Below are 62,154 nucleotides of genomic sequence, written 5' to 3'. Positions count from 1 at the left end.
TATAATCAAGTTTTACAAACTAACAAATTTAATTAAAATTTTGATAAGAAAGGCTCATTTCTAAAAAAAAAATTAAGAATACATTTTTAAATTAATGATTTTAAAATTATTAATGATACAAAATTCATCAAAAGACCCATTGTATGAAGAAAAGGAAAAAAGTTGCAATATAGTATTTCTTAATTAAATTTGAAATATTTAAAAAAATCAGCTGAACATAAGATATACTTTGGAGTAAGAAGGAGGAAAATGGATGGTTAGCAGAATTCGCTACAATTATTTTATTTATTATTTCTGTATCGCTAAGAAAATAATTCATGGAATGACATTATAAAACTATTGTTCTATGCTTTACTGCTTCACGGCAATACAGAAAATTAAGTAAAATTATTTCTCCCAATTATTCTACTACCCAAGGGCCCCGGCAGCGGGGTGCAAGAGGGTGCGCTTGCACCCCCTAGCTTTTTTTTTTTTTTTTAAATACTTAAAGAGAGACAGAAAAACAATTTTGTTATAAAAATGTTTTATTAAAAATATTTTTATTGAAAAGCAAATAAGTAGTTATTGATCCGTAACAGTTAAAAATTTTTTTAATCAAACAAGAATTGAAATCGTCTTGTTTGTTGTCCAAACCTGTTAATAACTTTTTCAATGAATTCTGAGTCATCTTTGATTCTTTTCTTATGCACACTGAACATGCACAAACTTAGCAGATATCTAAGCTATAATTTTAAATTTCATTTAATGAAATATAAATAATATTATATTTTCTATTAGTTATTTAGTTTAACAAAGGTGTATAACGCAAACTGACTTATCACAACTGTAAAACTTCATCAACACAATAAATACCAATGTTAAGCGTGCACAAACAAACACGTTAGTATGCGAAACTACTGTTTGTAGATATTTGTGTTTCAAACTCAGTAGCTATGCCAGCGCCATCAATGCAGTTTTTCGAGGCAAAATTTGCAAGTACAAGAAATTCGTACGTTTATTTTAAATATCTTGTTAACAATGAAGAAATGTATCTTGAAAAAAATTAACAAATTAAAGTATATGTAATAACAAAACAAAATGTAATAACAGAATATTTTAATTTTTTTTTTTTTGGGGGGGGGGATAGTTTGTTAGTGGGTTGCATCCCCTTTTATATTATTCTGCCGGATCCCTTGCTACTACCTCTTACTTACTCAGAAAAATAAAAAGCGACGCAAGATAATATCAGAAAATATATATTCTAATATTATATAGCATCAAAACTAATGAAAAATAATATGGCGAATGCTAGATAATATTAATTCGCATAGAATCTAATATTATAAGGCGGAGCAAACAGCGACCTCTTGTATCTTTCTAATAGTAAAAGTTATACAAGATAACGTTAGATTTTACCGATTTTTCTGATATTATCTAATATTAGGAGCTACTTGGATTGTGATGTCAAACTTTTATCGATGGCTTCAATTCTAGAAGTCACAGTTTTTCGCGATAAGCTTACAGCCTCAAAATTATTTTTCTGATCTGAACATAAAACATCACTAACTTGGAGCATACATTGTTTAACAAACTCCCCATCACCTAGAGATTTATTATTTTTAGCAACATTGTATGTTACAATACAACTTGCATGCGTAGCTGCTTCTTGGACAGAGTTTATCTTCGAAAAAATTTTGTCCGCCTGATAATTCTCTAAGAAGACTTTCCGTATTTTGTCGTCATTCACATTCAGATATTGCTTCGTAATTGGCATTCTTCTGCTTGACTGTAATATGCCGGTCAATGTTGTATTCGTTAAAAACTGCTACATCTTCATTGCAGACAAGAGATACTGGTTTATCTTTTGCAACTGTAGAAAAATATTTCCAAGTTCACTCATCATTGAACTCACAGCACTCTGCGTTTTTTCACAGCCATTTTGGTGTTAAAAATGTTTGCAAATAACTAAAACAAGCACTATTCTTTATATATTTAATAATTTCACCATGGCCCCCGGGACAGCAAATCTAACTCGCCCCACAGCTTTACCAACTGTGCCATGCTTCACATGCCTACTCCGCGAATATTTAGCTTAAAACACCTCCTCCCGCTTAGTAAAAAAAACTTATTTTGGCAGATTGTGGGCCCACTAATTGGTCTATAAAAAATCCTTCTTTACAATTGTTCGATACATTAAATTCTAATTTTGGGCGGAGTTTGAAACTTATAGGTTAATATTATAGGGAGTTACGGGGTGCGATGTGTGCGTGCCTCCTGATATGACTTCTGTCCCTTTTTCAGCGTTTGGCGCAGCATATCCTCCTTTGGATCTTGTGCCATAAAACCTCTACATTCAATCAATCAGTCCCTTTTTCAGCCCTTATTTACTCTTTAACAAAGAAAAATATTTCTTTTCACATATAGAGCACTTTATTCGCTTTAAAATATTGAAAAGAAGTTAAAAAAATAATATAAATTAAAATAAATAAATAAATAAAATTTATCCGATTAATAGCTATTATTCGCTTTTTCCCAAAGAAAAAATAGTTTTTTTTGTATACAGAACACTTGATTCACGTTAAAATATCAAAAAAATGTATTAAAAAAATAATATATAAAAAAAGAAAAAATTTAAATGCCGACCGTCGCAGGGTTTCGAACCCATGGCTAACGGGACAACTAATCGAACTAGCCACACAGCTTTATCAACTGAGCTATGATTCACACGCCTACAACGCGAATATTTAGCTTAAAACACCTCCTCCCGGTTAGTAAACAAAACATATTTTGGCACATTGAGGGCCCACTAATTGGTATATAAAAAAATTCTTCAGTACAATTGTTCGAATCATTAGATTCTAATTTTGGGCGGAATTTTAAATTTATAGGTTAATATTATAGGGAGTTACGGGGAGTGATGTGTGCGCGACTCCTGATATGACTTCTGACCCTTTTTCAGCCATTATTCACTCTTTAGCAAAGAAAAATATTTCTTTTCACATATAGAAGACTTCATTCGCTTTAAAATACTGAAATGAAGTTAAAAAAATAATATAAATTAAAAGAAATAAATAAATAAAAATTATCCGAAATTTATCCGTTTATTAGCTATTATTCGCTAATTCCCAAAGAAAAAGGAGTTTTTTTTTTATATACAGAACACTTGATTCACGTTAAAATATCAAAAAATATATTAAAAAATTAATGCGTAAAAAAAAAAAATTTGAATGTTGACCGTCGTAGGGTTTCGAACCTATGGCCCCCGGGAAACAAATCCAACTCGCCACCCAGCTTTGCCAAGTGCGCCATGCCGCACATGCCTGCCCCGCGAAGATTTAATTTAAAACACCTCCTCCCGGTTAATAAACAACACTTATATTGGCCCATTGTGGGCCCACTAATTGGTCTATAAAAAAATCCTTCAGTAAAATTGTTCCTTACATTAAATTCTTATTTTGGGCGGAGTTTGAAATTTATAGCTTAATATTATAGGGAGTTACGGGGTGTGATGTGTGCGTGCCTCCTGTCCCTTTTTCATCAATTATTCACTCTTTAGCAAAGAAAAATATTTCTTTACACATATAGAAGACTTTATTCGCTTTAAAATGTCGAAAAGAAGTTTGAAAAATAATATAAATTAAAATAAATTAATAAATAAAGTTTATCCGAAATTTATCCGATTATTAGCTAATATTCGTTATTTCCCAAAGAAAAATAGGTTTTTTTTATATACAGAACACTTGATTCACGTTAAAATATCAAAAAATGTATTAAAAAAATGATATGTAAAAAAAGAAAAAGTTGAATGTCGACCGGCGCAGAGCTTCGAACCCATGGCCCCCGGGGCAGAAATCTAACTTGCCACCTAGCTTTACCAAGTGCGCCACGCTTCACATGCCTGCCCCGCGAAGATTTAATTTAAAACACCTCCTCCCGGTCAATAATCAAAACTTATATTGGCCCATTGTGGGCCCACTAATTGGTATATAAAAAAACTCTTCGGTACAAGTGTTCGATACATTAAATTCTAATTTTGGGCGGAGTTTGAAATTTATAGGTTAATATTTTAGGGAGTTACGGGGTGTGATGTGTGCGCGCCTCCTGATATGACTTCAGTCCCTTTTTCAGCCATTATTCACTCTTTAGCAAAGAAAAATATTTCTTTTCACATATAGAAGACTTTATTCGCCTTAAAATGTTGAAAAGAAGTTTAAAGAATAATATAAATTAAAATAAATAAATAAATAAAATTTATCCGATTATTAGCTAATATTCGTTATTTCCCAAAGAAAAAATAGTTTTTTTTACATACAGAACACTTGATTCACGTTAAAATATCAAAAAATGTATTAAAAAAATAATATATAAAAAAAGAAGAAATTTGAATGTCGACCGTCGCAGGGTTTCGAACCCATGGCCCCCGGGACAACAAATCTAACTAGGCACACAGCTTTACCGACTGCGCCATGCTTCACATGCCTTGCCCGCGAATATTTAGCTTAAAACACCACCTCCCGGTTAGTGAACAAAACTTATTTTGGCAGATTGTGGGCCCACTAATTGGTATATAAAAAAACTCTTCGGTACAAGTGTTCGATACATTAAATTCTAATTTTGTGCGGAGTTTGAAATTTATAGGTTAATATTATAGGGAGTTACGGGGTATGATGTGTGCGCGCCTCCTGATATGACTTCTGTCCCTTTTTCAGCCATTATTCACTCTTTAGCAAAGAAAACTATTTCTTTTCTTACATAGAAGACTTCATTCGCTTTAAAATGTTGAAAAGAAGTTTAAAAAATAATATAAATTAAAATAAATAAATAAATAAAATTTATTCGAAATTTATCCGATTATTAGCTAATATTCGTTATTTCCCAAAGAAAAAATAGTTTTTTTTATATGCAGAACACTTGATTCACGTTAAAATATCAAAAAAAGTAATAAAAAAAATACATAAAAAAAGAAAAAATTTTAATGTCGACCGTCGCAGGGTTTCGAACCCATGGCCCCCGGGACACAAATCTAACTTGCCACCCAGCTTTACCAAGTGCGCCATGTTTCACATGCCTTGCCCGCTAATATTTAGCTTAAAACACAACCTCCCGGTTAGTAAACAAAACTTATTCTGGCAGATTGTGGGCCCACTAATAGGTATATAAAAAAACTCTTCGGTACAATTGTTCGATATATTAAATTCTAATTTTGGGCGGAGTTTGAAATTTATAGGTTAATATTAAAGGGAGTTACGGGCTGTGATGTGTGCGTGCCTCCTGATATGACTTCTGACCCTTTTTCAGCCATTATTCACTCTTTAGCAAAGAAAAATATTTCTTTCACCTGTAGAACACTTTATTCGCTTTAAAATATTGAAAAGAAGTTAAAAAAATAACATAAATTTATATAAATAAATAAATAAAATTTATCCGTTTATTAGCTATTATTCGCTATTTCCCAAAGAAATAATAGTTTTTTTGTTTACAGAACACTTGATTCACGCTAAAATTTCATAAAATATATTAAAAAAAATCATATATAAAAAAAAAAGAAAAAATTTAAATGTCGACCGAAGCAGGGTTTCGAACCCATGGCCCCCGGGACAACAAATCTAACTAGGCACACAGCTTTACCGACTGCGCCATGCTTCACATGCCTTGCCCGCGAATATTTAGCTTAAAACACCACCTCCCGGTTAGTGAACAAAACTTATTTTGGCAGATTGTGGGCCCACTAATTGGTATATAAAAAAACTCTTCGGTACAAGTGTTCGATACATTAAATTCTAATTTTGTGCGGAGTTTGAAATTTATAGGTTAATATTATAGGGAGTTACGGGGTATGATGTGTGCGCGCCTCCTGATATGACTTCTGTCCCTTTTTCAGCCATTATTCACTCTTTAGCAAAGAAAACTATTTCTTTTCTTATATAGAAGACTTCATTCGCTTTAAAATGTTGAAAAGAAGTTTAAAAAATAATATAATTAAAATAAATAAATAAATAAAATTTATTCGAAATTTATCCGATTATTAGCTAATATTCGTTATTTCCCAAAGAAAAAATAGTTTTTTTTATATACAGAACACTTGATTCACGTTAAAATATCAAAAAAAGTATTAAAAAAAATACATAAAAAAAGAAAAAATTTGAATGTGGACCGTCGCAGGGTTTAGAACCCATGGCCCCCGGGACACAAATCTAACTTGCCACCCAGCTTTACCAAGTGCGCCATGCTTCACATGCCTTGCCCGCGAATATTTAGCTTAAAACACCACCTCCCGGTTAGTAAACAAAACTTATTTTGGCAGATTGTGGGCCCACTAATAGGTATATAAAAAAACTCTTCGGTACAATTGTTCGATATATTAAATTCTAATTTTGGGCGGAGTTTGAAATTCATAGGTTAATATTAAAGGGAGTTACGGGGTGTGATGTGTGCGCGCCTCCTGATATGACTTCCGTCCCTTTTTCAGCCATTATTCACTCTTTAGCAAAGAAAAATATTTCTTTTCACATATAGAAGACTTTATTCGCTTTTAAATGTTAAATTGAAGTTAAAAAAATAATATAAATTAAAATAAATAAAAATTATCCGAAATTTATCCGTTTATTAGTTATTATTCGCTATTTCCCAAAGAAAAAGTAGTTTTTTTTATATACAGAACACTTGATTCACGTTAAAATGTCAAAAAATATATTAAAAATTAATATATAAAAAAAGAAAAAATTTGAATGTCGACCTAAGCAGGTTATCGAACCCTTGGCCCCCGGGACAGTATATCTAAATAGGCACACAGCTTTACCGACTGCGCCATGCTTCACATGCCTAGCCCGCGAATATGCGAATATTTAGCTTAAAACACAACCTCCCGGTTAGTAAACAAAACTTATTTTGGCAGATTGAGGGCCCACTAATTGGTATATAAAAGTACTCTTCGGTACAAGTGTTCGATACATTAAATTCTAATTTTGGGCGGAGTTTGAAACTTATAGGTTAATATTATAGGGAGTTACGGGCTGTGATGTGTGCGCGCCTCCTGATATGACTTCTGACCCTTTTTCAGCCATTATTCACTCTTTAGCAAAGAAAAATATTTCTTTCACCTGTAGAACACTTTATTCGCTTTAAAATATTGAAAAGAAGTTAAAAAAATAACATAAATTTATATAAATAAATAAATAAAATTTATCCGTTTATTAGCTATTATTCGCTATTTCCCAAAGAAAAAATAGTTTTTTTGTTTACAGAAAACTTGATTCACGCTAAAATTTCTTAAAATATATTAAAAAAAATCATATATAAAAAAAAGAAAAAATTTAAATTTCGACCGAAGCAGGGTTTCGAACCCATGGCCCCCGGGACAACAAATCTAACTAGGCACACAGCTTTTCCGACTGCGCCATGCTTCACATGCCTTGCCCGCGAATATTTAGCTTAAAACACCACCTCCCGGTTAGTGAACAAAACTTATTTTGGCAGATTGTGGACCCACTAATTGGTATATAAAAAAAACTCTTCGGTACAAATGTTCGATACATTAACTTCTAATTTTGTGCGGAGTTTGAAATTTATAGGTTAATATTATAGGGAGTTACGGGGTGTGATGTGTGCGCGCCTCCTGATATGACTTCTGTCCTTTTTTCAGCCATTATTCACTCTTTAGCAAAGAAAACTATTTCTTTTCTTATATAGAAGACTTCATTCGCTTTAAAATGTTGAAAAGAAGTTTAAAAAATAATATAAATTAAAATAAATAAATAAATAAAATTTATTCGAAATTTATCCGATTATTAGTTAATATTCGTTATTTCCCAAAGAAAAAATAGTTTTTTTTATATACAGAACACTTGATTCACGTTGAAATATCAAAAAAAGTATTAAAAAAAATATATAAAAAAAGAAAAAATTTGAATGTCGACCGTCGCAGGGTTTCGAACCTATGGCCCGCGGGACACAAATCTAACTTGCCACCCAGCTTTACCAAGTGCGCCATGCTTCATATGCCTGCCCCGCGAATATTTAGCTTAAAGCACCTCTTCCCGATTAGTAAACAAAACTTATTTTTGCCCATTGAGGGCCCACTAATTGGTCTATAAAAAAAATCCTTCGGTACAATTGTTCGATACATTAAATTCTAATTTTTGGCGGAGATAGAAATTTATAGGTTAATATTATAGGGAGTTACGGGGTGTTATGCGTGCGTGCCTCTTGATATGACTTCTGTCCCTCTTTCAGCCATTATTCACTCTTTAGCAAAGAAAAATATCTCTTTTCGCATATAGAACACTTTATTCGCTATAAATAAAAATTATCCGAAATTTATCCGTTTATTAACTATTATTCGCGATTTCCGGAAGAAAAAATAGTTTTTTTTGTATACAGAACACTTGATTCCTGTTAAAATATCAAAAAATATATTAAAAAAAATAATATTAAAAAAAAGAAAAAATTTGAAAGTCGACCCACACAGGGTTTCGAACCCATGGCCGCCGAGACAACAAATCTAACTTGGTACATAGCTTTACCAACTGCGCCATGCTTCACATGCCTACTCCGCGAATATTTAGCTTAAAACACCTTATCCCGGTTAGTAAACAAAACTTATTTTTGCCCATTGAGGGCCCACTAATTGGTCTATAAAAAAAATCCTTCGGTACAATTGTTCGATACATTAAATTCTAATTTTTGGCGGAGATAGAAATTTATAGGTTAATATTATAGGGAGTTACGGGGTGTGATGTCTGCGGGCCTCCTGATATGACTTCTGTCCCTTTTTCAGCCATTATTCGCTCTTTAACAATGAAAAATATTTCTTTTCACATATAGAGCACTTTATTCGCTTTTAAGAATTTGAAAAGAAGTTAAAAAAATAATATAAATTAAAATAAATAAATAAATAAAGTATATCCGAAATTAACCGATTATTAGCTATTATTCGCTGTTTCCCAAAAAAAAAAATTGTTTTTTTTTTTATATACAGAACACTTGATTCAGGTTAAAATATCAAAAAATATATTTAAAAAAATAATATAAAAAAAAGAAAAAATTTGCATAACGACGCTCGCAGGGTTTCGAACTCATTGCCCCCGGGACACCAAATCTAACTTGCCACACAGCTTTACCAACTGCGCCATGATTCACATGCCTACCCCGAGAATATTTAGCTTAAAATGCCACCTTCCGGTTAGTAAACAAAACTTATTTTTGCCCATTGTGAGCCCACTAATTGGTCTATAAAAAAAAATCCTTCGGTACAATTGTTCGATACATTAAATTCTAATTTTTGGCGGAGTTTGAAATTTATAGGTTAATATTATAGGGATATACGGGGTGTGACGTGTGCGTGCCTCCTGATATGACTTCTGTCCCTTTTTCAGCCTTTATTCGCTCTTTAACAAAGAAAAATATTTCTTTTCACATATAGAAGACTTTATTCGCTTTAAAATATTGAAAAGAAGTTAAAAATATAATATAAATTAAAATGAATAAATAAATAAAAATTATCCGAAATTTATCCGTCTATTAGCTATTATTCGCTATTTTCCCCCAAAAAATAGTTTTTTTTTATATACAGAACACTTGATTCACATTAAAATATCAAAAAATATGTAAAAAAAATTTAAAAATTTATTTAAAGCGAATAAAGTGTTCTATATGCGAAAAGAAATATTTTTCTTTGCTAAAGAGTGAATAATGGCTGAAAAAGGGACACAAGTCATATGAGGAGGCCCGCACACATCACACCCCGTAACTCCCTATAATATTAACCTATAAATTTCAATCTCCGCCCAAAATTAGAATTTAATGTATCGAACAACTGTACCGAAGAATTTTTTTAAATACCAATAAGTGGGCCCACAATCTGCCAAAATATGTTTTGTTTACTAATCGGGAAGAGGTGCTTTAAGCTAAATATTGGCGACGCAGGTATATGAATCACGGCGCAGTTGGTAATGCTGTGTGGCAAGTTAGATTTGTTAACCCGGAGCCATGGGTTCGAAACTCTGCGTGGGTCGACATTCAAATTTTTTCTTTTCATTATATTATTTTTTTAAATATACTTTCTGATATTTTAACCTGAATCAAGTGTTCTGTATATAAGAAAAACTATTTTTTCTTTGGGAAATAGCGAATAATAGCTAATAAACGGATACATTTCGAATCATTTTTATTTATTTATTTATCTTAATTTATATTATTTTTTTAACTTCTTTTCAATATTTTAAAGCGAATAAAGTGTTCTATATGTGAAAAAAAATATTTTTCTTTGTTAAAGAGCGAATAATGGCTGAAAAAGGGACACAAGTCATATGAGGAGGCCCGCACACATCACACCCCGTAACTCCCTATAATATTAACCTATAAATTTCAATCTCCGCCCAAAATTAGAATTTAACGTATCGAGCAATTGCACCGAAGCATTTTTTTATAAACCAATTAGTGGGCCCACAATGCTCAAAAATAAGTTTTGTTTACTAACCGGGATAACGTGTTCTAAGCTAAATATTCGCGGAGTAGGCATGTGAAGCATGGCTTAGTTGGTAAAGCTGCGTGGCAAGGGAGATTTGTTGTTTCGGGGGCCATAGGTTCGAAACCCTGCGACGGGCGACATACAAATTTTTTCTTTTTTTTAATATTATTTTTTAAAATATATTTTTTGATATTTTAACGGGAATCAATTGTTCTGTATACAAAAAAAAAACTATTTTTTCTTTGGGAAATAGCGAATAATAGCTAATAAACGGATAAATTTCGGATAATTTTTATTTAATGCGAATAAAGTGTTCTATATGCGAAAAGAAATATTTTTCTTTGCTAAAGAGTGAATAATGGCTGAAAAAGGGACAGAAGTCATATCAGGAGGCACGCACACATCACACCCCGTAGCTCCCTATAATATTAACCTATGAATTTCAAACTCCGCCCAAAATTGGAATTTAATGTATCAAACATTTGTACCGAAGAAATTTTATATATATTAATTAGTGGGCCCGCAATCTGCCAAAATAAGTTTTGTTTACTAACCGGGAGGTTGTGTTTCAAGCTAAATATTAACGGGCAGGCATGTGAATCATGGAGCAGTTGGTAAACCTGTGGGGTAAGTTAGATTTGTTGTCCCGGTGGACATGGGTTCGAAACCCTGAGGCGGTCGACGTTCAAATTTTTTTGTTTTTTTAAATATTATTTTTTTAAATATATTTTTTGATATTGTAATGTGATTCAAGTGTTCTGTATATAAAAAAAACTATTTTTTCTTTGGGAAATAGTGAATAATAGCTAATAATCGGATAAATTTTATTTATTTATTTATTTTAATTATATTATTTTTTTAACTTCTTTTCAATATTTTAAAGCGAATAAAGTGTTTTATATGTGAAAAGAAATATTTTTCTTTGCTAAAGAGGGAATAATGGCTGAAAAAGGGACAGAAGTCATATCAGGAGGCACGCACACATCACACCCCGTAACTCCCTATAATATTAACCTATAAATTTCAAACTCCGCCCAAAATTAGAATTTAATGTATCGAACACTTGTACTGAAGGATTTTTTTATATACCAATTAGTGGACCCACAATGGGTCAAAATAAGTTTTGTTTACTAACCGGGAGGTGGTGTTTTAAGCTAAATATTCGTGGGCAGGCATGTGAATCATGGCGCAGTTGGTAAAGCCGTGTGGCAAGTTGGATTTGTTGTCCCGGGGGCCATGGGTTCGAAACCCTGCGATGGTCGACTTTCAAATATTTTCTTTTTTTATATATAATTTTTTTCAAATATATTTTTTGATATTTTAACTTGAATCAAGTGTTTTGTATATAAAAAAAAAACTATTTTTTCTTTGGGAAATAGCGAATAATAGCTAATAATCGGATAAATTTCGGATAAATTTTATTTTTTATTTATTTCAATTTATATTATTTTTTTTAACCTCTTTTCAATATTTTAAAGCGAATAAAGTATTCTATATGTGAAAAGAAATATTTTTCTTTGCTAAAGAGCGAATAATGGCTGAAAAAGGGACAGAAGTCATATCAGGAGGCACGCACACATCACATCCCGTAATTCCCTATAATATTAACCTATAAATTTCAAACTCCGCCCAAAATTAGAATTTAATGTATCGAACAATTGTACTGAAGGATTTTTTTATAGACCAATTAGTGGGCCCACAATGGGCTAAAATAAGTTTTGTTTACTAACCGGGTGGAGGTGTTTTCAGCTAAATATTCGCGGGGTAGACAGGTGAAGCATGGCGCAGTTGGTAAAGCTGTGTGGCAAGTTAGATTTGTTGTCCCGGGGGCCATGGGTTCGCTACCCTGCGACGGCCGACATTCAAATTTTTTCTTTTTTTATGTATTATTTTTTTAATTATATCTTATGATATTTTAGCGTGAATCAAGTGTTCTGTATATATAAAAAAAAACTTTTTTTTCTTTGGGAATTAGCGAATAATAGCTAATAAACGGATAAATTTCGGATAATTTTTATTTAATTTAATTATTTTAATTTATATTTATTTAAAAGACCTAGTCAAAACCATTATATTTCCTAGGACCAGCCTTGTTTGGACTCAATGGTCCATACAAGGCTGCTGAAGAGAATTTTTATAGGCCAATTAGGGGAGTCACAGTGGGCCGTTAAATGCATATTGCGAAGATGAGAGGAGAGAGCTTTTGAAACGAAACTGTGGTTGGCTTCACGTATCACCGTGAGCTGGATGGTAGGCCGCCAGACAAGCATGTTCGCTGCAGGAGGGAGGGATCCTGTGTTCCAATCCCAAGGACGGTCAAATTTTCAAAAAAAAAAATTTTTACTTTTTCTTTTTTGTTTATTTTAAATTATTATTATTTTTTTTTATGTGTTTTTCGATACTCTGGAGCTCCTGCATGTAGGAAAAAAAATTTTTATTGGGAAAATGGGAAAAAACTAGAAAAATCCAGGAAAATCAGTTTATTTGCTCTTCTTCGACTTCTATTGTAACATTTTGGATATTTTAGCATGCATGGGGTGTTTACTGTGTGTGAAGTCCAGCAAAGAAAGCGTAATGGAGTAATAAAAAAAAGAATAAAAAAATAAAATGGCTTGAGAATTGTTCTAATTTCAAGAGCCCCTAGCTACCTTTAATATAAAGGTATAATTTTCAATCTCGGACCCTAGGTAGCGGTCTATGGTCCAAACAAGGCTGCTGATGAGAATTTTTATAGGCCAATATGGGGGTCACAGTGGGCCCCTAAAGATATATTGCGAAGATGAGAGGAGAGAGCTTTTGAAGCGAAATTTTGTTTGGCTTCACGTATCACCGTGGACTGGAAGGTAAGCCACCAGACAAGCAAGGTCGCTGCAGGAGGGAGGGGGTCCTGGGTTCAAATCCCCGGGACGGTCTAATTTTCAAAAAAAATAAAAAAATTTTTTGTTTATTTTAAATTATATTATTTTTTTTATGTGTTTTTCGATATTCTGGAGGTTCCTGCATGCAGAAATTTTTATTTTATTGGGAAAATGGGAAAAAACTGGATAAATCCAGGAAAATCAGTTAATTTGCTCTTCTTCGACTTCTCTTATAACATTTTGGATATTCTAGCATGCATGGGGTGTTTTTTGTTTGTGAAGTCAGGCAAAGAAAGCGTAATGGAGTAATAAAAAAAAAGAATAAAAAAATAAAATGGTTCGAGAATTGTTCAAATTTCAAGACCCCCTAGCTCCCTTTAATATCAAGGTATAATTTTCAAACTCGGACCCTAGGTAGCGGTCTATGGTCCAAACAAGGCTGCTGATGAGAATTTTTATAGGCCAATATGGGGGTCACAGTGGGCCCCTAAAGATATATTGCGAAGATGAGAGGAGAGAGCTTTTGAAGCGAAATTTTGTTTGGCTTCACGTATCACCGTGGACTGGAAGGTAGGCCACCAGACAAGCAAGGTCGCTGCAGGAGGGAGGGGGTCCTGGGTTCAAATCCCCGGGACGGTCAAATTTTCAAAAAAAATAATTTTTTTTTTGTTTATTTTAAATTATATTATTTTTTTTATGTGTTTTTCGATATTCTGGAGGTTCCTGCATGCAGAAATTTTTATTTTATTGGGAAAATGGGAAAAAACTGGATAAATCCAGGAAAATCAGTTAATTTGCTCTTCTTCGACTTCTCTTATAACATTTTGGATATTCTAGCATGCATGGGGTGTTTTTTGTGTGTGAAGTCAGGCAAAGAAAGCGTAATGGAGTAATAAAAAAAAAGAATAAAAAAATAAAATGGTTCGAGAATTGTTCAAATTTCAAGACCCCCTAGCTCCCTTTAATATCAAGGTATAATTTTCAAACTCGGATCCTAGGTAGCGGTCTATGGTCCAAACAAGGCTGCTGATGAGAATTTTTATAGGCCAATTAGGGGGGTCACAGTGGGCCCCTAAAGGTATATTGCGAAGATGAGAGGAGAGAGCTTTTAAAGCGAAACTGTGGTAGGCTTCACGTATCACCGTGGACTGGAAGGTAGGCCACTAGACAAGCAAGTTCGCTGCAGGAGGGAGGGGTCATAGGTTCAAATCCCAGGGACGGTCAAATTTTAAAAAAATTTTCTTTCTTTTTTTTTGTTTATTTTTAATTATATTATTTTTTTTTATGTGTTTTTCGATATTCTGGAGGTTCCTGCTTATAGGAAATTTTTTTTTATTGGGAAAAGGGGAAAAAGCTACATATGAATATGCAGATATGTGTGCACATTATAGAATATGGCTTATAAGCTTCAGTTGAAGAACATATAACATAAATTAAACGTCATTTCAAAGATACACCCAGTTTACAATGGGATTCGAATCCGTTACCAATACACTACACATCGTTTAATGGAATGGTGAGATTGTGTATCCAGGGCGGATCCGCGTAAAACTAAGAAAGGTGCTATAGTATGGCTAGGTGATGTAATGAGTAAGTATTATAAATAACGGATACATAATAAAGCATAACTGAATGTTATAAATAAATTTATAATATTCTATAAATAATAGCGTGTTGAAAAGTGTTAAAATGAAGAAATTCGAAGTGTACCCTACCAGAGGAAATAATTATAAGCTTAATAAGGGACCCACAATGTCGTCCTATAGGCTACAATGTATGTATATATATAATAGCCTTAAAATGAAGAAACCCGCAGTGGACTGGTCGTTAAGACACGGTTCCTAGCAGATCACCGAAGTCAAGCATCACTGGCTGCGGTCAGTATGCGGGTGGATGACCACTTGGATCAGGACTTATCATCCCCTTGGATTTATCATTAATCAATGAACATCTTTTCCTTTTTTTATCTCTCATTTGCGATGAATTTTTATTTAATTTATTTTAATTATTGCTTCGCCATCAGTTATCGCAATAGTACAGGCGTCATTCTCACGTGAGAATGTTTAGAAACTACATGTAAGAGGATGTGCTCGCGCATTTGCATGAAAGAGCGTAACGTGAAGGCCACAAGTATCGAGATTTCATCTGATTGGTTGTTGGTCTTAGCCTTTAAAGTGAAAGTTTGTTTCACGGTCCCGGAGGTTCAAAGCGAATGGTTCAGATCCTTTTCATCCCGAATACAGCTCAACTCATCTCAATTCCACCGCGATCACTTCGAAAAATTTACTTTCCCGCCTACGCGGTTAGCTGTTTATATTTACCTTTACTGCCGTGCTGGTAATAAGACGGTTTCTGTTGGATCTTTAAGGTTTAGCATTTGATTTTCCTGCTTTTATCATTTAAATTATAAATAACGAATTTTTTCAATTGTGTTTCTTTAAAGCGGCAATTTAAATATTATCTTCGTTTGATTCTGAATCGTGTAAATCTTTGCTTAACCCGAGGGATAGTTTGCCTTCAGAACTTCAAATTCTTTTTCTCAGGAAGATTTCTTAATTTCGGACGTTGAGAAAATTTTATATTTTTTTGGAAGATAAGAAAAAAAAAGGAGACGCCCAGCATAATTGTACTTTTTCTAAGATTATAGCTTTTTCTAATCGTAGAAGTGAAAGAAATGATTTCGAAAGTGTTTTAATATTTTACTGGATGTTATGTATACACATAGTTTTAAGTTAATTAGTAATTTATCGATTTTTAAACTATTCTTGATAGAATTTGAAATTCGTGTAGATTAATGACCATGGCTATTTATGAATGTCGCATTTCATTAATACTCTTTTTCTTTCAGGATTTATCTTGAATATTTGTCCTTTGACTCTTCAGATTTTTAACTTGTTTTTACTACGGTTTGACATTTGTGTATAATTACTAAGATAATTTATCGTAAAGTATTATTAATTCTTTTTTAGCTATTTCACCCTGGACTGATTCAGATTGACTTCAATATATAACTTGCACTCTGCGTAGTAGAGCACAGCTGCTGAATAAAGACATCTATGAACTGCTCGTGATGTGTGGGGCTGGGTCATCCGTGGCTCGGGTGAGTGGCATTTTCGTCTCTTTTTGTTTTTCTTTCGCATACTGTTGATGAACTATAGTGCATTTATTGTAAAGTACTCGAGGTCCGTTGCGTTATTTGACCCTAGTTCATACACTTCAGGGACACATGCATCCCATTTTAGCATGTACGTGTCAGGTAGCTTTTGTTCCAAGGTATATGTATTTGTTGTAATATCTATTGTAGGAATTGTATGTATCCAATCTGCCAAGTATTGTGAATACATCGAGGTCGTGGCACGTATTTTTTAAAGCCTTTAACATGAAACTTAAAAACCCACTTTGATTTTTATGAAAAGTTATTAAAGATTTTTGCTGAGTTCGAAAAAACCTTATTTAGCTATCTGGGTATAATGTTTTCTCTTTAGTCTGGTTAATGTAGATGTAACATCTCTAGGACAATCAAAGTCTGTGGTCAATTGTAGTATAAATTTGTAACTGTTTATGTTACGATAAGATTTATATTTTTCAAAGTACTCCAGTAATGAAATATAATATTTACTTTTGCGAGTGTTAAGTTGGAGACTAAAACTACTCATATGGAAAAATTTTGTATTAAAAAGAGATCAGCATGTTAACTTGATTGTTTTAGTTATTTTTAGCACATGTTTTTCTATAATAGGTCTTTGACTGTAAATTCTTTGCTTATCTCAAAAGGTCTTTTTCCTTACCACTTTTTTTTAACTGTATGGTGAGGTGTTCTATGGCATCGTGCTTTTCAAAAACATTGAAAATAAAAACGTCATACTATTGAATTATTTTTAAAGTTTATTTTCATTGTTTAAATTGAGGTTTTGCTGGTGCTAAAAAACTATTCCTTCAGTTCTCAAGTAAGCAAAACTGTTTTTAGCGGTAAGACAGTAAGCCGCCTAGAAAATTCGTTTCTTGACGTTTATCTACTACTCTGCTACCAATCGTGCTAATATATTTTAAGTTTGAATAATATTCAATCCAACATTCGAAATTTTAAAATTATAATCTTTTTATGTTTTTTTACTTTCTGTTCAATTATTCGGTTTAATAATTCGGTGTGAATTACTTTGGTCTGGCAACATTTTTTGTGAAAGGGCACTTCGCAATAAAAGATTTGTGAAAGAAAACAATAAGTTAAAATTTCCCCCGAAATACTTTAATACCAATGTAATATTTTATGCCAGAAAACACATGGTAATATTTTTGAAAGCTAATTCGGTTCACAAATGATAAACTGCAAAAAATTCCGCAGTTTATCTTTTTTGAATAGAGCTAGCTTTCATAAATATTGTCTGATAAAAAATGATAAACAGCAAAAAACTGTTATCGAGTTTACGAGGACCACTATCTTAAGTCTCAGTCTTCAAAGCTATTTATTAATTTATATTGTTAATAAAACCATTCGATTACAAATAATCGTATTTATTTTATTCAATTCAATTCACAATTCCACCTTTTGTAAATACTTCGAATTCTATTTACAATAACTTTTTTTCGTTATATATCTACGGTTACTCTTTTTAAAAAATAATTCAACGTTTAATTAGGTAATTAAAACTGGGCATTTAAATAGTCATAAATTAATTCCTTAATTATAACTCATAAAAATATGATTGTACTTCAGAGCTCATTCTAGGCAAAAAAAAAAAGGGCAGGGTGCAAAAGTTTAAAAAAAGGGCATTATTATTCTAAAAAGGCAATAATTTCTTTCCAGGGGCTTTACACGTTTTATTAAAAAACATTGTTTATTAGTAAAAGAAATTTTTTTTTTACTTTACTAAAAGTAGCAAAGCTATCATATTAATTACTAATTTTCATTAATAAATTAACATATGTATCGAGCTAATTAGCTTGGTAATTTATTTAAAATGCATGCATATATTAATAAAATAATAAATGTATGTTTTTAAGTGTGTATAGATAGTTATGATTTAATAATTAAAATGGTTAATAATAATTATGATTTAATGATAGTGAAAGTAACTGCAAACTTTCAAAGACGAGTGCAACAAGGGGGTTTGTTGGCTATTTTTCCTTTCTCATATTAATCTTTGTATTGACAGCAATGACAAACTAAATAAAAAGAGTTAAAAATAAAAGTTTGAGAAATCCACTGTAGAGTTTGGGGAAAAAATAAAGAGTTGAGGAAAGAAAGAGCAAAAAGGGTATGGAGTCTTAATACATCAGGACACTAATTTACTTCAGGGGCAACAGGGTGGATTCTTTTGACTAAAAGGGCAGTAGGGTGCTGCGCCCTGTTTACCCTGCCTAGAATGAGCTCTGGTACTTATACACTTATCTTTGATATATTCTCGGATTTTGTCTCAAATTCAGGATGTGTCTGTATTACTGTTTAGGGGATTAAAATAATCCTATTGGAATAACATTTTTTCAAACAAACATCAAAATAAAGTAATTTGCAAATAAGCAAAGCATTTTGGAATGTTTATCAATTACTTTAAAATATTTTAATAAGATCATTTTTATTTAGAAAAAAAAACAATGTTCTGTTCTTTAAATCAGTAGTTATAATGAATCGATCATAATTAGATATTTAAAAAAACAATATTCTGCTACAGTATTCAATTTAGTAAATGCATGTAATTATATAACATGTAATTATATATCATGTGATATAACATGTAATATGATACAGATTAATTATATACATGTAATTATATATCACTGTTATAAATAGTTAATCAATTATTAGCATTCTCTAAAAGCCTTAATCCTTTAAGTTAAAAATATTAACGAAAAGATATTTCAACTTAATACAATTTTTTAAGAAATACCAAGTAAGAGAAAGTTATTTGTATGTACAATATAATGAGTAATTATTGAAGTTTAGAACTGTATAAGTCTTAATTTGGTTTCTAAAAATAGAATGAGGAAGAAAATGTTTTTATTTTTGCAAGCTTTAAATAAATTTTATATTTTAATTTAAGGAATATCTAAATACATTTAGATAATTATTTAATTACTTTATTGATTTGATTTGGTAACTTAGTTAGGTTTGATTAACATATTTAGATTCAACAGCCTGATATGCATTTACACAATAGTTAGTGCCTCCGGTGCTTTTTTCAGGTGATGTTTAATTTCAGTCAACAGTATATTAATGAGTTACCTGTCAAAACATGTTTGTTGTAGTTATTATTTTATGATCTTATTAATTTTGAAAGAGAAAGGTAAATGAAAAATAACATTTCTCTTTGAGAGATACATTTTAAGCATTTATTTTTATTTAATACTGTGCAACGTTTTTCATATTTGTTATGATACGAACATTACGGTTAGAGCAGAATTTTTTTGCTGATTATATAGAGGTTATTTAGCATTAATGCAAAAATTTAATTCTTAATATTATGACAGTTTTTCACTTTTCATTATTTTAATTGCATAAGTAGAGTGGAGGGAACATCATGTTAGTATGATCATTTGCAGACCCATTTGCAGACCTGCCAACTCTCCTGCTTTTGTCTCAAATCTTCGCCCTCAGGCCTTCAGGGTGTGCTGGCATTTATTTAGAAAAACCTTGCCCCGTAACATCACTAAAAATTATGGTGAGTGTGAACCAAAACAGCAGCAATAACCAATGAAATGGCAAAATCGGAGATATCTTGGACACCATTAGGCAAAATGTTTTTTTACTTTCTATAGATGCCAGTTTTTTTTTTTAAAAATAATGCTCAATCAGCAACATCTGCAGTTTTAAAACAGTAGCAGTTAAAAAAAAATAATTAAGAAATGCATTTATAAAGTATTGTATTCATTATTGACATATTTTGTTAGTTTTGAACTTCCTAAATTTGAAAAAATCAAAAGATATGTTTTAATATAATTCTATAGAACCTTATATTTTATAGTAAGAACACGTATCTTTATTAGTCAGTGTCAGAATCTTATTGTGGTCTATTTTATGTAATGTAAATAATATATTTTGAAATAAACTTCTTGTAGGAAGTGTGAATCAGGTTTAATTTTCAATATTGCGCTATGTCGTGATACAGAAAGAGTCTCCTGCTTTTTTATTTTCTAAGGTTGGCAGGTCTGCATTTGCTATTTAAGAAAAAAGTAACAAAAAATAGCAGAAATGACAAAATAGGTTTAATATATATAACGTAACTACCAACTTGTCTGGGAAGTAAAGGAGGTCTGAGCGTAATAATGATCGCACCGCCACAAACATGGCGTTGGTCACGAAATTTTGAACCTTTTGACCTCTTTGGCTCAGCCATAGCCTTCGGTGGACTGTTAGCAGAATATTTTACAGTTCTTTTAATTTTTGTACATAGCATAATAATAGTTTAAAAAAAGTATGACTGTTCAAGAGTTATAAATAAAATATCACTGTATTCAAAATAGAACAATAAAAATGCTGTTAAATAAGCTAAACTTACTGGCAATTACCATAATTTTATAAATTTTTAAATTTTTTTCAGTATTTGTTTATTAGCTTTAAAATAATGATTTAATTAACTTGGAAAATGTGTTTTATTGTAACGAAATGTATAAAAACGTTTCATAAGTCGAGTAGTAATCTCTCTTATTTTTCGTTCTTGCATCGCTTTTGCACTGAGCACAAGTTATGACATGTATTATAATTTTTTTTTTGAGTAAATAATGTTGATTGCAGCTATGTAGATTTTTTTTTCTGCTTCTAATCGCAGTGATTCCTGTCATTATCTTATAATTCAAAGTTATTAGTTATAAAGCAATCAATTTTCTTCATTGTTTTTGCCATAGGAATAAGTAAGATGGTGACTGATACAGATTAAATCGTTCGAGTCGCTAAGCCCTCCGTGTTCCCATAACAAATCAAAACCTCTGGGGGTACTGAATTGGGGATTGATCATTCTCTGATTTAGGTCAAAATTACGATCTGTGGATGAAGGAACGGATGTATGAATAGGTTACACCCTATAAACGGGTGAGATGTATGGGTGTGGCAGAAGTCGAATTCTTGGCCTTAGATGGCATCACTGGAAAACAAGAACAATCTCACCCCTCAGCCTGAACAGGCATACGCCAACAACAACAACAAATTAAATTATGAAATGAAATTTTGATAGTCACCAAAATAAAAAAAAGAACGAAATAACAAAACAATTAAAAAATTAATATATTTATACTAGGATTTACAAAAAAAATGAAGTTGCATATTGTGACAGCTTGAAACTTAGATCTATAATTATGAATAAACTAATAAATAAGACTGTTAAGAATTTATTAAAATAAAAATTTCTTCATTTAAAATTAGATAACGTTTTTGAATATTTTTTTTCATTCGTTTGAATTAAGAGTGAGAAATGGTCTCTTCAGTCCTTGTGTTAAGGTAAGTAGTCAGTTTTAGTTACCAAAATAAATTACATATCCTAATGTAATTTATTTTCTTTGTTTTTAAATGAACCTAACAACCTAATCTCCGAACGAAATACGCATTTGAGAACTCTGTTTCGCATGATTTCGTCGTCAATTTTTTTTCGGCTATTACTACTAGCGATTTCATGATTTTTAATTTTTTTTTATTGTGATTATTATTTACAAAATGCGAAGAAGGAATGATTTGTGCATTGCTCCCCCCCCCCCCCAATTTTTTCTTGAGAATATAACCCATAATATTGGAATTAAAAATTATTACAAGTTCTATTATAAAATTAAAAAGTTTTTTTTTGTAAACACAGCGCTTTTGAGATTTTAAATCAGTAACATATTAGTAGTTATTATTAAAAGTATCTTGCTGAACGATAATAGTGCTAGAGAATTTTGTCGCAGATATCTCGAAAAAATTCTGCCACAGGGCAGGTGATACTGTTTAACTGTATTGTTTTTATGTGACTGAAACCGGTTTGCACTTGTTTACGTTAGTGTATCAATGGGTTAAATTAGGCGATATATAATCTAAATTAGACGATATATAATATAGAATGTTTATTATATTAAGCATTATATTAGTATATTATAATAGTTAGATCAAATTATTAGACGAGCTGTAGTTTTTAATAATGTCATGATTTACACTAGTTTATAGGCAATACTTTTATATTTAAACGTACATTTAATGGGTTTTAATTCAGGAGATTTTTTATATACTTATCAGTGCTTTCATTACAGAAAAAAAATGAGAGAATTTCTCACCCTTTTTCTAAAACACAGTGAGATCTCAAAAAGATTTCTAAAAATTACAAAAAATGCGAATAGACTTGGAAAAAAAATATCTCTTTAATTATAATACATTTTTAACATCTTCTAATTTTTAAAGCATTGATATTGCTGCATCATCATATCGAAAACGTTCTATATCTACTTTTTCATCAGCTTTTCTCATTAGGTTGCTCAAATGTTTATCAGTCATTTGTATAAGATATTTTGTCCTAATTCGGTTTTGAGTGCTAAATGACCTTGCAACAGATGCTGAACAATTCGGAATCATTTAGTAAATTTGTAGCATTGAAAAAAATTTAGACGTGAGATTAGAAATCTTACCTTCCGTTAACATGCGGTTGCAGAAAATTGTGTTCGCACCAGTTCTGAACAATACTGCTAAATAGGGAAGCTAGATAACATGGATCCATGTTGAAAATAATGAAAGATCAAGGAAGAAAAGTGAAACGAATTTTATTCAAAATAGCAGAAGACTAATTTTTTTCCAAAATTCACTCATTTTGAATAATAGAGTGCACGATTTTCTCGCGTTAATAATTTTTTAATGTAATGCGCTGTAGTGAAAACACTGCTTATATACTTCCTATTTGTATTTATTTTTAACATATTGCATTACAATGTTGACCAAATGATACAAGGTCGGGAACCTGTTTCATCTGAGTAAACCCAATACAGCTGTATAGAGCATCACCTGATAATTATATTTTTACATAGAATCTTAGAGTGCGAGTCTAGTAATAGAGCCAGGGAATGTAAATGTTTTAAATATCCTTACAAAAAATGTAGTTTGAAAAATCATGCATATTTGGTATTTGCAGAACAAAAATGCTTTTAATGTCTGAGAAACTATGATTTTGTTTAATAACAGGAAGGAAAGGTTCTCTTGCTTTTAGCGTTCCAACAAGGAAATGTGAAGAGGATTTCAATAAAAATAACTTTTAGTAGTCAATAAATATGTTTAGTCAGGGTGGCCACCCACCTTGAAAACCTGGAATTATCAGGGAATTTTTTTTATACTGGAAAAAACCTGGAAATATCAGGGAAATTTGGATAAAAACCTGGAAAAATCAGGGAATTTTAAAGAAAAGCTGGAAATTTTTCTTGATTTTTTTTAATTTCACTAATTTAAATTATTTGCTAATTTTCTTAATTTAAATTATTTCATCCACTTTTTTTTTTAACGGAAATGTATCGCCAAACAGTTGAAATATCATCAACTTAGCGATACTTTGCTTGCATCAGAATTTGCTCCATTATAGTTCTGTTAAACTAGAATGCCATATAAAATTCTCCCACGGTTGCTAAACAAATGTGGAAACCTTTGACCGCTATGGGAATTTAGGAAAATTTAGGAAAGATTCTGGTGGAAAAAGGGATTAGGATATGAGCTTCTGTTTTTAAATTCTGTCCTTGGGCTGAATCCATTTATGGCTCAAGTTTGTTCCGATACTTTGGTGGTTATTTTTTTTTCTCTATTTTGACAAAATGTTTTTGTATTTTTAACTTTATAAAATTCTCCAAAAATTAGTTGGTTATAATTTTATGATAATAGATTTTATATCGCACTCTTTTTCTAAAAGCTTTTCTACTCCCATTCAAAGAAATCTGTGAATTATTTTTTTTTGAGCAAACCAACCAATCACACATTTTTTTTACAATCGCTAACAGCAATGTTTGTTGACAAATTGTTACAATTGTTGCATTAATGCTAATTTTTTCTATTTCATTTTAACCTCTTTTAACATATTTTAATTTTTAAAAAAAGACTCCTTTGTTGGTCAATATATGATTTTTGATTCAAAATTTTTTACCAAAACATTAAAAAATAAATAAAAAATCTTGAAAATTGTCAAAATAAATTATTTTTTTCAAGATGATATGTTAAAAAAATAGCACTTTGAATAAAACATTTTATAATATAGACACTTTTCTTGTACACATCCTATACTTTATAAGAAAAAAGAAAAAAAACCCTGGAAATTTTAAGATTTTTATCTGGAAAACCTGGTGATTTCTCTGGAAAATCTGATTTGAGTGGCCACCTTGTTAGTGATCAAGGTAGGAGGTAGATATAAAGTTCAGAGTAGCAAGGAAGAGGGCTAATTTTTTGAACTTTGACCTTTTCAGAAGTAGCTTTTTCACGTAAACAACCCAGATTCAACTGTCATTTTTTCGCTTATCTTGTTTTTAGAAAAAATGTCACAATATCGATTCAAAAAATTCACAACATTTATGCAGTTTTAATAGGTACCTAATTTACTCATAAGATATTTAGTATCCATATTGGTACCAAAACTGCACAAATGACCATAATAAAAGTAGTGCATATTCAAAGAAATAGTTAAACATCATTGACGTCAGTGTGGCTTTTTTTTTCCCCATGTCTTTTAGACAAATTGGTACCATTTCTCCATTTCTTTTGTATTTTAGCACATAACTTAATACAGTGCAGAACCAGTTATCTGGAAATCAGAAAACCGGAAAACCAAAAAACCGGAACAAAATTCGATAAATTTTCAGCCATTTTTAAAAAAATAAATTTTTTTCCTCATTGGATTTTTCTTTCTTTTTTGAAAGATGTTTACCATACCATCATTTTAGAAATAATCATTACTGTATTACTTTATCGTTTTTTCTTCTTTTTAAGATCATTTCCAAAAATATTTTTTTTTTTAGTTGGGTTAAACAATAAAAAAAACTGCTTTTTGTAGCGATTCAGAAAACCGGAAAAATCAGTTATCCGGAATAGCGATGGTCCCGATCGTTCCGGATAATCGGTTCCCTACTGTATTAATAAATATTTTTCAATTATCTCCTATTACCAAAATTAACCAAGCATCATTGGTGTCTACAACTACATGGTGATTTTTTACGTATCTCCTGAACTAATTAGTACCATTTTTCCATTAATTTTGCCCTTTAGTACATAGATAATTTTTTATTTCAAATATTTCATATTACCAAAAGTAATTGAGTATTATTGGCGTCAATAATTAAATTTCAATTTCTTACAATTCTATTGAAAGAATTAATATTTCTCCATTAATTGTGCTTTTTAATGCATATTTTTTTATTTCCTTTACCGTTAGATTTTAAATTATTTAGTTTTATAATAAATTCGTATTAATAAAACATAGCTGTAATTAAATATCAGTTAATAATCAGTGGATAGTTATATAAATAAAACTTTCATTAACATACTCAGCTTATACTACTGCTTTCCATTTTTTTCCTATAGCTATTGTTGAACAGCCAACTGAACTTTGAGTTTACGAATATCAATGTTAAACACTGAAGCCTTGTCATTTTGAACCCAATCCAGAAGACAAGGGAACTTCTGGACTAAGTGTTGGGAAAAATTTGCCTTCATAAGCGGTTTTTTAATGAAATTAACCAGGGTTCGTTGATTTAAATCAAATGATTTTTTAAAAAAAAATCATTGATTTAAATTAACTGATTTTTTTAAATATATATATTGATTTTAAAAGTTAAAAAACAGTGTTTTAAATTATTGATACTTTTATTATTTTCTTTTCTTAGTTTTAAAATTTATTTTAAATTAATTGCTGCGTTAATTAATTTTTGTTAATGAAATTACTTTCTTTTTTGGTGTGTGTTAAATTCCAGCCCATTTGAAATTACATTAAAAATCTTTCGATTCTTGAGAATGAAAGTGCAGATTAAAGTACACATTTAATGCTGTCTTAATATAGACTTGCATAGGTGTAGAAAGTTATTAATATACATGAATTTCGAAGGAAAAAAATGCAAATAATCTTAATTAAAATTCTACCTTTTGATTGAAACAGCTTGGAATTAAAATCTACATTATATTTTATTGGTGGAAAATGTATATTTCTAAAGCTTGAGGTTATATTAAAGAAATTTCCTTAATATGCTAGAAATAAAAATAAATTAATTAACTGAAATTAACCCAAATTTGCGTTTACTGGAAAGGAAAAATTTGAAAACCTCCTACTGTTAGCCTGAAGGAGAGAGGACTTGAACATATGATCCGTCTATCATTGAGGATATTTTAATTGAACACAGTGGACGTTGCAAGAATTCGTATCGACCAACCATCGTTGGAATTTGAACTCGGGGCACCTCATTTGAGGGTGAGCGCTCTATCTTCTGAGCTGCCACGGCTCTGGTATTTTACTCATTTAGCTTATTAGCTATACTACTCATTTAGCTTATTAGCTATAACGAATAAAAAATTATCAAATCTTAAAGAATGTGCAATAAACTACTTTCGTGTATTTCTCTGCTGATAACACATTTCAAAATAGGAGAAACGAATTTAGAAATATTCCTTTCTGAAATGGATTGCTTAGTTATGTGCTCTGTGAAACTGTGGACTGCATTTTGATAATCCTAATTGGTCCAAGATTTCAGATATCTCCCCTCTATTGATAATTTAAATTTTCAGTAAATAAACATGTGATTTAACAAGGCATTAGAGAAACCCATGTCAAAAAAAATAAGTTTTTAATGTTTTGAAAATATATTAAAATGCAAACGGGCAAAAAACTTTTCCATAAAAAGCCTTAGCTGTGGTCATGGAGAGGGGAATTATAGAGGCCTCTTAAGGCTCTAACTCTCTCTTTTAATACACACGTACTTGAGTTCTGTTAGGGCTCTCTCAAATTCAGCTTAGTTAAGGCTTTCTTCAAATGAGCTCTCGGACTGGGGCTCAACCCACCTGAGCTGGAACTCTCAGCTCTACCCAGTTTGTGTCGGTACGGGACTGGGTCACTACCCGGTTGTGCAGGTTCGGTGTTGGGCCTCTACATGGCTGTGTAGGATCGGGATTGGGCTTTCTCAAATTCAGGTTAGTTAAGGCTTTCTTTAACTGAGATCTGGGATTGGGACTCTACCCTCCCGAGCTGGAACTGAAGCTCTCTACCCTCCCGAGCTAGAACTGAAGCTCTCTACCCTCCCGAGCTAGAACTGAAGCTCTCTACCCTCCCCAGCTGGAACTGAAGCTCTCTACCCTCCCCAGCTGGAACTGAAGCTCTCTACCCTCCCCAGCTGGAACTGAAGCTCTCTACCCTCCCCAGCTTGAACTGAAGCTCTCTACCCTCCCCAGCTTGAACTGAAGCTCTCTACCCTCCCGAGCTTGAACTGAAGCTCTCTACCCTCCCCAGCTTGAACTGAAGCTCTCTACCCTCCCCAGCTTGAACTGAAGCTCTCTACCCTCCCCAGCTTGAACTGAAGCTCTCTAACCTCCCCAGCTTGAACTGAAGCTCTCTACCCTCCCCAGCTTGAACTGAAGCTCTCTACCCTCCCCAGCTTGAACTGAAGCTCTCTACCCTCCCCAGCTTGAACTGAAGCTCTCTACCCTCCCCAGCTTGAACTGAAGCTCTCTACCCTCCCCAGCTTGAACTGAAGCTCTCTACCCTCCCTAGCTGGAACCGGGGCTCAACCGTGCCGGGGCCGGGCCTCTACCCAGTCTGTGTCGGTACGGGATTGGGCCTCTACCTGGCTGTGGGGGGTGGGGATTATGCCTCTAACTGGCTGTGGGGGTGGGGATTGTGCCTCTAACTGGCTGTGGGGGGTGGGGATTATGCCTCTAACTGGCTGTGGGGGTGGGGATTATGCCTCTAACTGGCTGTGGGGGTGGGGATTGTGCCTCTACCTGGCTGTGGGGGGTGGGGATTATGCCTCTAACTGGCTGTGGGGGGTGGGGATTATGCCTCTAACTGGCTGTGGGGGTGGGGATTATGCCTCTAACTGGCTGTGGGGGTGGGGATTGTGCCTCTACCTGGCTGTGGGGGGTGGGGATTATGCCTCTAACTGGCTGTGGGGGTGGGGATTGTGCCTCTAACTGGCTGTGGGGGGTGGGGATTATGCCTCTAACTGGCTGTGGGGGTGCGGATTATGCCTCTAACTGGCTGTGGGGGTGGGATTGTGCCTCTACCTGGCTGTGGGGGGTGGGGATTATGCCTCTAACTGGCTGTGGGGGTGGGGATTATGCCTCTAACTGGCTGTGGGGGTGGGGATTATGCCTCTAACTGGCTGTGGGGGTGGGGATTATGCCTCTAACTGGCTGTGGGGGGTGGGGATTATGCCTCTACCTGGCTGTGGGGGTGGGGATTATGCCTCTACCTGGCTGTGGGGGTGGGGATTGTGCCTCTACCTGGCTGTGGCGGGACTGGGACTTTTTTTAAAAGCATGATTTTTCTTGTTGAAAATATGAAAATTGCTTAAGAAAATTGCTAAAAAGCTTAAAGAAAATAGAAAACATTTACGACTTTTGCTCCGTTTTTTAACCTTTTTATTCGAAAAGTCTTATCTAAATTTCTGAAAAAACCTCTTAAATGTCCGTTGGCGTTACCATTAAGTTCTAATTTTTGTTCAGGAATTAGTGAAACGAAAATGAAATATTTGATAATGTTCTTTTTATAACAAAGTATTATAAAGATTTATTTTTCAATGCTGACCCCTCGACGTGCAAGATATTTAATCAACGATCCCTCTATTATATACCCCGCCCATCCTTGGTTTCACCATGACTTTAAAAATGAGCTGAACTTATTGAATTGTCATCCTACTTATGCCATTGCACATTAATTGCGTTTGACATGCGAGGCCTTTTGGGTAGGATCGCTCAATTGGAATTTTAGAATATACTATTTCCAAACCAAAACGAAAGGGGGTTGTACCGAGGGTGAAGAAAATCCCTCTCCCTGGGTGCAAATTTAATAATTTTCAGTCTTTCCCTCAATTGTTGAGTAATTTGATTGCGCAAACATTGGAAGAGACTAAAGTGTTTTTGAAGGAAAAATTATAGTCCATGCGGTTGATTATGGTTATGATTACAGAGCAGGCGAGTATGATTAGTGGGGTAGGCAGCATTAGTTTGCGAGAGATGTCCTTCCTTATTAGGGCTATATCCTCTGAATGGTTGAAAAGCGTGTGGCATCAAATATTATGCGTCAGTTCTGGCGAAATGCGCATGCGCCCGTGAAAAGATGTCAAACTTACGTAAGTGAAAATAAGAGTTTTTAAAAATCCTTAAGTTAAAAGCTCTAACGTAGTGGAATATCTTTTTAACTTGGACCACAAAATCAAAACAAGCATTTACAATTGACGTAGACTCTATTTCATTAAAGCTATTTCTTACAATTCAAGATGCTTTGCTCTACGCAAAATTGCGGATCTATGATCAGAAAAATTTGGTAGATCAGGGTTGAAGAATACAGCTTAATTTTATTATTATTAATATTCAAAAAGTCTTTTAACTTCTATTGAGAATTTAAATTTTAACTAAGTTATATATTTAAAATAAATAGAATTTAAATAAATTAAATTGATACTTAGGGAACAGAGCACTCACCTTTAAAAGAAACAACTCAGATTAAAATCCCAATGATGGTTAGTCTATGCAAATTCTGCTCGCTAAAATAGTGGTGACAAAAAATTTCTGCTGTGACAAAATGGATCACAAGTTAGGATCCTCATCAATGTTTTCATCATAGAAAAAAAATGGGGGACAATTTCTCACCCTTTCTCAAAAACAGGGTGAGATTTCAGAAAGTTAAGTGAGCTTTCTAAAAACTGAAAAAATACAAATAGACTTGGAAAAAAAATCATTTCTTTTATTATAATACATTTTTAACGTCTTCTATTTTTTAAAGCATTGAATATTTTTGCTGCATCATCATAGAAGATTTTGCCTTTACTAGGTATTTGTCCATCTTACATTAGTGCATGAAAAAATTTGAACGTCTTATGTAAAAAACCATACCTACAGTAAACACGTGGCTGCAGAGAAATGTGTTCTGAAAGGGGTTCCATGGTTCGGAGGGATTGTGTTCTGTTGTTCGAAAAGGTTCTGAACAATACCTACTGGTAAATAGGGAAGCTAGATAACGGGGCAAGTGTTGAAAATAATGAAGATCCAGGAAGAAAAGTGAAACTGATTTTATTCTAAATGACGTAATTCGAAGCTTTTTCCAAAATGCGAGAATTTTTGCGAATTTTGAAATTGATTTATAGAGTGCTCGAATTTCTCGCGGTAATAATTTTTTAATGCGAGAAAAGAAAAAAATATGTGAGATTCTCGCGCTGTAGTGAAAACACTGCTCATGCTGTTTGACTAGCCATCATAGGCTGTCATGAATTTCCTCTCCATATGATGTGATTTAGTTTCTTCGAAATAATCCTCTAGGAAGACTATACTTTACTCCATTGTTAGATCAAAGCTTTCCTTTAATCTATGGGCTGAATTCAAAATTAAAAGGCAATAGGGCTTAACATTGATGGCTGAAAGCCCTAAAAAAGGACAGGCTGTTCAACACTGGTTATAAAACAATTAAATAAGATGAAACTCACTAGATAGTGTTGTATGTAATATTTTGTCTGAAAACCATATTTCTTACTATACATAAAAATCTATTGACTGTGTCAAAGTTTTCCTTTGATGTCTGTGCATTTTTATTGGTCAAAAAATTGCGTGGCAGGATCCAGTTTTTTCTCATTTATTTCCATGTTATTTTGGTTTTCAGACTGCCTAAAATTTATAAAAGTCATAAAGATAATGTTTTTCTATAAATATTTTTGTAACCCTAATTTAAAGTTATTTTTCCTGTACTGCTCATAATACAATTTTAATTAAAGAGTTAGAAACTAAGAATTGTTTTTTTGTTTGTTTTTTTAAATTATAATATAATTCTGCTCTACATTTTATGATAGTTATTTAAAAAGGTGGTCTAATCTTATTAACCGTTTTACAATCATTATTTTTGTACAAATAACATTAATATACTGTTATAAATTACAGCTAGACCTGCTAAATTATTTAGAAAAATGATGAACTTCATTCACAATGAGAAGCAAGCAAAAATAGCATTTAATATTTCCGCCCGTTTGGTGAGCGAAAATATTAAAATAGGGCTGTGAACTCATATTTGTTTGAACAATATGTTTTAAAAGAAATGATTACTTAGAAAAATTACTTCTGTTCACCAACAGATCTAAATATTTATATTACTTATCTATATATAAATGAATGTTTCTGTGTGTGTGTCCTTTATAGACTTTAAAGCCATCTGACCGAAAACTATGAAACTTCGCACACAGATAGTTCAAAGCACGAGGAGGGTCACTATCGACATTAGAACATTCGACGACTAATCGTTCTAGCGGGATGAGCGGAACACGAAATGGAATTTTCTGATTGGTTAAGCGTTAGTCATTGTCTTAAATATAACTGTAGACGATTCAATTCGTCACATATTTTAAAGAGAACATTCGTTATTATTTCTATCTTATAGTTCTATTTGATCAAAAAATAATAGTTAATTACACGTATTTAAATTCACTATGTCAGATGGATTCAATGTTCGACATTATGTGGTATCACGCTTGGTCTATGTCGTCAAATTTATAGTTTTAAAGTTTTCTGGTACTTGTTGACTTGTTCTTTTTTATTTATTAAATTTCTTTTGAAACGTGTTTCTAAAAAATTTGTTTATTTAAAATCAGCGTCAATAGAAAAAATGCTCAGGTATTTAAAGGCAAAATTAATGGGAATGTGGTACTAATTCGTTCAGTAGAAACGTAAAAAATCACCATATTTTTGACACCTTATTGCTGATATAATTGAAGTAAAAGAAATAAGCCATGTACTAGGAAGCAAAAGTAATGGAATTTTTCTTTTCTTTTAAAGAAACGTCAGAAATCATCACACTATCATTGATTACAACGATGCTTAAATAATGTTGGTAAAATTTTAATTAATATTAAAAAAAAACTTATGTACTACAGCGAAATTAATGGATTAGAGATAATTGTTTTGGGAAGTCATAGAAAGTCACTGTATTATTATTGATACTAATGCTCTATTGATATTATGTATTAATTTAAAAAGAAAAAAGCTATGTGCTAAAAAGCAAAGTTAAAGGAGAAAAGGTAAACTGGAAATTCATTTAGGAAAACCGTAGAATATCGCCATTCTAAGCTTAATTATTGTGTACTACAGACTACTTGGTAATTGGTGCAGTTTTGAGAAGAATTTCCATAGTTTCAGAAAATATTTTTTCCAGTGGTAGCAAAGACAGTGCATTAGTATTTTAATGAATTAACAATAAAAGAACTTTTCCGCCACAACTTATATTTTAATAGTAAATAAAAGGGCTGATATAGAAATGGCCATGCTCCAAAATCCTTTTCAAATTTTAACAACAGTTCTATTTTTTAAAAAAAAAAAATCAGATTTAGTTGGTTGCCACTGATGAATGTATTTTTCACTAAATTCAAATGTTGAAGGATTATGTAAGAAGTACCTAATATACTAATATAAGTATAAAATATTATATTGATAGATATATAGTTATTATTAAAACAGCGCCAATACTAAGCAATTTTAATAGCGATACTTTTAAAATAACTGTTTTACGGCCCCTCGAAAGGGATATGTTCATGAGAATATTACTTGCTATTATTAAATTTTAACTATTATGAGTTGACTGCGAGCAATAGTATCATGCCAAGTGATGCTAAAAACATTTTATAGTTATTCGAATGGGAAGAACTAAAAAAAACAAACTTAAAGTCACCGAAAAGGGCAACAAATATTAAATAAAAAAAATTAATTATTTTTAGCCATATTAGTTGAAAAACGTAGTGGAAGAATCAGGTAAGTGACTTTTTCAGAACGAAAAAAAGATGTATCTGAACTATTTTCTTAACAATTTATTAGAAGGCGGACTAATAATTTTTTGCTTCATTTTATTTACCACTGACTAACTTGATATATCAAGTTAATATGGGTTAATTATGCTAAGATTAAACTGATGGCAAAAACAGTTACATTAAACAAACCCATATTGATGCAACCACTTTTTGCTATTTTCTCTGAGTCACTAATAGCCCTAAAACTTTCTTACTCAGTTTTTCGGCTAATCTCTTTAATTATATCGGTATTGGATTTTCAGTTTTGAACTGGATTTCGTAGTGTTTCTCGGTACTGATTTATTGATTATTTTTGTTTTAATTCCTCCCGAACTAAGAACGGGTATTCAGCTAGTAGATAATGAAATTTGGACGTGGGAAGTAGAGGCAGAAGCGTAAGCAAACATCTTTTAGTACATATACAGTCCCTAACCATATTATTAGATGCACTCTAAGATTCTATGTAAAAATATAATTATCCGGTGATACTATGCAACTGTTTTGTTTTTACTCGATTTACATTTATTTACTTTCGTGAATCAATTGGTTAACATTTCAATTTAATACGTTAAAAATAAATACAAATAGGAAGTATATGAAAATTCTCCTGAATAAAAACCCATTGCAGTACATTTGGAGTAGAAAAGTACATTTGGAATGTGCTTACGCTTTTGCTAGTCAATTGCAATTTTTGTTACAATGCTTGCAAAATCTTAATGAATCACTTAAACAAGAAAGTCCAATCATCAGCTGTACGATGCAATGTCACTTTCGTGGCTGCCGTAACAAAAATGTTAATTTTAGAGACAGAGGTTATATCACTCCTTGGAATTAATTTTTGTTGAATGATCGTAGTATCAATAATGAGGAAAAAACTCCATAACCTAAATAGAAACGCTACTGTATGAAATTCTAAATATGGAGGATTCAGTTTTCTCACATTATTTTTCATATGGGTTTGATTGTCGGCGGATGTGGAGTAGTAGTAGGATATATAAGGTCTTGTGCCCTAAAATATCGCTATAGTACTTAATTTTTGTAACAGGCATTTATTGATAATTGAAGGCGCTTATTGAAAATGAGTAAATAAAAACTGAAATTTGAGTAATATTTCAAGTAAAAATAGGAGGTCATAGTAAAGTTGTTATTACGTATTCTTTGTTTAGATGGTTAATAAGTAGTACGTGGTTGTCTCTGTTTTAAAAATAACTTTGAGTTACGCAATGTCGAATGAAAAATACTAATTGTAAGGATCGAGTTAAATGTACATTTTTCTTTCCAGTGGGAAAAATCATTCTCTAATACTTTCGCCAAATTTATGATTTTATCGCATTTGGCGAGATGGCGAATGCTTAGCAGGGGCGGCCCTGCTTATGGAAATGTACACCATACATTTATGGTAAGCTTATTGGCCATATTTTTATTTACGCTAGGAAAGGGTATGCTATTCATATAATTTCAAGGAGCAGAAATAAAAAATAATGTGTAATGGAAAGAAACATTAAATGTCAAGTTTTTATCAATTGCATGTTCAGAAAACTACAGATTTTAAAAAAAAAATAGATTAGCAAATAAAAAGAGCTGAAATTTCGTAAATATAATTCTTGATCAACAAATTTAGCTAATTCAGGGAAATTATTTAAAGTTTATATTCTTTTCATAGAAAGTGTACTCCTCTTATTGCTTCAGAATCATTTTAAATGTGTTCGAATTCATCTTTGTGTTGCATTTATTTATTTTTTCAGTCGACAGTAGTTTGCTGAGCGTTCTGCCAAATTTACCCAATGTTCCGCACGTAACAGTACGCAACGAAACAACATAAAACTCAATTTTAACATGTATTATTAAAGATTTACTTAAGACGAAAAAGTAAAACAATGTTTCTGTAAGAGTTACTATTAAAACATTTTCCTAGATTTATCGTAGTTATTGACATCTAAGAATGCAGAAATTGTTTTTACAAATTGCTGTATTTCATGCAGTGAATTCGACGTTCATAAATTCCATATGTAGCATAATTTCTGGGCTTTTTATGCATATTATTTTCCTTAATAATTGAAATCGAACATAATAAATACTATCCCTCTGGTCAATCATTCAAAGTTTCAGTATTTTTTATTTGATCAAGATAGGTTATTTTATAGCATATGGGTGTTCAATTTTCTTGAATTCCTACTATATAATGCATTGGTTTATTACGATAAAATGTAATACTGTCTTTATACACATCCTCTTTCAATTTAATTTTTAATTTATTTCTAAATTAAAAAAATATTTTGCAATTTATCGCATTTAGCATAGACTAATTCCGCAAAATATTTTTCTCAGTGATGATTTTGTTTTGTGTGGTCAATTTAAGTCGAATGTTGTGTTTTATATTTTTTAAATATCACCGTTTCTTTTTCCTTTTTTAATTTCTTTTCCGTGCTTGTAAATCTAACATTTTATCATTCTTGTGATCTCATAATTTATTGTATCCCAAACTACATATGCAATCGGATCAGAAGGTTTGTGAATCAACTTTTTTTGGCTGTATTGTGAACTTTCTTTTTATACATTATCTATCTGTCACGCGCGTTCAATACATATCTTTTAGATTTATTCATTCGTTTCATATCCTGAAATCAAACATTTAAATTTTTCAAATTTCTGAAAATTTAAAAAAGTTTTTTTTGTTGATTCTTTTAGCCCTTTTCTTTCTGTTTGTGATTTATCTTTTGAAAAGAACCTAAAATACATTGAGTATTTATGAATTAAAATCCCTTGTATGAAGTTTTTTGTTTGTTTTCAAAGTCTTTTAATTTACCCGAAAAATGCACCCTAACTTCTTAGTATACTAATAACTGAGCAGTTATTCTAACTACTTCTTATAACTTCTCAGATATTCATAATCTATATTTTGCATTTAATTTAGTAGTTAAAGGAATTTTATTTTATCACATATTTATTAAACTTGGCAAATCTACCGATTTTCAGTGTTTTCTTTTTTGAAAAAGTTGCATAAATTCAAGAAATTCGTTCAATTTCTTGAACAACTTTTTAAAACAACTTTTTTTCCCGAAATTTAAAAATTGATGTAATTGCTTATAAGAAAAATCCCATCTTTCCTGCAATGTACGGGGCAGCTATTTAAAGTAATTTCAACAAAATTTCCTTAACAAAATTTTTTTAAATTCCACTTAAGCATAATGAAACAGCTAGTAGCTTGTATAGTCGATTAACCATATCAAAATAAAATTTAATGGATTAAAGTCGCACATCCTATATCTTTTAGAATATCAATATTTGACAAACTGCTCAACCACTTTGAATTTTGAATAGCTGGAAATAACACATTTTTCAATTCCTACTATTAGTTTACACTCTCCCTATATCTTGTATGCTCGACTCCAATGTTACTTAGCCTCGCATCGACTGCGGTTGAAGCAATACCTGTAAGTTACAGTGCTGGTACCTCCCGGAGTTAATGCTCGGCTTGTACGTTGCAGTGCTGTAACTTCGATGGTGGAGGTGGTTTATGCTCAGCTCTAACGTTAATTAAAATAATAAGGAAAGAACTATTCGGCAGAATTTATTAAAACTTAATATAATACTTTAGAGATCCTTGCAAATATGTTACTGTACTAATAGTTTGAGTAACGTAAGATAAACTTTTTGTTGTTGTTATTAAAATAATGATTTTTCGATAAAATTAGATTCAGTATCATTAAAAAAAACTAAAGTATTAATTTCTGCTTTTGTAGAATATATCATAACTTTTTTTTTTAATTACCGTTACATTCCTGTAAACATCATATAAAAGGTAATACCTCAATCAAAAGAATTTTTCACTATTCAACATTTGCGTAATCTTACAGTTATGTAAATGTGGAACATACACTGTCCCAATTTGAGGATTATTTTGTAACTGCTTTTTGCTATAGCTTAAAAATATTGAATGAAATTGAATAAAAGTTTCAAAGCAATTTTAAATTTATTACAAGATAATGATTTTAAAATTGAACAAAAAAAAATCGTTAAAAATTGAGCGAGATGTGAACGTATTAAGTATTTATTTTCATATTGCCCATGCGCGGAAAAAAACAATAAAGAAAACTTTTTTTTCAAAATTTTGTCGAAAATTGTAGTTAGCAACTCGTGAAAGAAAAACTGATATGAAAATTTTCAAAAAATTATACTGCAAAATTAGGAAAAAATATTTTTGTCAGCGCAGGTGGGAAAGAACTACTTTAAAAATGTATGTTTTCCTCAATTTTAATGGAGTTTTTTTGTTTATTTTTAACGTGCTTGTTAATGAAAAATTGCTCCTAAAACTTTTATTTTATTGAATATATTTGATGTTTTAGGAAAAAAATCGTATAACAAGTTTTTATTATTTATTTATTTTATGAAAATTTCCGTATTTTCATAATATGCGAGCTAAGCTTACGAAATTTTATGCAATTATTACAAAAAATAACACCGTCCTTTGAGTTCATAAATTTTTTGTTATAATTAAATAATTAATATACAATTTTATTATTGCAAGTGAAAAAGGGTATGGAATGAAAAGCGAATACTTTTAAAATGTATTAAAAAGTTTGCTTTTAAGTATTTTTATGCTACATTGCGTCAATCTTTAATAAGTTTGTTTTTTTAAATGGTACTTTAAGACTACCTATGTGTAGTTTCTCTACATTGTCAAGAATTAAAAAAAAAAAAAAAAAAAAAAAAAATTGTGGATCTCGTAATTATGAAACATCCAATTTACAATTAAATTGCTAATTAAATTAATATTAAAAAAAGAATGACGAAAAGAATGCTGTTCTTCGTCTTGTTCAGTTCCTAGCATGTGGCTGCAGGCTGCATTAAATCACACTAATTTACTAATTATGCTGTAAATAATCAATAAATTTTAATAATAAACACACTAAAAAAATTTCTAAAGAAATTCTATATTTAATTTACTTTATGTTTTATAATAGTGCTGAGAGCAAAAGGGATTAAAAATGTTACGAAATAAATCTACAATATTGATATTTTAATTACATTAAAAAAATATTTAAAAATAATAGTGTGGAAAAGAAAGCTATTTAAATATCCCGATTTTTATTCTTCTTGTTTTGTGAAATCATAACATTTTGTAAATAATAGATATTAACGAAAACAATAAATAAATTTTTAAACGAATTTTGATAAATAAGTTTTTAAAAATCACGCGGAAAGGAAAGCCTTCTTTAAAAATCACGAATTTTATTCTTTTGTTCAATTCATTTGTAGCAAGTTGTAGCAATTCTAATCACTTTAATCGCGATTTTTCAACTTTCTTGCTTCAAATAATGGCTGCTTATCTATAGTTGTAGAAAACTTAATTCATCTCTTGTGCGATTTTCATTTTATAAACTCGTGCTTTACTTCATGTCTAAAGTGAATATGAATAAATGTAAATATGAAAAAAAAATGAATAAATAAGATTAGATGTTACTAGTTATAAATGCTAACATGTACATCGAAATTCTAATAATGCTGCCTGTAGAAAAATAAAACCCTGGATAATAAAACAGCTTCCAATTTGAGCTGTTAGAGTGATGTAAGATTATCGTTTTTCATCATTAACAAGTAAAATGTCTTCTCATCAATTATTATTTTTTATTGAATCAAACGTGTTTTGTATTTCTAAGTTTAAATTTTTTTTCTTCAAATATTGCTGATTTATCCTCAAACATATAAGGGCATATAAGCCCTATCCTTCAAACATATAAATCCTATGTTAATCTTTCATTATGCAATGATTAACATATTAACAAAATGTTCCTCTCTAGAAATATAAAACTTGCACATTTTATGAACAAAATGATAGTAGTTTTTTATGAAAAAAAAATCGACTTTTAATGTTAAAAAAAATCGTTAGAGACAAGCTATCTCGGGGGTTGTAGAGCGGATCGATCTGAAGTGGCGTCCACTATTACATTAGAAAATCATATGTAGCCAATTTTAAAGGTTCAGAGACTCTCACCGTTCAAGTTGACCCTTAATATCATGTGTCGGAAAACCGAGAATAAAAAGTAACTTAGAACAGTATTACTCGTAAATGATTTCAGCTAGCTTTACAACAATGTGAAAGCAAAGACGTTATTTTGAATTGCTCTGTTTGTTTTCTTTTAGTTTTGTTCGTCTATGTGCTTTACATTTAAATGTTATTAATTAAAATATCTTTTTTCATTTATAAAATCGAGTAGAGTTTCTTATGAAAGATTTAGGTGCTTGTAATTTATATAAATTCTCTATAAGAACACAGCCTAATCCCTGATATCGGAAAGAAGGCACTCATCCAAATAAAGGTAAGGTCTTTTATTTACCTTTTCTAATGGTGAAAATTACCTTTTCGTGAAGTTGGAACATCATGCATTCAAAGTTGTTGCTTTCCGACAATAAAGTGTCCCGCAGTGGACTGGTTTTACAGAGTTCCGCGTAGAACACCGAAGTCAAGCATCACTGGCTGCGGGTAGGGTGACCACCTTGATCACTCTGCTTAGAGACCGAGGATGCGCCATATCAGTCCTCGTTAAGCTGTTCTACCGTAAAGTTCTCGACTTCGGGTGCAGGTCGTCTGGTTACCGAAGGGGAGGTGCCATTCCCTCTGCAGAGAATCAAGACTGTGAAGGCATGTCTTGCTGATCATCCTCAGAGATGTTTCCCAGATCCGTCGCCAATAGCCCATAAATTAACTACAACAACACCAATAAAATTTCCCCTATTAAAGCAACATTAAATTTAATATAGGCTACGATTGAACAAGCTATGAAATGTTTAGATGTGTATTAGACACATGTTTTAACTAAAACTCCATTAGTATGATTTTCGTTCTTAAAGGATACCCTTCTGAGTAGATGAAGCAGGTAATGTCTTTGAGATACAAATTTCTTCATCCATCTCTCTCTTTCAGACATACTGTATCCATTATTTTACTCGTCTCTTGGTCAGATCGAAGAATCCCCACACTCAAGGCAACAAATAAATGTCCATCTACACTGGTCATCTTTATTTAACAAACTTTTCTTCTTGATTGGCACATCATAGTTTTATAAATTCTCTTTTTTTCTTTTCTTGTGAAAGTAAACTGTTTTTAAATTGCAAAGCGTGCATCTTTTTCCCCTACCAGAACGCGTAACAAAGCGCAGCTGAGCGAAAAACGGTGGCACTGGGGAGAGAATCACGTCAATTTTACTCTGCAGGTAAAGGGTTAATTTGAATCTTCGTTCTAATTCACTTGATTCTAATCAGTTACTCGAATCATGTTATTCAGATAAACTATTCGAATCAAGAGATTCAGATCAACGGATCAATGATTCAAATTATGCGATTCGGATCAAGGGTTCAGACTATGGGATTTGGAACAATGATTCAAATTATGCGATTTGGAACAATGATTCAAATTATGCAATTAAGATCAGTGATTCGAATTATGCAATTAAGATCAGTGATTCGAATTATGCAATTAAGATCAGTGATTCGAATCACTATTTAGATCATTGATTCGAAATTAGTTACTCAAATCACTGATTCTTATAAGTGATTTGGATCACTATTCAAATCAAGTGACTCAAATAAGTGATTTGAATCACATGATTCAGATCACTGATTCAACTCATGTGATTTGAATCGCTTTTCGAATAAAAATGATTCAGATAAATTATTCGAATCGTCATTTTCTTCAATAATTCGAATTAATTTATTCAAATCATTGTTTCAAATCAAATGATCTGATTATCAGATTCTTATGAAGTGATTCACATCACTATTCAAATTATGTGATTCGGATCAGTGATTCAAATCTCATTTCAAATCTAGTAATTTGGATCATTGATCGGAGTATCATGACTTAAACGACTTAATTGCAAATCATGTGACTCGAATCAAATGCATTAAATAAATTTGAAATTTCAAAAAAATTTAAAATAAGTTTGCTTAACTACCACTATTTTTCGTTTACCAAATGTGATAGAAAAAAATTTATTATTCTTTCTCATTAATGAACTATACGAAAATTGTAATAAGTAAATAATTAAACTTATTATAGCTTTCATATAATTACATTGCATACGTTGTTAATTGCTATAGATACTTTAAACTATGGTAAATTTGAAGTAACTCCAAAAGAAATGTTTTCTTCAATTGGATAATCTTACTTCCTTAGTAATGAATGCGTTAGGTTTTACAAGAAATGTTTAACTTATGGCATATCATAGTGAAACAAAACAAACTGAAATTTAAAAAACAATTATCCATTATAATTTTAATTTATTTCGATAGAAACAACTGTTGATTCAAATCAGTACCAAATTCTATTGTCCAACACATGAATCAATCGTAATGCAAAGAATTTATAAGTTTTAAAATATTATATTTAAAGGGACTAGCTTAATATTATTTTTTTAATATCTGAAGTAAAGACAAATAAAAAATTTATAGAAACACTGTTTTGAACTTAAACGATATAACAACTTTTAATCTGTCCTGTTATCCATGCGAAGAGCACTTGATTACGTATTTATACGGATCAACTTAAAAAATTTCTATTTGCTATGCACGGTAACAGCTTCCGAACTCAATAAAATAAACTGTCTAATATTTTTACTCAAAAATGTCACTAAGATTGAATCCCGTAGGATATTTCTCGTTTGTGACTCGAAGATGTATAAATACTGGAACAATTTTGAGTAAAATTTAATGCTAATTCAGTTGTGAGAATAGAGAAGTATTTCGAATTAGTATTTTTCATCAAATTTAAAATTTCTTTACGAAATTCGTCAACAGATGGTTCTCCTAACTGATTTGAAAGACCAGTTATAGGAACATAAAAAGATATATGAATTTTAGGCTGCTATGTTCTGCTTAGGGAATCAAAAATGTATTTTTATATTAAATTTTGAAATTTGTTAGAAAGTTCATCAATAAACAGCTAAGCTAGCAAAGAAAACTTAAGAACAATGTTTTCTGTTGCATATCAGAAAATTCTAAATAAAATATTTGTACAAGCGTTGTGTTAATTTTTTTCTCAGACTACCCAGCATTTTTGCTGCATGTGATATTTGTTTCGTAGTGTTAATTTTGATCTCGCGGACTTAGCTGCGTTGTTGTCGCGTGGAAATGATGGTGGCTTAGAAAAAATAAATTGCTACACATAGATTGACGAATTTTGCTTCAATTTTTATGTGGTTTATTTTCTTTTGAGCTGAATAGAACGCTGCAAAACCTTCATTTTTTTTCTAATTCTGTTCGTCATTAAAAGGTTCTTTGAATTGCCGGTAAATTTTTAGGCGTCCTTTGCCCCATATATGTAACTCACGGTGTCATATGTATTACGGTGAATTAGTTTACAGTGTCACATAAATATCAGTGTTGTGTTTCTAATTTATACGTGCCTGTTTTTGTGTGCATGCATCTGTCATATTTATTTTTGATTTGTGATCAACGTTTTTATATTTTTTCAATGTCCTTGTAGTGTATCTACCACTACAAAAATATAATTCCAATTCACTAGTATATAAGACATGTTAACTCGATTCTATGTTGGGGGACCTTTTCATAGATGACGGTTGACATGGTCGGTAACAACTCTCCCAGCATTGGTGACCTTTTTGTGTAAATGTATTTTTCTCATTCTTTTTGCGTAAATGTAATTTGGTCATTCTTTTTGTGTAAATGTAGTTTTTTTAATTCTTTTTGTGTAAATGTAATTTTGTCATTCTTTTTGTGTGAATGTAATTTTGTCATTCTTTTTGTGTAAATGTAGTTCTTTTTAATTCTTTTTGTGTAAATGTAATTTTCTCATTCTTTTTGTGTAAATGTAATTTTGTCATTCTTTTTGTGTAAATGTAATTTTGTCATTCTTTTTGTGTAAATGTAGTTTTTTTAATTCTTTTTGTGTAAATGTAATTTTGTCATTCTTTTTGTGTAAATGTAGTTTTTTTAATTCTTTTTGTGTAAATGTAATTTTGTCATTCTTTTTGTGTAAATGTAATTTTGTCATTCTTTTTGTGTAAATGTAGTTTTTTTAAATTCTTTTTGTGTAAATGTAATTTTGTCATTCTTTTTGTGTAAATGTAGTTTTTTTAATTCTTTTTGTGTAAATGTAGTTTTGTCATTCTTTTTGTGTAAATGTAGTTTTTTAAATTCTTTTTGTGTAAATGTAGTTTTTTTTAATTCTTTTTGTGTAAATGTAGTTTGGTCATTCTTTTTGTGTAAATGTAGTTTTTTTAATTCTTTTTGTGTAAATGTAATTTTGTCATTCTTTTTGTGTGAATGTAATTTTGTCATTCTTTTTGTGTAAATGTAATTTTGTCATTCTTTTTGTGTAAATGTAGTTCTTTTTAATTCTTTTTGTGTAAATGTAATTTTGTCATTCTTTTTGTGTGAATGTAATTTTGTCATTCTTTTTGTGTAAATGTAATTTTGTCATTCTTTTTGTGTAAATGTAGTTTTTTTAATTCTTTTTGTGTAAATGTAGTTTTTTTAATTCTTTTTGTGTGAATGTAATTTTGTCATTCTTTTTGTGTAAATGTAATTTTGTCATTCTTTTTGTGTAAATGTAAATTTGTCATTCTTTTTGTGTAAATGTAATTTGGTCATTCTTTTTGTGTAAATGTAATTTTGTCATTCTTTTTGTGTAAATGTAGAAGAGAGAAAACCCAAGCACTAGTGTAGAGCTTATTGCTTCAGCAAATTTTGGATGTTTGAATTGGCAGCCAAGTGTGTTGCCAATTGGTGAAAAACATTAAAGCCTGAAGGAGAAACAGAAAGAGTTGTTGGCAATTTCACCAATTTTTAAAGTCTCACTTAACTTTTTGAAATCTCACCCTGTTTTTGAGAAAGGGGGAGAAATTCTCACCCATTTTTTTTCTGAGATGAAAACACTGTTTATTGAACTGCTTATTTTTTTAAATCAATGATTAATAAGACTAGCTTAAAATATTAGGGTACCATATAGTAGCACCAATACAGTTTCAATGGTTGACACCACATTGACATATAGCTATAGAGTATTATCAGAAAGAGTATGCAAATAAAGTCTTAATTACATATAACTTCTAAATCATGCAGAAAAGTCAGCTAACATCAAAGCATCTAATTGTCGGGCTTATTCTCCTTACCTATCCACCACATTACATTATTCTCCTTACCTATCCATTACAAATATAAAAGGATATATCTTGCATCTATGTTAGAGGCTCATTAGTTTTCGCAGAAACACAATGCCAACATAGTTTTATTGCAAATAATATACGAGGCGCATCCAGAAAGTAAGTTTCCCTAATTTATAAAAAGAAAGAACTCGCATTTTCAGGAACATATTTATTGGCAAAAAGTATAGCAATTCTTCAACATATCCACCACAAGAATTGAGACACCTGCCGTATCGTGGATTCAACTTTTGTATCTCTCTGTCGTAGAACTCTGCCGCCTGTGAATGGAACCAGCGTGTGACAGACGTCTTCCGCTTTTCATCGTTGCCGAAATGCTCACAGGATTACAGGAATTTCTTGAGGTGCAAGAAAATTTAAAAATCGCTGGAAGCAATATCAGAGCTGTAGGTTGGATGATCAAACAACTGCCAGCCAAATTCCGTCAAAACAGCTGCTGAGTCTCGTGCCGTATGTGGGCAAGCATTGTCATGGAGGAGCGCAACACCTGCAGTAAGCATTCCACGACTCTTCTTTTGAATGGCACGTCACAATTTCCGGAGTGTTTTACAGTAACGGTAGACGTCTGTCACACGCTGGTTCCATTCACAGGTGGCAGGATTCTACGACAGAGGGATACAAAAGTTGATCCCACGATACGACAAGTGTCTCAATTGTAGTGGCGTCTATGTTGAAAAATAGCTGAAACATTGCTGTACTTGTTGCCAAAAAATATGTTCCTGAAAGTGTGAGTTCTTTTTTTTAAAAAAATTCGGGAAACTTACTTTCTGGATGCGCCTTGTAGTTGTAACAGTTTAAAATAAAACTTGATGACATTTGTAATTAAACTAAGTGTAACTATAAGTTTTAGTTTACACCCAACCCCCCAAAAAATCGAACTCGTCGAAGCGACATATCCCCTCCCCCCAGAGAGTGGAGCGCAAAGGCGTCCGACTCGGCCAAGCCTTCATGTGGCATTTATTAAAAACTCAAACATTTAAAAGTACGTCGGATGGCAACACCACTATAAAAAAGCTTCTAATGGATAGTAAAAGTTGAACTTGTGCGGTTACAGAAATGACGGCATTAATTAAAAATTTTTATATATAGGTTAAGCAATTGGTTCAAATTAAAAACAGAATGCTTAATATAAATGCAATCTTTTCACCGTCACTCAGCAATAAATAAGTGAACTATGTATTATTATACGAGCTTATTACAATTATTTTCTAAAATATATATTTCATTTTTAGCTTTAAAATAATCATTTTTGATAATATAATTGCATTATTAATTTCTGCTCAACTTTCAGGTGATGATTTTTTTGCAAACTCCTATATGGTTGCAGTCGACAATAACGTCAAATGAAGAAATTCAAAGGGGCAAAAAAGTTTGCTGCATACTACATTTTAAGCATTGAGTACGCTGAGATGGCTTGTAGAACCCTGGAGTTTATTCAAAGGTAAAAAATAAAATATATTCATTTTTCTGTTTTTATAAAGGATAGTGTTATTCGTAGAAATACACGGGTATATTTTCCTCAATTTAAATCTTTATAAATTATTATTTTATTTACTTTGAGTAACTTTTTTATTTATTGAAAGCATAGTAGTAGTGGATAAAACATTATATACTGAAGGAAATTTAAATAAAAATTATTTTAGTTTGTCTAAAGACTGAAATTGCCAAATTTTGTAGGGGTAAAAAAATTTCCAAAACGCATACTATCAAGCAAATAATAAAAATTTCTGACTTTTTTATTAATAATTTTAAATCTGAACTTAATTAACAAAATGAATATTCATTTATTGTGCAGGTGTTTCCTAAAGGTGAACCCCGATAAAGGATCGAAGGCTTTAATGGATAGTAAAGAACGTAGAAAAAAAAAGAACCGTAAATCCAAAAGTTTTATTGTTGTTAAAAAAGCTAATGGACTTTGAATGGTGTCAATAGTGATTTTATACTGTATTTATTTGTATTTTTATTTTAACCTTCTTTATTCTTTTCTTATTTCCTTGCCATTCTATTTTTAATACTAATTTCGAAAGTATCAGTTATACTGGAATCAGTAAAAGGGTTTATAAGTTATAAGCATTTATAGTTTGCTAAAATGATTGGTAGCATTTGTAAATTGATTGTTAGTATGAAGCAGCATAAAATTACAACAAACCGGGGAAAAAATGAATAATTTATGTAATGAAATCAGTAAAAAGAAAGAATAAAAAAAAAGGTGTACTTTTATCATTTGACAAATTTTATAAATTCCTGTACTTACTGTAAAAATACATGCAAATTAGTGATTTTTATTGTTAACTTTCGTAAGTAGTGTAAAATGGTAAGAGCGAAATAAAGCAATAATGAAATGAAATCATTTTTTTCTTTTAATTTTATTCTTCCCTTTATGTTTTACGGAAGAAGTAAAAAAAAAAAGAAGAAAGTTTGAGTTTTATTAATCATTCTTACATTGAAATAGAAACAAATCTGTCTTTAATCAATGTGAGATAAACCGCTTTTCTTTTCTTTTCTTTTTTTAATTGAAATGTACCTAATAATTAATAAGTTTCTGTTAAAAGATTTTGAACAGACTAATCTGATCTTCAAAGGAAGAGGTGAAAGTCAAAATTTATTATCAAATGTTGAAAAAATATTCAACTGTTATTGATTAAAATTTAAGAGAGTGAGCTGCCCGATATCATATCTCAGCATTACACAAATCCACTGATCAAAAAACTGCAAAATAGTTCCATTTACTTTAAAAGTAGGGCACTAATTTGTATGAAATCATGTTTAAATGACAGATTATTTTATCCTGAATTAAATAAAATTATTGTTCTGAGATAAATATAAGATGATTCATTAGTCTTTAATGTGTGAATCGAAATAGCAGTAAACAAACTATTTAGGTAAAAATATAAATGTGTACAACTTTTAAACGATTTTATTGATATTTTTGGTTTTCTTCAAAACTCTTAAATGATTTATTTTATAAATTATGTATTATCATTTAATTAACTTTACATTTTGTGTAATTATATATGTATATATGCCATAATTAGTTTTTAATGTGTGAATCAAAATAGTGGTAAACAAATTATTTAGCTAAAAATATAAGTGTGCATAACTTTTAAACGATTTCATTGGCATTTGTGAAAATTTATGGTTTTCGTAAAAACTCATATGATTTATTTTATCAATTGTGTTTCATCATTCAGTGTACTTTGCATTATGTGCATTATTACATGTATATGTATCTTTTTTTTTAAACAATGCCTAGCAACTTCAGTTATTTCATATAATTTTGTAAACAATTATACATGACATAATAAACTTATTCTTTGCAAACATGTGGTATTTTGTTGTTTAAAAAAAATAATTAAAAAAAAAAAAAAACAGATTGTGACGTCAATAATTCCACATAGTTTAAAAATAAAAACTTAATAAAATTTATACTATGGAAAAAATTTTTACTTCACTGATTAAATATTTTTCTGCAAATAGTTTAAAACTATAAGACATACACAATAAACTTGTTTTCATATTGTTAAAAAGAATGGTTCAAGTGATTTGCTTCACTGATTAAATGCATTCATATAAATATTTCAAAACATACAGCTAAAACTTGTTCATTTTAGGAAAACTTGTTTTCATATTGGCTACGGATTTTCTTGTTTACTTTTGCGGAAAAATTTGTCCCTGATTGGTAAAACACCGTTGTGACTGCGGATTTTCTTTTTAAATTTTACGGGAAAAACTTGTTCTGTTATGGTCAAAAGCAGTTGAAGGTACGGACTTCTTTCATAATTTTTGCGTCGAAAACTTGTTTTTGTTTGGGTAAATACAGTTGTGACTATGGATTTACTTTGTAACTTTTACGGAAAAAACTTGTACGCATTTGGTAAAAAGCAGTTGAAGTTACGGATTTACTTTTCCACACTGTTTTAATTTTACTGTTTTCCACAACCAACCCAACTGCCGGTTTAAAACCGTCAATTTTAAAGAATATTTTTTACAGTTTACGTGTCACCGAAAAGGAAAAAACACGCATCTTTTCTGGGTAATCTTTCTCCATTGAAGAGTTCGTTTGCGTCATTTTAAACTTATGAATCACATGCATACTATGATTTGAGTGAGTGCCAGCTATCATTAATAATGCCACACATAACATGCTAATCTCATAAAACTAATATATGTGCAAATTGTAACTATATACGAAGTAACATAATGTATGATAATTTTTTAAGTCCATACACAAATAAATAACTCAACTTTTATACCATCATAGAACTATATAGAAGTAAAAATTATAACTAACGTAATATGGAACTTCGTTTAGCATATATTTAGCATATCTCAGCCAAAAAATTTTATTTTGTTATATTTTCTGGTAATTCTAATTTTTGTTTCTAATTTTGTCTCTCACTAGAAATTTTGGTAAATAATTCTGTTGTTACTATTAACATTTATGATCGCTAATTTTTAAATTTCATGACTTGTATCATGAGTTCATTATTTCTAAATCCAGAATTTTCTCTACATTTTTTTTATACTTCCATCATCTATTTTCTAAATCTACATTTTTCGTCAACATTAATCATCTAGATTATAATTTTTTTTTACTGGTTCATGCGACAAATTTTTTCAACCCCGACAACGAGATATTTAATTTTACATCTCGCCATTTTTTATCCTAACTATCATGCCCCCAACATCGAGTTTTTTCTATATCTTTTTAAGTAAGTGTTTCAAATTCGCAAATTTTTCTTCATATACCGACTACTTTTTTGATCCATCATCATTTTTTCTAACGTTTTTTTTATTTTTTGATTCTTCTCATTTTTTAGACCCTCATATTTTAGTTACTGTATTTTTTTCGTTGTAAATCTAGAGACTAAAAACTTTTTTTTTTATACTTTTAGAGACTAGAGCACTTAAAGTTTGACCTTATATTTCTACTTATCTTTTGCCATCCAACAAATCTTGTATCCATAAAATCGAACTCCCGAAGCACGTGAAACGATTGGTTATTGCATTGAGGAGGGGAGATTCTTCAAACAGAAAATGAAAGTGTGTCAACCGGGTGTGACCAATTCGAAGACAGGTAAGTTTTACGCCTGCAAGCGCAGCACTGACAAATGGACCAAATAGGATTTTATGATCTTTTCTTTGTTATTCAGAGACTACCCTTTATTTGTCATTTTCCTTAGTATCTTCTTTAACCATCATTTTACGTTTTATAACTCTACCTGCATCTTGATGTTTAATTCGTTTTTTGTTTTCTACTTTATATATAATGGCTTATGTAGTTTACCTCCGCTTGTTTTTCCGTTTTCTTTTTCATCATGCTATCTACCAATGCTTCACTTTTAGCAAGCAAGTATGTACCTCTACATTATTTCCATATCATCCAGATAATACTTTAGGTTTTCTAAATTATACAGCAACCTGGTTTCCTATTTCTTAAACTAGTTTCATTACTAGGCGTTATTTTTCACTTCGATTTTTTTAAGCAAACTGTCGTCTCAACTGTTTTGGTGGATTTTCAATCGTTTTCTGCTTAACATCAGTTGTCACTCTGCAGCAATCAATTTTTCGAACAGACTATTTCTTGCATGGTACAGTTTTGTTTCCAAAACATTTAAAGCTCCTCTCATCCTTGCAAAATCTATCTGTTTCAAGTTTCTTGTAATTTAAGAACTTCGTTTTTTGGAATACTGAACTTCTTCTCCTCACATAGATCTGCATGCTTTAACAATTTAGCAAAATTTGATAAAATAGTAGCAATAGTGTAAGTTACAGAATAAGAGAATAAATTAAGATTTATCTTGTGCTGATTCTATCATTAAAATCTAAGGTAAATAGTAATTTTCTTTTAGCTTTATATCATGTATAGGTACAGTGAGATGACGCAAGATAGAGAAACCCAAGCCTTCCCTGGCTCCCGTTTTACCCCAATCAGTTTAATGGGTAAAACTTTAAGTTACTTTCTATTTTAGTCAATGTTATGTTGTTACTCATTATTGTAAAAATGTATGCGTAAATGTATAATTAAAATACTGAGCTCTTCTTGATGGTGTTCCCTTCCCTGATGGTAATAAAATAATACACATCTAATCGCGTTTAGGTGTAACAGCGCTTTCTTTCTCTCTCTCTCTTTTTTTTAATTTAAGAAAAATTCTTTTAAACATATCCTGCATATTGTATCATCCAAAAAGAAAAATTAGTTTGACAGCATTTAGTATGAACTTAATATTATCAAACTCTCTTAAATCAAAATCACTTTAATTTCTTAAATCATTGTAGGCGCAGGAAATCTTATCCTTAATTCATATTCTTAAAAACATATTTTTTTTCTCCAACTACAAATTTGATAAAATTCTTTTTAATTTTAAATTTTTTCTTTAGAGAAAACCGTAAAAATTTAGCTTCGGTTGAGCGCGAATTATATGACTTGCACATAAATATCAATTATCATCATCATAGTTGGTGAGACAGCCCAATGCCTTCATCTGCAGATTTCTCCTTCACGACTTCTGATTTATCTTTGATCTCCAATTCTTTTCATTAATTGCAATAAAATCAGACTCTGCGACTTCCCCACTTTTTTGTCCCAGAGAGTCTAAAGAGCAATATCTTATTTATTGTATTGACATCACTCATTCAAATCACATGGGCCATCCAATTCATTTTTATGTATTTAATAATATCAGGTTGTTTATAAATCGTGAACAGTTTAAAGTTAAATCTCCAGTTATTGTTTTCATATTTCTCAAATATTAGTGATTATAATTTTCTTCCAGTTTTGTCATTGTCAGAAGCATATGGTCAAAATCAACCTGACAAGAGTTTTGTAAATTAAGAACTTTGTTTTTCTAGAAAGAAAATTAGATTTAATAAATCTTCTCAGCCCACAGACAGCCCTATTAGCTTCATCAAGTCGGTTTTTTATTATGTATATAACTTTTTATAATGTTATGTACATATTTACTATGTATATAATATAAATATGGAGATTTTATGTTAATTGCTAAATTAAATTTTATTTTAGGATATGTAATTTTTGGTTTGATTTGTTACATTAAACTAATTATAGAATTATTAATTAAATGTTGACCTTTTTCATGTAACTCCACAACAATACACTATTAATATTATAACAAACCTTTATTAAAAAAGACTAATATTTCTTAATTAAAAATCTGTAAAATTCAAGAAGAAAAATAATTTTCACAGAATAAATACTTATTTGTTAATAAATTATGTAGTTAAACCATATTATTATAAGCTTCATTGATTATTATTAAAAACACCAAGAGGATAAATTAACAAACATTTTACGGTGTATTTGAAACATATAAACCTGGTTGCATTTTTAAAAAAGGTACTATTTTATTCATTTAAACTAATTATTCCCTTTATTTATTAAAATCTTTGCTTTATATTGTTTAATATTCATATCAAATGATTAAATATAAAATTAACATTTCCAAGTATAACATTTTGTAATTTCTGTTTCAAATATCAGACCTACATTTTTTAGAAATATTGCAATGATAAATTAATACTTTAAAGTAATGTATTTCTTTAAAAAAAATGCCATTTAATTTTTATAATCAAACAAAAAACTATACTAAAAACTTCACTCTAAACAAAAATTTTTGAAAAAATAGGCAAATAAAAAAATACTATTAGGGCATCATTTCTTAATACCTTAAAAAAATTATTATTTTTGAAAATTTTTTTAAAACTGTTTTAAATTAAACCAATGTATAGGATATTTTTAAAATATATTTTTAGTTCTGAAAATATCCCTAAATAACTTATTGGACTTAAATGTGATTTACTTTTAATAAAGAAAATTGAAGGTTATTTGAAGAAACTGTTTCAGAGATTTTGTATTTAGAAAACCTCCAAATACAATTGATCATGAAAGATATAAATAAAATAAATGAAAAGATGACAAAAAACCATGCATAATAAAATAAAAAAATTTATTAAAAATTATAATTTATTAGCAACAAGAATAGGAAAAATATAGAACACAGTAAATCATTAAATGTTTAACAAATATAAATGAAAGAATGAAAAAATTATAAAGATTAAGTAAACATACAAGAAGGATTGAAAAAGTTGTAACAAGAAATTGTTTAAATTTATGCTCAGTATGTTGGGGAGGTTAAAACAAATTATAGTCAAGGAGTGGCTCTAATAGATTTCTTTTTTTTTTTTTTTACTTAAATTGAAGGTAGGTTTTAGCTCATTTTTAAGTTGGTAAAAGACAAAGTAAAAATTTTGAAATCAAAAAATGCTGCAGATATTTCATGTAAATATAAATAACGTTATACCATAAAAGGGCAAGAGCATTTAAATATAACATACCAAAATGGTTACAACAGCTTAAGAAAAATTTCTTAAATATTTACAATACTAAAGTTAATAATTTTCAAATGAAAAAAAAAAAAACAGTACAAGAAATCGATTACACAGAAATAAAGGAATGTTTTAACTCTATTAAGGTGAAATGAAAATTTTTTTAAGCATTGCTACAGAATACAGGCAATTTTTAAACTTAAAAGGAAAGGAGAGTTACCCAGCACCTCAAAATTTTGGAAAAGTCACTAACTGTAGCAGATTCAACAATACAAATTTTGTTCATACAAGCAGATGTTGAAGTCCATTACATTCTTTTGTTGTGGTGTGATATCATTTGCAATTATTAAGAAAAATAACAAAATTTTCATAAAAAGATTATTTTTATTTATTTATTCTCACATGCATTATTGTATTTTTTAAAGAAAAATTTTTTTTTTAAGTTTGTTTTGAAAACTTGATTTAAAAAAATTACAAATAAATATTAATTCTAGGAGAGAATTCAGCCCGTTGATCTTTTCTCAAGAATGATTTCAGTCCTTAAGACAAAAGAGTGGCAGATGAGAGTGTAACAGGTGTGGTCAGTTAATTGTTTAAAACACCATTGCCAAAATTATCATACCAAATTTAATAATACCTTTAATTCATGAGAAATATAACTAAATTTTAATTTCATTTTAACGATTCCACAAATATATTTTTAAATTTTTAAGATCATCTATTCCCAGAAAAGCATAAGCAAAAGATGTAATTAGAATTTTTTTAAAGTTATGAACTGATAGAATAAAAACAAATTTTCTAAATAATAGAGAGAAAAAAATTGTGACGAATAAATAAATAAAAAAAACTTATTTTACTTATCTTGCAATAAATTTGATAATAAAGGTAAGAATTATTGATACAACAAATCATGACTACCACCTCCTATAGACCGAAACAAGGCTCTACAAAGAAGAAAATAATTATATGGTTCCTTAGCACTTAAAGCTAGCTCCATGGATCTATTTACTATTTGATGTAAATAGAGCTAGAAAGGGGAGAAAAAAAAGGTTACTTTAACAATTAAAAGCAACAACAAAAAAGTATATTTAAAATATTTTTTTAAATACAAGTAATTATTAAAGAATGTAAAAATTACTTCTAGCATTTCCTCATTTTAAGCAGGAAACAAAGACACTGATCCAAAAACCAGTTCAAAAAGCTTCAAGTACAAGTTAGATCTGTCCATATTTGCTCTGAAGAATATATAATGTTATGAAATAAGTTCACTTGTTTGAAAATAAAATTTGCAGAATACATGTAAAATTTTTTTATTCATGTAAAAAATATATTTGTTAATCACAAAACCTTAAGAAATTCATTTTACAAAAAATATTTTAAACGAAATTCCTACTTAACAAATATACGTTCACATGATAAAAATGTATCATTTTGTTGTCTATCATCAGTACCCAAATGACAATTATTTGTTTAAACATCATAGAAAATAACTGATTATAAAGGAATTGAATATATAAAAAAATTGTAACATTTGTTCAATGACAATGCAGATAATGCTAAATAGATAAGTGTTAATAGTTATGCTTCATAATAAGTAAATATATAAGCATTTATCACTTTTAATGTGGTAATTATTATTTTGTACTTTGAAAGTTCACCAGTACACATTTAATTTTGTGAGACACATGTGTTAAAATAATTTTTTGCAAAAAAAAAAATTAAAGAAAAAGAATAAACAAAATTATTTGAAAAAGTTATCACAGTAAATATTACTTACATCCATTTCTTCCATCCTTTTTAGAAGATATTCTACTAGCATTGTTGCAAATATGGGGGAGGTGGCAGTATTAGCAAGAAAAGAATGTGCTAGAATCTGAAATATAGACACACTCTATCTTATCAAACCAAAAGAGGTTTTGTATTTACAAAAATATTATGACTATAGTTAAACACTTTTAACTGATTGACTGTTTCACATTAGAACAAGTCTGCATAGAAATATATCGCAAACACATAACTTTTTCATTTAATTACAGAATAAAATAATAGCTGAAAGAACATTTTTAGTTACTTGAAATATTCACTGTTACATATAGTTTAATAATCTATACCATAATAATTATTATGAAGGCAATAAACATACTCACAATGCAGGATTCTTGAAAATTTGTTCAACCATGTGCTGAAACAATATAAAGTTTAAAATTATAATGAATAGTATTTAAATTGTAATAAATAGCATTGAAATATTATAAGGCATTTAGAGCTTACATGTATAGATGTTGAAAATACTTCTCTATGTTAATGGATGCATGTTACTGTGTTAATGGATGTATCATGGTATACTGAAATGAAATTTTATTTTAGACAATCTAAAATAATTTTTTTTAATAAGTAATATACAGTAGAAGATCAATAAATTCAATTCTAAAAGCCCCACAAATCTCCATCACCTACATTAACTTTACATTATTTCTAATTCTCTTGATAACTTTAAATATAAAAGTGGATATTTTTGTGTTATAAAGTATTTTTATTTAAAAACTATTGTACGCTTAGCGAGACAGAAAAGCGTAAATTGCAATTGACTGGTAACTATGGCAACGAATGAGTGGAATAGTATCTAGATATTAGAAAACTGAATTCATGGTCTCCCAATTCAAAATAGGATAATCATTTGCCGCTGAGATATTCCTAGTTAAAATTTCTGATGGTTTTCCATTGATGGACCAACATAATCTTGATGGCAACCATCAATAATTCCATCAAGAACCATTATATTTTTTTGATGGTAACCAACAATTAGTAAGAATTCGGATCGATTTATGACGGTCCAACCTAAGAATAGCTGGTCCAACATCAACCTGATTTGTTCTTGTTGAATCTTCACGAATTTCCATCATAGTGTCGTAGAAATCCAATGTTGGAACGATCATGAATAACCGTCATCCCGCAATGAAGAAATTCGGGATGGTTCAACATAATTTTTGATGGTCCAACATAAAAAACAAAGCAAATTGTTCTGATGGACCAACAAAGAATTCCCATTAAACCAGCATGAACCACCACAGATCATCATGGATTGTTGGTTCATGAGAGTCAAACTTCTCTTGATGGTTAATCATCATAGTATTAAAGTAGCATTTTCCATCATGGAAATTTGCACTGAATGGAAAAATTCACTGATTAGTTGAATTATTTTAAAGATTGTAGCCTTCCATCTACAGCTTTACATATTTGTTAAGAATAAGCTTTTAGTTCTTGTTGAAACTAATCATTAATAAGAGACTTTGCATTTGCTTAAGCCGTTGGAGTAAAAATTGCACCAATTAAAATTCAGCTGCACTTTGGAATTTGATAAGTGCAATGTTTACACGAGTTCGGTTTATCACAATATAAAGAAAATTTGAAGTAAAAAAATGCCTTTTTTGAGAAAAACTATTTCTTTCAGTATTAAAAAAAAGTAATATTGTGAACTTTTTATTAATTTTTGAGGCCCCCCAGAAAGTGTGGGCCCGTGCCTACAGGGCCTAGGCGATAATCAGGCACTGATTTTAGGCTAGGATTTTGTATTGTTGCTGAAAGGTGACTAAATAAAGCCCTCAGATATGACGATAGAGCGTTCACCTACTAATGAGATGAATTCCAGTGACGGCTGGATGATATATCTGCACTCGGCCCACAATAACTTCAGCGCTGACGTAAAATATCCTCAGTGGCAGACGGATCACGGGTTAGTTCCCTTTTCATCAGGCTAACCGTGGGGGGTTTTCTTCTCCATGTCACGCAAATACGGGTTTGTTCCATCAAAAAGTCCTACACGAGGGTAAATTTCTCCCAATACTTGATCCAAGAGTTCCCTTGTCTTCTGTATTGGGTTCAAAATTACAAGGCTACGGAGTTGAACATCAGTAGTCGTAAACCCGTGAATTGGGTCGGCTGTTTAACGACGGTTAAAAAAAATTATGCTAAGAAATTTAAGGCAAAAATATTAAATGCAAGCGCTTAGCAACTAAAAATTGAAATTTACCTGCCTTATTTTGATTCCTTGTTCATTTATTTAATCTTTTTCTTGGGCACTAATAAAGTTTAAATTTTTAAAAGGCCTGGTTGATAGGATCATATCCAAGAGGTCATGGATTTGATCCTTCCGGTGAGTTCCATTCCGATCCGATGAGTGCTACCTTTGATAACTCGGAAACAAGTTTACTCTATGACGATCCAATTTCGCCTCTATTTATTTCAAACTTGCACAAGATTCGTAAAGTTCTTAAAAGAGTTAAAAAGTGATAGGAAAATAAAGTGTATCTTAAAAACGTTTTATTCGCCAGCACATTTAATTACTTAAATAAATATATCTAGTCTCAAAATGAGCTAATTTTTAATTTTAAGAAAAAAATTTATAGAAATAAATGCGTGCTTGTCACCTGTTCAGCATTTTTTTTTTTTGTAATTAACTCACTTTGTCTTATAGCGTCTCTTTAACACCAGATTTACGGGAAGCGTCATTTTGACGCATTTCGAATTTTATAAGGAAAATTACAAAACCCGCTTGCATTTTTATTTATTACATTATTTTTGTTGTTTCTAATGTCACTTGCCTCACGGACAAGCCTGCTCGGTGAAACCGAGCAAATTTAAGGCAGAGTGTGCGCTTCTTGTTTTTCAGTGGCGCCATCGATGGCCTAGAATTCGACTTCTGCCACACCATACGTCGCAACCGTTTATAGGGCGGACCCATTCATACAACCATTCATTCATCCACAGATCGTAATTTTGACTTGAATCGGAGAACGATCGATCTCCAATCCAGTACCCCCAGAGGTCTTGATTTGTTATGGAAACATGGAGGACTTTTGCGACTCAACAGATTTAACGTGCATCAGTCACTTTACGATAAATAGTCTTCGACAGGCGGGGTTCGAACCCATGAACTCTCGGACATGAGCCCAGCGCCCTACCGACCAGGCTATCTCGGCCTGCATTTTTATTTTATCTCTGGTAATGACTTTTATCCATTGATCGAGGTAAATATATTGAAGTCTATTTTCTTCAAAAGCGTTGAAATATTGAAATTATCTTAGTGGTATAACTATCTCGACGGATATGCGCCAATTTGACCTTCGATCGTAATTTAGACAAAATTTTGAGTATACATGCAAACACCACATTACTAATAAATAGGAATGTACCAACAGTACTTCGATCCGTTATCTCAAATGAAACAAGCGATAAACAACTGTTGCCGATGAGCAATAATAGGAAGAACAAACGCAGAATGTCAATTGATGTTAGATTTTGAAGGTTTCAGTTTCTTAGTTCGAGTATTGAAAAATAAAATACTGGAATATTTCATAAATATATATCTCATATTTTAAATTTCTTTCTTATAGTAAATAAATACAATGCCTTCTATGTTTGGAAGATACCAACTGCTCCGGACACGCCAAAATAAATTTTCAAAAAATCGGTAAATAACTACTAAGTAAAATTTGCAAATACAAAGAGGTGAATTATATAAGCATGCGAATTATTTAAAAATAGTAGTGGATAAAAATCTACTAAATTGAATTTATAAAACCAAGAGTCACAATTGATAAACTACCACTTTAAAATATATATTTGCTGTCCAGAGTAAGTAGGCATCTTCAGTAAGTGCTGTTATATACATTCGTTCATGCGTCAAATTGACGCGTGTTCGTAAACCTAGTGCTAAAAGAACAGTTCTTTTTTAAAAAAAAGGTGTTCAACAATTGATTTATAGCTAAGATTTATCTTGCAGAAACAAGGAAGCTCGGTCTACCATAATATAATATAAATAAGTATGAAGCAAGTCATATTACCTTTATAAAGTTTAAGTCAGTGATTCCCTAAGTGGTCTCTATCGACCCTCAGGGGTAGAAGACAACCTGCAAGGGGTTCATGTCAAGTGGAAAAAAAATGGGGGTCAACGATAGTGAATCACATATGAGCAAGTCGTGACTTTTAATTTTGGTCTCTATCAGTGTAGAAGGGCTCGGAGAGTTCATTTTGCAACTTAACTTTGCACTTGAGAGTATTCTTAGTGTTGCCTTTGTCAAGTTAATAAGCTTCAAGGGAATACCAAATTCCTCCATTGCTTCCATACTACTTATTTCGTTTGATACTGTCGTATGCTGCCTTAAAGTTAATAAAAAGATGGAAAGTCTCAATACTAACCAAAATATATACCAAATATAAATATTAAATATTTTTTTTTGATATTTTGTTTTCTCTGTTATTCAGTAGATGACGCCACAATAGAAAATATTAATGTTACAAAATATTTATATTACAAAATATTTATATTACAAAATATTAATATTACAAAATATTAATATTACACAATATAAATAATAAATGTTTTTTTTCTTGATATTTTGCTTCGTTTGTTATTCAATAGATGTCGCCCCAATGGAAAATATTAATACTAAAAAATATCAATAAAAAATTTTTTTTCCTGGTATTTTGCTTCCTTTATTATTCAATAAATGCCGCCACAATAGAAAATATAATACTACAAAATATTAATATTACAAAATACAAATAATAAATATTTTTTCATGATATTTTGCTTCGTTTGTTATTCAATAGATGTCGCCACAATAAAAAATATTTTTATTACACAAAATAAATAATAAATAGTTTTTCATAATATTTTGCTTCATTTGTTATCCAATAGATGCCGCCACAATAGAAAATAAAATATTACAAAATATTAATATTACAAAATATTTATATTACAAAATATTAATATTACAAAATATTAATATTACACAATATAAATAATAAATATTTTTTTCTTTGATATTTTGTTTTCCCTGTTATTCAATAGATGTCGCCACAATAGAAAATATTAATATTACGAAATATGAATAATAAATATTTTTGTCTTGATATTTCGCTTCCTTTGTTATCAAATAGATGCCGCCACAATAGAAAATAAAATATTGCAAAAATATTAATATTACAGAATATTAATGTTACAAAATAATAATATTGCAAAATATAAATAATAAATATTTTTTTCTTAATATTTTGCTTCCTTTGTTATTTAATAGATGTCGCCACAATAGAAAATATTAATGTTACAAATTATATATATGATATTTTGCTTCATTTGTTATTCAACAGATGTCGCCACAATAGAAAATATCAATATTACGAAATATAAATAATAAAAGTTATATTTTTTTCTTGATATTTTGCTTCATTTGTTATTCAATAGATGTCACCACAATCGAAAATATTTATATTAAAAAATATAAATATTTCTTCTTCTTGGGCACTACAGCCCATGACAGGTTTTTGCCATCTTGATCTATTCTGTACCATGGCCTTCCAGTTAGCTATTCCTGTTATCTTTTGGTCCCGCCCAACTGCGTCCAGCCTAGTCAGTGGACGACCACTTTTTCTTGTACCTTCTGGTTTAAAAAAGTTATTTTTCAAGTCTTCAGATCTATAAGGGTGTCCCAGCCATCGATTGCGATTGGCCTTAATAACACGAACTATGTCTGGTTTTTTTATACTTATTATATAACTCAGGATTGTAAAGGTTGCGCCATTTGCTATTCTCATAGACTGCACCAAAAATTCTTCTAAGTATCCCTCTCTCAAAAATCAGCAATTTGTTCTCCTCGTTTTTATTAAAAATCCAGCACTCACCGCCATATAGAATCACAGGCCGTGGGAGAATTTTGCATAGGCTAATTTTTGTCTTCTGTTTAAGAAATTTACTTTTCAGTTGGCTTTTTAAATCAAAGTAGCACTCGTTTGCCATTGCTAAGCGGCTATCGATTTCGGTATTAACATCATTTTTGTAGGTTACAGAAGTCTCAGGATGTTTCAATTTATCAGCAACTTCAAATTCATAATCATTCACATGCAAGGATATTGCCTTTGTGAGTCCTCTGTTTATATCCATTTATTTAGTTTTGTCAGCATTAATGGGTAGCCCCATTTCATAAGCTGCTACTTCAAGAACTTTGAAGTTCTCCACTGCTGATTGTCTAGATCTTCCTATAATATCAAGAGCACCTGCATAAGCAAGAATTTGCGTAGATCCTTGAAAAATAGTGCCTCTTACATTGATTCCAGATGCTCTGATAGCTTTTTTTAAGTGCGATAATAAATAGAAAGCATAAAAGCATTTCTTCCTAAGCATTTCTTAAAGCAAAATATAAAGCATTTCTTCCTGGAATTTTGCTTCCTTTATTATTCAATAGATGCCGCCACAATAGAAAATATAATACTACAAAATATTAATATTACAAAATATAAATAATAAATATTTTTTTCTTTGATATTTCGTTTTCATTGTTATTCAATAGATGTCGCCACAATAGAAAATATTAATATTACGAAATATGAATAATAAATATTTTTGTCTTGATATTTCGCTTCCTTTGTTATCCAATAGATGCCGCCACAATAGAAAATAAAATATTACAAAAATATTAATATTACAAAATATTAATGTTACAAAATATTAATATTGCAAATTATAAATAATAAATATTTTTTTCTTAATATTTTGCTTCCTTTGTTATTCAATAGATGTCACCACAATCGAAAATATTTATATTGAAAAATATAAATTCCTCTTCTTCTTGGGCACTACAGCCCATGACAGGTCAAGGCCGATCCAAGTTTTTGCCATCTTGATCTATTCTGTACCATGGCCTTCCAATTAGTTATTCCTGTTATCTTTTGGTCCCTCCCAACTGCGTCCAGCGACCTAGTCAGTGGACGACCACTTTTTCTTCTACCTTCTGGTTTAAAAAAGTTATTTTTCAAGTCTTCAGATCTATAAGGGTGTCCCAGCCATCGATTGCGATTGGCCTTAATAACACGAACTATGACTGGTTTTTTATACTTGTTATATAACTCATGATTGTAAAGGGTGCGCCATTTGCTTTTCTCATAGACTGCACCAAAAATTATTCTAAGTATCCCTCTCTCAAAAATCAGCAATTTGTTCTCGTTTTTATTAAAAATCCAGCAATCACCGCCATATAGAATCACAGACCGTAGGAGATTTTTGCATAGGCTAATATAATACAAAATATCAATAAAAAATATTTCTTCCTGGTATTTTGCTTCCTTTATTATTCAATAGATGCCGCCACAATAGAAAATATAATACTACAAAATATTAATATTACAAAATACAAATAATAAATATTTTTTCATGATATTGTGCTTCGTTTGTTATTCAATAGATGCCGCCACAATAGAAAATATTTTTATTACACAAAATAAATAATAAATATTTTTTCACAATATTTTGCTTCATTTGTTATCCAATAGATGCCGCCACAATAGAAAGTAAAATATTACAAAAATATTAATATTACAAAATATT

General features: G+C 30.6%; 1 protein-coding gene and 1 long non-coding RNA gene across 5 annotated transcripts; one reads left to right on the top strand and one right to left on the bottom strand.

Annotated features, from left to right (window-relative positions):
- The first annotated feature begins 15,514 nt into the window (after positions 1–15,514).
- On the top strand, positions 15,515–50,468 carry LOC147816174 (uncharacterized). Of its 3 annotated transcripts, XR_015431843.1 has the most exons (6): positions 15,515–15,673; positions 16,275–16,405; positions 45,718–45,867; positions 46,222–48,187; positions 49,322–49,503; positions 50,279–50,468. It is a non-coding gene; the product is annotated as an uncharacterized LOC147816174 (long non-coding RNA). The 3 variants fall into 3 exon arrangements; XR_015431844.1 differs by lacking the exons at positions 46,222–48,187; positions 50,279–50,468 and having other exon boundaries at positions 49,322–50,080; XR_015431842.1 differs by lacking the exons at positions 49,322–49,503; positions 50,279–50,468 and having other exon boundaries at positions 46,222–47,747.
- Positions 50,469–52,374: 1,906 nt separating this feature from the next.
- On the bottom strand, positions 52,375–55,574 carry LOC147816173 (transcription-associated protein 1-like). Of its 2 annotated transcripts, XR_015431816.1 has the most exons (4): positions 55,044–55,570; positions 54,550–54,954; positions 53,911–54,007; positions 52,375–53,799 (listed from the first exon to the last, which is right to left on the bottom strand). XR_015431816.1 is itself a non-coding variant. In XM_087158282.1 (3 exons), exons 2-3 carry the CDS (start codon positions 54,589–54,591, stop codon positions 53,665–53,667), a joined length of 177 nt encoding a protein of 58 aa, XP_087014408.1. In that variant the 5' UTR covers positions 54,592–54,954; positions 55,044–55,574; the 3' UTR covers positions 52,375–53,664. The 2 variants fall into 2 exon arrangements, 1 of the variants encoding a protein (XP_087014408.1); XM_087158282.1 differs by lacking the exon at positions 53,911–54,007 and having other exon boundaries at positions 55,044–55,574.
- Between the last annotated feature and the right edge of the window lie 6,580 nt (positions 55,575–62,154).

The sequence above is a fragment of the Parasteatoda tepidariorum genome, chromosome 2, assembly GCF_982258835.1.
Source record: "Parasteatoda tepidariorum strain Cologne lab strain chromosome 2, Ptep-v5.0, whole genome shotgun sequence".
In the NCBI taxonomy this organism is placed as follows: domain Eukaryota; kingdom Metazoa; phylum Arthropoda; class Arachnida; order Araneae; family Theridiidae; genus Parasteatoda; species Parasteatoda tepidariorum.
This window is presented reverse-complemented; position numbering and strand designations above follow the sequence as displayed.

Coding starts and splice junctions, on each gene's coding strand:
- LOC147816173 (XM_087158282.1), bottom strand. CDS start 54,591: ATGCTAGTAGAATATCTTCTAAAAAGGATGGAAGAAATGGAT. Junction 53,800..54,549: donor AAAGGATGGAAGAAATGGAT/GTAAGTAATATT, acceptor TCCCCTTTCTAG/CTCTATTTACATCAAATAGT.